The sequence below is a fragment of the Pseudorca crassidens genome, chromosome 2 (assembly GCF_039906515.1).
Source record: "Pseudorca crassidens isolate mPseCra1 chromosome 2, mPseCra1.hap1, whole genome shotgun sequence".
NCBI classification, from domain to species: domain Eukaryota; kingdom Metazoa; phylum Chordata; class Mammalia; order Artiodactyla; family Delphinidae; genus Pseudorca; species Pseudorca crassidens.
Window position 1 is genome coordinate 115,079,038 of NC_090297.1, and position 68,328 is coordinate 115,147,365.

The window sequence follows — 68,328 nt, forward strand, 5'->3', positions numbered from 1 at the left end:
TTGCTTGTAATTGGGGAAAAAAATAGAAGGAATCCAAATGTCCACCAGTTGGGAAATGCATATTCATATGAAGAAGCGGTATACGTCAGTTAAAAAGGATGAAATAGATAAGTATACACTCTTCTCTGCAAAAAATAGAAGTGTCTGGCTGCAAATTAGGACATATATGATTGGTAACTGAAAGAACAGTGTCAGAATAATATAGAAGTTATATCCATTCGTATGCCATCTTCCCTAACAGGTTAATGTTGTGAAGCAATAAAGACCACACTTTCTCACCATTAAAGAAAATACTTAGTAAGATATGGAGATCTTAATGAAAAGGCTGCAAGTTCTTTCTAAGTGCCATTAGTGCATGCAGTAGATGGTTTAGTAGCTTCAAAAATTGCCGTGCATTTCATAGCATTAAGCTATATTGTGGTGCTGCTTGTGCTGATGAACAAGCTGCCAAGATATTTCTCTTCAACCTTTAAAAACAACCATTTTTGATGATTAAAACTACACTAGGGATCAGATTTTAAATTTTGATGAAGTCAACATCTATTGGAGGTGATTGCCCTCAAAATATGCATCTAAAAGGAGGTTGTGTGAGTACTGGGCTGAAGGCTGCAAGAGCGTAACTAATTGTGAGACTGGTGAAAGTGTATGAAAAGCCTTCACCATGCTAATAATTGGATTGGGATTGTTACTGTTCATGTTAGTGCTCTGGTGTGTTAGTGTATAGGTTTTTCTTTTTTTTTTTCTTTTTAACATCTTTGTTCTTTACAATGTTGTGTTAGTTGCTGCTGTATAACAAAGTGTATCGGCTATACATATACATATATCCCCCCATATCTCCTCCCTCTTGTGTCTCCCTCCCACCCTCCCTATCCCACCCCTCTAGGTGATCACAAAGCACCGAGCTGATCTCCCTGTGCTAGGCAGCTGCTTCCCACTACCTATCTATTTTACATCTGGTAGTGTATGTATGTCCATGCCACTCTCTCACTTCAGCCCAGCTAACCCTTCCCCCTCCCTGTGTCCTCAAGTCCATTCTCTATGTCTGTGTCTTTATTCCTGTCCTGACCCTAGGTTCTTCAGAACCATTTTTTTCTTTATTTTTTTAGAGTCCATGTATAATATGTTAGCATACAGTATTTGTTTTTCTCTTTCTGACTTATTTCACTCTGTATGACAGATTCTAGGTCCAACCACCTCACTACAAATAACTCAATTTTGTTTCTTTTTATGGCTGACTAATATTCCATTGTATATATGTGCCACATCTTCTTTAACCATTCATCTGTCGATGGACACTTAGGTTGCTTCCATGTCCTGGCTACTGCAAATAGAGCTGAAATGAACATTGTAGTACATGAGTCTTTTTGAATTATGGTTTTCTCATGGTATATGCCCAGTAGGGGGATTGCTGGGTCATATGGTACTTCTATTTTTACTTTTTTAAGGAACCTCCATACTGTTCTCCATAGTGGCTGTATCAATCTACATTCCCACCAACAGTGCAAGAGTGTTCCCTTTTCTCCACACCCTCTCCAGCATTTATTGTTTCTAGATTTTTTGATGATGCCCATTCTCACGAGTGTGAGGTGATACCACATTGTAATTTTTATTTGCATTTCTCTAATGATTAGTGATGTTGAGCATCCTTTCATGTGTTTGCTGGCAATCTGTATATCTTTGGAGAAATGTCTATTTAGGTCTTCTGCCCATTTTTGGATTGGGTTGTTTGTTTTTTTGATATTGAGCTGTGTGAGTGGCTTGTAAATTTTGGAGATTAATCCTTTGTCAGTTGCTTCATTTGCAAATATTTTCTCCATTCTGAGGGTTTTCTTTTTGTCTTGTTTATGGTTTCCTTTGCTGTGCAAAAGCTTTTAAGTTTCCTTAGGTCCCATTTGTTTATTTTTGTTTTTATTTCCATTTCTCTAGGAGGTGGGTCAAAAAGAATCTTGCTGTGATTTATGTCATAGAGTGTTCTGCCTATGTTTTCCTCTAAGAGTTTTATAGTGTTTGGCCTTACATTTAGGTCTTTAATCCATTTTGAGTTTATTTTTGTGTATGGTGTTAGGGAGTGTTCTAATTTCATTCTTTTAGATGTAGCTGTCCAGTTTTCCCAGCAGCACGTATTGAAGAGGCTGTCTTTTCTCCATTGTACATTCTTGCCTCCTTTGTCATAGATTAGGTGACCATAGGTGCGTGAACTTATCTCTGGGTTTTCTATCCTGTTTCATTAATCCATATTTCTGTTTTTGTGCCAGTACCATACTGTCTTTTTTTTTTTTTTTTTTTTTTTTTTGAGAAAACCATTTTTATTATCATCACCACCCAGCCTATTTGTGCTGGATTATGTACCAAATGGCCAGATCTTCTAAAGAACATCTACATAACATTTCTTTCATGTTTCAAGAGATGAAAATAACTGTACAAGGTTAAGTACAAAAGTACACAAGACAGTGGACACCAAAAATCCATGTATGAGATTTTATCCCATCTGCAGCTTTTATATATTTGAAAAGTAGAATTCATTAACTAAAAAATATTGTCCTTCTATAGTCCTGTCAAGTTTAATGGAAGCGGGTTTAACCTGATTACAACACTAACACCAGTATCACTGATCTGATATTTACAAAAAATCATATTTTTCAATAAATTAAAGTCAATGCAACACCCATGCAAGCTAGAATGCCAGCTGTCTGGTGAACAAGGACCCGACATCAGAACCAGAAGTCTATAAAAGTCCCAAGTATAAAGTGTGATTTTCTTCAAACTGTGTCCATTCCTCGCATCGATGATGTAAAACCCAATCCCATTCCTCTTTGTGTGTGGGTTTGTGATCTTGCCATTTCATACTGAGCGTCTAGATTTCTGAATACTTCTTCCTGCTGTTTCAATGTCTTGTAACTTTCTTCATCAACGGAGCTACATCCAGCTTCATCTTCACTCTTAATACCCATTAATTTCCTAAATTTGACATTTTGGTCCTTGTTTCCGAAATTCAATTTCTCCCATATTTCAGCAGACTGGGATTTGTCTCCTTCTTTCTTGCCTTGCCAAAGCATTTTCCTTTTTTTCTCTTGTTCAGCAAATTTCATTGGATTCACAGCTGCTGGGTTGTAATAGCTAGGTACAGCTATTCCGGTCTCTGCCAAAGCTTTAGCCTGCAAGGCTGCCATCTGAGCTGCCATAGCTATCTGAGGAGTTACTTGTGTTCCTGATGCCAATAGGGCAGCAACATTGAGAACAGAACCTCCGGTAGCTGCAGCTGCTGCAGCTATTTCCTGTTGTTTTTGTTTTTCAACCATTTCCTTTTCTCGCTGTTCCTGTAATTTCTTTGCCCTTTCCAACCTCCTAGCTAAAGCTTCTTGTGCATCCATTGCTGTGTTTCTGCCTCGGAAGGGAGGTGGGCTAGGAGTTCGGCTTAAACTTCTGCTAAATCTTCTCGGTTTTTCAATTCTCTTCTTTCTATCTCGACTTCTACTCCTTGTCCTACTCCTGCTTCTACTCCTATGTCTGTGTCTTGATCTCGAGCGGGAACGAGATCGGATCCGACGTTTTCTCTCCCTGCTTCTGGATCGTGATTTCTTCCTCTCTCTGCTTCTGGATCTTGACTTTTTCCGCTCCCTACTCCTGGATCTTGACTTCTTCCGCTCTCTGCTCCTACTACGATGACGCCTTTCACGAGACCTAGACCTTGAATGACTTCTGCCTCTTGATGACTTTCTTTCTTTGCGTTTGTGTCTGTCCTCACCATTTTCAGATGAATTTAGCCGCTCTCTTCCTTTATCAGAAGAATGCTCTTTGTCATTATGTTCCTCAGACTTGTGTTTCTTAGAGGATTTATCTTTGGATTCATGTCTTCTTGCCTTATCATGAAGTAGGCTTATTATTTTGCTATCTGAGTCTGCAGCGTCTTCAGTTCAGTCTCTTCGCGCATTAGCACGCTCTTTGCTTCTGCTCCGGCTCCTGTGTTTTCTTCCTTCATTATCTGACTTTCGTTTTCTTTCTCTTGACCTTGATCGTGATCTTGAATAATGATGTTTTGAGGCTCTGGGAGAAACAGATACATCGGACTGCTCTTTTTTCTTATCTCTATCTGGGGATGTCTTTTCTGGGGCTAGTCCATCTCGTTCTGTATCACTAGCCTATCTGAGAACCCAATCTTAATTTCATTAACCCTCTTTAATGAAAGCCCCTTGGCACAGTGCTGCTGCAAAATATGGTCTGCCTCTCCTCACATATGCTCTGGGCGCCATAGTCCAGAGTCCTGGCCGCTACGGCGGCACCTCCACTTGCCGCTCTCCACAGTACCGTCCGCCTAAACGCTTCGCAACAGACTCATACTGTCTTGATTACTGTAGCTTTGTAGTATAGTCTGAAGTCAGGAAGCCTGACTCCTCCAGCTCCATTTTTCTTTCTTAAGATTGCTCTGGCTATTCGGGGTCTTTTGTGTTTGCATACAAATAGTGATTTTCTTTCTTCTAGTTCTGTGGAAAATGCCACTGGTAGTTTCATAGGGATTGCACTGAATCTGTAGATTGCTTTGGGTAGCATAGTCATTTTCACAATGTTGATTCTTCCAATCCAAGAACATGGTATATCTCTCGATCTGTTTCTATCATCTTTGATTTCTTTCATCAGTGTCTTATAGTTTTCTGCATACAGGTCTTTTGTCTCCTTAGGTAGGTTTATTCCTAGGTATTTTATTCTTTTTGTTGCAATGGTAAATGAGAGTGTTTCCTTAATTTCTCTTTCAGATTTTTCGTCATTAATGTATAGGCATGCAAGAGATTTTTGTGCATTATTTTTGTATCCTACTACGTTACCAAATTCATTGATTCACTCTAGTAGTTTTCTGGTAGCATCTTTAGTATTCTCTATGTATAGTATCATATCATCTGCAAACAGTGACAGCTTTACTTCTTCTTTTCTAATTTGGATTCCTTTTATTTCTTTTTCTTCTCTGATTGCTGTGGCTAAAACTTCCAACACCATGTTGAATAACAGTGGTGAGAGTGGGCAACCTTGTCTTGTTCCTGATCTTAGAGGAAATGGTTTAAGTTTTTCACCACTGAGGATGATGTTGGCTGTGAGTTTGTCATATATGGCCTTTATTATGTTGAGGAAAGTTCCCTCTATGCCTACTTTCTGCAGGGTTTTTATCATAAATCAGTGTTGAATTTTGTCAAAAGCTTTCTCTGCATCTATTGAGATGATCATATGGTTTTTCTACTTCAATTTGTTAATATGGTGTATCTCACTGATTGATTTGCATATATTGAAGAATGCTTGCATTCCTGGGATAAATCCCACTTGATCATGGTGTATGATCCTTTTAATGTGTTGTTGGATTCTGTTTGCTAGTATTTTGTTGAGGATTTTTGTATCTATGTTCATCAGTGATATTGACCTGTAGTTTTCTTTCTTTGTGACATCTTTGTCTGGTTTTGGTATCAGGGTGATGGTGGCCTCGTAGAATGAGTTGGGGAGTGTTCCTCCCTCTGCTATATTTTGGAAGAGTTTGAGAAGGATAGGTGTTAGCTCTTCTGTAAATGTTTGATAGAATTCGCCTGTGAAGCCATCTGGTCCTGGCCTTTTGTTTGTTGGAAGATTTTTAATCACAGTCTCAATTTCAGTGCTTGTGATTTGTCAGTTTATATTCTATTTCTTTCTGGTTCAGTCTCAGAAGGTTGTGCTTTTCTAAGAATTGGTCCATTTCTTCCAGGTTGTCCATTTGATTGGCATATAGCTGCTTGTAGTAATCTCTCATGATCCTTTGTATTTCTGTGGTGTCAGTTGTTACTTCTCCTTTTTCATTTCTAATTCTGTTGATTTGAGTCTTCTCCCTTTTTTTCTTGATGAGTCTGGCTAATGGTTTATCAGTTTTGTTTATCTATCTTCTCGAAGACTCAGCTTTTAGTTTTACTGACCTTTGCTATTGTTTCCTTCATTTCTTTTTCATTTATTTCTGATTTCATTTTTACGCTATGATTTCTTTCCTTCTGCTAACTTTGGGGTTTTTTGTTGTTGTTCTTCATTCTCTAATTGCTTTAGGTGTAAGGTTAGGTTGTTTATTTGAGATGTTTCTTGAGGTAGGATTGATTTGCTATAAACTTCCCTCTTAGAGCTTCTTTTGCTGCATCCCATAGGTTTTGGGTCATCGTGTTTTCATTATCATTTGTTTATAGATATTTTTTGATTTCTCTTTGATTTCTCTCATGATCTCTTGGTTGTTTAGTAGTGTGTAGTTTAACCTCCATGTATTTGTATTTTTTACAGATTTTTTTTCCTGTAATTGATACCTAGTCTCTTAGGGTTGTGGTCAGAAAAGATACTTGATACGATTTCAGTTTTCTTAAATTTACCAAGGCTTGATTTGTGACCCACGATATGATCTATCCTGGGTAATGTTCCATAAGCACTTGAGAAGATAGTGTATTCTGTTGTTTTTGGATGGAATGTCCTATAAATATCAATTAAGTTCCTCTTGTTTAATGTATCATTTAAAGCATGTGTTTCCTTATTCATTTTCATTTTGGATGATGTGTCCATTGGTGAAAGTGGAGTGTTAAAGTCCCCTACTATGATTGTGTTACTGTCAATTTCCCCTTTTATGGCTGTTAACATTTGCCTTATGTATTGAGGTGCTCCTCTGTTGGGTGCATAAATATTTACAATTTTTATATCTTCTTCTTGGTTTGATCCCTTGATCATTATGTAGTGTCCTTCTTTGTCTCTTGTAATAGTCTTTATTTTAAAGTCTATTTTTTCTGATATGAAAATTGCTGTTCCAGCTTTCTTTTGATTTCCATATGCATGGAATATCTTTTTCCATCCTCTCACTTTTAGTCTGTTTGTGTCCCTAGGTCTGAAGTGGGTCTCTTGTAGACAGCATATATATGGGTCTTTTTTTTGTATCCATTCAGCCAGTCTATGTCTTTTGGTTGGAGCATTTAAGCCATTTACATTCAGGTAGTTATTGATATGTATGTTCTTATTACCATTTTCTTAATTATTTTGGGTTTGTTATTGTAGGTCTTTTCCTTCTCTTGTGTTTCCTGCCTAGACAAGTTCCTTTAGCAGTTGTTATAAAGCTGGCTTGGTGGTCCTGAATTCTCTTAGCTTTTGCTTGTCTGCAAAGGTTATAATTTCTCTGTCAAATCTGAATGAGATCCTTGCTGGGTAGAGTAATCTTGGTTGTAGGTTTTTCCCTTTCATCACTTTAAATATGTCCTGCCACTCCCTTCTGGCTTGCAGAGTTTCTGCTGAAAGACCAGCTGTTAACCTTATGGGGATTCCCTTGTACGTTATTGGTCGTTTTTCCCTTGCTGCTTCTAATATTTTTTCTTTGTATTTAATTTTTGACAGTTTGATTAATATGTGTCTTGGCATGTTTCTCCTAGGATTTATCCAGTATGGGACTCTGCACTTCCTGGACTTGATGGACTATTTCCTTTCCCATATTAGGGAAGTTTTCAACTATAGTCTCTTCAAATATTTTCTCAGTCCCTTTCTTTTTCTCTTCTTCTTCTGGGACCCTTATAATTTGAATGTTGGTGCATTTAATATTGGCCCAGAGGTCTCTGAGACTGTCCTCAAATCTTTTCATTCTTTTTTCTTTATTCTGCTCTGTGGTAGTTATTTCCACTATTTTATATTCCAGGTCACTTATCTGCTCTTCTGCCTCAGTTATTCTGCTATTGATTCCTTCTAGAGAATTTTTAATTTCATTTATTATGTTGTTCATCATTGTTTGTTGTTTTTTAGTTCTTCTAGGTCATTGTTAAATGTTGTATTTTCTCCATTTTATTTCCAAAATTTTGGATCATCTTTAGTATCATTACTCTGAATTATTTTTCAGATAGACTACCTATTTCCTCTTCTTATTGGTCTGGTGGGTTTTTACCTTGCTCCTTCATCAGCTATGTGTCTCTCTGTCTTCTCATTTTCCTTAACTTACTGTGTTTAGGGTTTCCTTTTGCAGTCTTCAGGCTTGTCATTCCCATTGTTTTTGGTGTCTTCCCCCAGTGGCTAAGGTTGGTTCAGTGAGTTGTGTAGGCTTCCTGGTGGGGCAGGCTGGTGTCTGTGTTCTGGTGGATGAGGCTGGATCTTGTCTTTCTGGTGGGCAGGACTGCATCCGGTGGTGTGTTTTGGGGTGTCTGTGACCTTATTATGATTTTAGGGTGCCTCTCTGCTGATGAGTGGGGTTCTGTTCCTGTCTTGTTAGTTGTTTGGCATAGTGTGTCCAGCACTGTAGCTTGTTGGTCATTGAGTGGAGCTGGGTCTTAGCATTGAGGTGGAGATCTCTGGGAGAGCTTTTGCCATTATATATTACATGGAGCCAGGAGGTCTCTCATGGACCAGTGTCCTGAACTCGGCTCTCTCACCTCAGAGGCACAGGCCTGACACCCGGCTGGAGCACAAAGACCCTGTCAGCCACATGGCTCAGAAGAAAAGGGAGAAAGAAGAAAGAAGGAAGGAAAAAATAAGAAGATAAAATAAAGTTATCAAAATAAAAAAATTAAAGTAATAAAGAGAAAAAAATGAAAAAAAAAAAAGAAATAAGAGAGTAACCAAACCAAAAAACAAACCCACCAGTGATAACAAGTGTTAAAAAATATATTTAAAAAAAAATTGGCAGACAGAACCCTAGGACAAATGGTAAAAGTAAAGCTATGCAGACAAAATCACACAAAGAAGCATACACATACACACTCACAAAAAGAGAAAAAATGAAAAAATATATATATATATTTATTTACAAACAAGGAAGAGATCAACCAAATCAATAAACAAATTTACCAATGAAAATAAACTCTAAATACTAAACTAAGATAAGCATAAGACCAGAAACAACTTAGATGCAGAAAAGAAAACCCAAGTTTACAGTTGCTCCCAATGTCCACCGCCTCAATCTTGGTATGATTCGTTGTCTATTCAGCTATTCCACAGTTGCAGGGTACATCAAGTTGACTGTGGAGATTTAATCCGCTGCTCCTGAGGCTGCTGGGAGAAATTTCCCTTTCTCTTCCTTGTTCGCACAGCTCCTGGGGTTCAGCTTTGGATTTGGCCCTGCCTCGGCCTGTAGGTTGCCTGAGGGCGTCTGTTCTTCACTCAGACAGGCCGGAGTTAAAGGAGCAGCTGATTCGGGGGCTCTGGCTCACTCAGGCCGGGGGGAGGGCGGGATACGGATGTGGGACGAGCCTGCGGTGGCAGAGGCTGGTGTGATGTTGCAATAGCCTGAGGCGCACCATGTGTTCTCCTGGGGAAGTTGTCCCTGGATCACCACACAGGCTTCTTGGTGGCTGCAGTAGCAGCCTTAGCGTTTCATGACAGTCTCTGGTGTCTGTGTTGACAGCCGCAGCTCGCGTCCGTCTCTGGAGCTCATTTAGGCGGTGCTCTGAATCCCCTGTCCTCGTGCACCCCCAAACAATTGTCTCTTGCCTCTTAGGCAGTTCCATACTTTTTCCTGGACTCCCTCACAGTTAGCTGTGGCGCACTAGCCCCTTCAAGCTTTGTTCATGCAGCCAACCCCAGTCCTCTCCCTGGGATCTGACCTCCAAAGCCCAAGCCTCAGCTCCCAGTCCAACCCTGTACCGGAGGGTAGCAGACAAGCCTCTCAGGCTGGTGAGTGCTTGTCGGCACCAATCCTCTATGCGGGAATCTCTCTGCTTTGCCTTCTGTACCCCTGTTGCTGCACTCTCCTCTGTGGCTCCGAAGCTTCCCCTCCGCCACCCCCCCAACTCCGCCAGTGAAGGCGCTTCGTAGTGTGTGGAAACCTTTCCTCCTTCACAGCTCCCTCCCAGAGTTGCAGGTCCCGTCCCTATTCTTTTGTCTCTGTTTTTTCTTTTTTCTTTTGCCCTACCCAGGCACTTGGGGAGGTTCTTGCCTTTTGGGAGGTCTGAGGTCTTCTGCCAGCGTTCGGTAAGTGTTCTGTAGGAGTTGTTCCACATGTAGATGTATTTCTGAGGTATTTGTGGGAAAGAAAGTGATCTCCGTGTCTTACTCCTCTGCCATCTTGAAGGTCTCCCATGCATAGGTTTTGAGTGGTCTGTCCCTAATTATCTATGGTCTAGTTATCCCACAGCCCTGCTATTTTTAGTGCACAATTATGCTGAACATGAGGATTTTCAGAAATGCACATATCACATTATAGCAAAAAAAAAAAAAAAAAAGCCTGTATTTCAAAAGGGCTGACTCTTAAGACAAAGTTTAATAAAAAAGGCAAGTTATAAAAGCTACTTAAATGATATCTATTACTCAGCTTTTAGAATTCAAGATATTATATAATGTATATAAATATCTACATATGTATTGTGTTTTTTTTTTTTTTTTTTTTTTTTTTTTTTTTTTTTTTTTTTTTTTTTTTTTTGCGGTACGCGGGCCTCTCACTGTTGTGGCCTCTCCCGTGGCGGAGCACAGGCTCCGGACGCGCAGGCTCAGCGGCCATGGCTCACGGGCCCAGCCGCTCCGGGGCATGTGGGACCTTCCCGGACCGGGGCACGAACCCGCGTCCCCTGCATCGGCAAGCGGACTCTCAACCACTGCGCCACCAGGGAAGCCCTATGTATTGTGTTTATAAAGTATTTTTTAATAAATCATTTATGCTAAAACCCCACAACTCCAGTCTAATAAGGAGGGAAACATAAGATAACCTCAAATTGAGGGACTTCCTACGAAATACCTGACCAGTACTCTTCAGAACTGTCAAGGTTGTGAAACACAAGGAAAGACCCAGAAAATTGTCACAGACCAGTGAGGCTTAGGACACATGATGACTAAAGGTAACGTCATGTCCTGGATGGAATCCTTGAACAGAAAAAGGACATTAGTATAAAAACCAGGGAAATCTGAATGAAAACTGGAGTTCAATTTATAGTAATGGACCAATGCTGATTTTCTTAGTTTTGAAAAATGTACCACTGTAATTCAAGATGTTAAAATTAGAGGAAATTGGGTAAAGGGCATAAAGGAACTCTCTGCCTTATTTTTGCAACTTATCTATAAATATAAAATTATTTCAAAATTAAAAGTTTATTTTAAAAATGTCAACTTATTGAAAAAATATGTAAGAAAGACAGCACTGGGAGAGAGGGTAAAGTTTTCTTTAAATTATTTGAGTTTTAGTTTTAAAAATTCTGATGCAAATTTCCAGTTCTTGGTAAGATCATTTCTCAAAATAAAAAATACAATTTAGAAAAAAAACCAGAATATTTTTAAGTTAAAAATAACCAGTAGAAGAATGTATATACATACAACTTCCAAAAAACTCAAGAGAGAAAATGTAAGTGTTGAGGTATAAGGATGCTTATATATTCTACTCTCCTTTCCAACGGAGTTTTGAAACAATTGAGAGAAATTAAGAAGGCAGACAGAGTTCAAAGCATTGACTTTAAAACTGAAGGGGCTGGGGGACTTGGTTGGTGAAGATGACTTAATACCAATCCCCAGATATAAAAAGCTTTACTCACCCAGTCCCAGGTGGTGCTAGACCAGACAAATTACTCTTCATAGGTGAAGAGTATTTACTGTCAAAGTCACCAAATTGCTGAGAGTAGACCCAAACAAGTGCTATTTGCAGACAGGTAGGTCCCAACACACACACACACACACACACACACACGGAGGGGAGAGAAAAGGACTGACATACATATGCTCAGTTCCTTATCCCAAAGTCAATAATAGGAGAAGTCATTCCTTTCAGAGTAAATGACAGATATACTGCTGGTAAACTGGTTATCTGGAACAAAAAGCCCTGATTTGTAGTGTTTGCTGGTTCTATGCTTTAAATACTCCCACTAGGGCTGATTTCAAACTACCAATGTGATGTCACTGAATGCAGAGTTGGGAAGAAGTGTACCAAGCCTGTGTTAGCCAGTTTCAGGACATGACTGACTTCTCCCCTGGAGATGAATGAGGATAAGGGAAGTGAGGTCAGGGACATTCCTCTAATGCTGCTTTCATCCTGTGGAAGGAAACATCAGGAATGGGGAGCGAATATTTCATTCAAAAATACCTCTATCTTTTGTTCTTTTAATCTAAAATGGCTCAATTAATATACCTGTGACCAGCCAGAGATGTAACTATCCCCAGTGCTCCTTCATAAATTCTCCTATGACTGCTGGCAGAATAAATAGTCAGAATAATAGAATAATTAAATTAACTCTGAGGCCATGCTACAACCAAGTCTAAAATTAACTCCCTACTGTTCCCAGTTCAAATTATTTCTAGTCATATCATCCAAATATGGTTCCATCAAATGTTCTGCAATGAAATTAAATGACAGTATTAATGTCTTTCAGTAATAATTGCCCACAACATATAATGCCCCAAATCTAAATACAAAACTCTTCATCATTAAATTTCCAGGGAGAGATTAAAGTCTAAAAATTACATTCCCTCGTAAGTAAAGTCCAAAGTCAAATTTTCTCACCTTGTGAGTTAAAAATCCAAAGAAATTAGCCTTTAAATTCATTCTCCCCAGCTTCTAATTCTGCTTTGTCTCAGCCAGCATCACACTGCAGAGACATATTCCCTCAGCATCTGCAGCCTGGGCTTTTCCACCAAGAGGAGCATGGCTCCTACAAGCCCTGCAAAGTTGAATGAGCTCTTTCTTTAAACAGTTCAAAGAGTTCAACAGAGCACACAAGATTACCACAGCATTGACTCCCACCTACAAAATGTAGAAAACAAGCTACTACCACAGCTACTAAATCAGATATCCCAGACAAAATTATTTTCTCCAAACCCAGGACTCAATGTTGCCAAAGGCAATAATAGAAACCTGTAATGGTTGAGAGAATGAAAATAGTTGAAGAAAATTTTGGTTTAGCTTCACAAGACACAAGTGAACTGATGTCGATTGTCCTGAGTCAATATATAAACTCATTTGGGAGCAATCCCTTGAGAGATTAATCTGAAGTCCATGGATTTGCCCCTGCTGGGAGAGAATTCTACTTCTGCTCACTCTGACAGCAGCACTGGGGACATTGGAAACCTTTTGAACAGTTTAGTAATCTAGGATGTTGGCAATGCCCATCACCATGTCTCATTTGATACATCTTCCTTTTTGTTTCTGTGTGATCAAATACTCTTGATTCCCATCCACCCCTTTGAGTCTTATGTTTTTGACATCTCCTGTTTCTGACACCCCCTGGGAGCTCCCACCTAATTGCACAGCCTCAGAAGTACATTCAGGGCAGGAATGTTTGGTTCTGGGCCCCAGAAGCTGCTGCCATGGCCTCTTCCTGAAGAACTGTTCAGGCTGGTAAAGTACATTTGGGAAAGGTCTCTCTCCTGTCCTCCCTTTTGTTTCATCTTGGTCATCACCCTAAGCAGATCTCTGAACTGAAATGGTTGTTGATGCTTCTGAATCTCAGCCCGTGGGGCCAAATACACTACTTAAGAAATCACTTTGGGACTTCCCTGGTGGCTCAGTGGTTAAGAATCTGCCTGCCAATGCAGGGGACACGGGTTCGATCCCTGGTCCAGGAAGATCCCACATGCCGTGGAGCAACTAAGCCCATGTGCCACAATTACTGAGCCTGTGCTCTACAGCCAGTGAGCCACGACTACTGAGCCAGCGAGCCACAACTACTGAGCCCATATGCCACAACTACTGAAGCCCATGCACCTAGAGCCTGTGCTCTGCAACAAGAGAAGCTACGCAATGAGAAGCCCGCGCACCACAACGAAGAGTAGCCCCCGCTCGCCACAACTAGAGAAAGCCCGCGTGCAGCAGCAAAGACTCAACACAGCCAAAACTAAATAAATTTTTAAAAACTCACTTCATGAGCTTTCGATGCTCCAGGCCATCTCTGAACAGCATACTTTCTGCCACATCACTTTCTTATGTAATTAACAAAGCCAGAGCCAACTTTGGAGGGGATGATGTGACTTAGGTAAAAAATAAATAATAAAATATACTTGCTATTCAAATGTAGTTTCAATATAGTACCACCTAGTACCCCTTTTCAACCAGACTGCCACTCCTAAGCCCCTTGAATACAGAAATTCCAGCACCACCACCACTGGTCTTTAGTACACTCTGTTCAGCTACAGATCTTGCTTTGGGACAAGAACTAATTCAGGTGTGACTGGTAAGTGAGGGAATGATATCAGTGTAATATAGATGTTGCATCGTTGTTTTTTCTCAGCCAGTTACTATTTTCCACCACCAAGTAACAGCAGCTATCACAAAGTACACCAACACAAGGGAATACAGCAAACTGGAGGAATGCGGAACCAAATATTCTTCCTGGGTCCACCTGGGCATGTGCTCTGTCTTAGAAGTACCTTCTGTGCTGTCTCTCATCTTGATGCATTTTGCCTTTATCTCCACTACTCAACCTTTACTTATACACCTCTCTATCAAGTTAGATTTATCTGGGTTTTTTTAAGGTAAAGTCCACTATTTGGTTATTGTAACTTGATATATGAATGATAATAGTTTTATTGAAATAGTCACTGTTTTGGACATTGAGCCAATTACATCATTGCATAAGTTTTTGATGTTATGCCCTAAACCATATTTCCCCCCATAATCCCTATTACTTTTTAGGATATAATTCTAAAGAACAAATTTTCTCCATGATATATTGTATTACAGCATAAATGTCAACATTGAGAAATATTCACAGAGAGATTGAATATCATATGAGATCATTTATATGGGATTTTCTATTTTTAAGATTGGGCCAAATACTTAAACCAAATTCTGACAATGTAGAAAGTCTATACAGGGAAAAAAAAAAAAGTTTGGGCTCCTGGAAATCAGCAACAAACAGCTGTTCACCTGAAACCTGCTAATTTAAGTCTCTTGATGATAGAAAATTATGAAGAAACTGTGTAGGGGTCTTCAGTAAAGACTTTTCCAGTAGCAGGTAGCATGAATCTGAAAGGATTTACTGAAAGCACTTTTATCAGGAACAAGAACCAGGAATCCAGGAAATTCTCTCTCTCCACCTTTCAACTCTGCTCAAACTGAAGGAGAATCTCTCACTCTTAATTCAAAAGTATGAATAGAGAAATAATCCACCTAGTCCAGTTTGGGTCAGGAGATCACCATTGGTCCAAATCAAATGTAGTCAGTGATTTAAGAGCGCGTAGTGGAAACACAGTTGCCAAAACCCACCCTTGGGGGTGGAGTGGAGGCTTAGTTATGGGAAGAAAGGGGCTGGGACCAACGTCAGAATACATCTACTATGTAGGGAATCAGAAGACCTGCATTTCATTTCCACTCTGAGCTAGACTATTACTTTTGCAGCCATTCCTTTCCTCTCTAGGTCCTCAAACTCTGTGCCATAAGGGCTTTGGTCTAAAGCATCCCTTTTCAAATTGTGTTACTTGGAAAGAAGGTCTCTGGGAAAGAATTAGGGATTTCACCCACAGCTAACACCTTCCAAAAAATAGTGAAGATTTAAACAGCTTAAAAAGATATACATTGCTTCTACCAGTTTTTGTTTGTTGTTGTTGTTTATTTTTGAGGGGGGGGTGTTACCATAAAGTCTTATTTGGTCTCAAGTTTTCAAAAGAAATGTATGAAAACCATGATTCCATGTGGTCTCTAAGGTACCTCTAAGCTCAAAATCTTCCTCAGTTCTGATCCCCAGTGATTACTGCTTCAATAGGCTGCCTACTAACAAACATTCCCGTCAGGTGATGGTGCATTGAAGAGGGCCAGGGGATTCCCCGGCGGTCCAGCGGTTAGGACTCTGTGCTTTCACTGCTAAGGGTGTGGGTTCAATCCCTGGTTGGGGAATTAAGATCCCACAAGCCGTGGGGGTGTGGGGGGAGGGAGAGCAGTCCCAACACAGCTTAAGCAAGGTTCCAAAACGTTCAGCAAACAAACACTGAAGAGCCTGACACATGGGGAGAGAGAGGTTTAATCTCCGAGGTTTGCCCTTCAGGACATGAACACTGAGAGGATCTGAAAGAACCTTGGAGCCACACCCGGGGCTTGGTGAACACTTCACCATGCACCTCAGCCATTGATGCCCTCCAAGGTCAGGACATTAGGACTGGAAGTCTCACTATGATAGACACTGTTAATCTCAACTGGTGACAGCACAGTCCCACAAGTTCACATCTCCAACATCTCCCACCAAAGACTGATTATCAAAGTTACCGCCAAAGGAATCCTGCTTCTGCCCCTGCAAATGCTTCCCTTTGTCCCCATAGAGAATCCCTTCCTTCTCCAGACTCCTCCTCACTGTGGGATTCCCATCCTCCCAGAGCTCTGCAATCCCTGGGGCAGACTCCCAGCCCACCTAGAGGTGCTTTGGACCAGGAGAGCTCTACGGGATCTTGAAAAATGTATCAGAACCACCCACAAACCCACTACACACTTCAATCTTTTCTTTAAAGAGGAGGACCTCATTTTCTTGCTCCAGGTTGTTATATGCCTAGAGACTATATCATGGGTGAGGTTAGCATAGAATCTATCATAATCTGTGTGCCAGGCCTTGATGGGCTCCACCTCCAGTGCAGCAAAGGAATCATGTGACTCGATGGGGAACACAAAGGCTACCCTTCCCCTCTCTGTTGGAGAGAAAAGGAGATACAGGAAAGAAGTTAGACAACCTGGAACACAAAGATCTCTTCTCTCACTTCTCCATAAAATTAGGAGACCACATATCTCACTCTCTCCCTTAACCCTCCTCCATGCTAAGAGTTCCCTGGACCAGCTTTGAGCAACCTCAGTTCCCTCAGGCCAGACCACAGGCACAGCCTTCACCAAACTCTACCTTCCTGAGCAAAGAACACTGAGGGTTGATGAGCACCAGGAAACATGGCAACAGCTTCACCATGTCTGCTCACCGTGCCGGCTGAGTACAATCAGGTCTTGAGGACACGTTCATGGAGAGGATGTGGGAGGCTGATGTCCAGGGCCTTGATGACTCAGATGCCACCTCTCAAGACCTACTCCTTTCTGGGCTTATATCCACAGCATGGGGGGCCATCAATGTTGGTGTGTGAATGATTTCCCAGACTCGCCCCCTTGGGACCAGGAGTCAGGGCTCCAGGGCTAAAGGTAGCAGAATCATTCCAAAAAAGGGACATCGATTAGGGTTGCATTGTGCTGGAGTTCCAACTCAGAAAATGATTGGAAACCTGGGTAATTAGGGGAAGCCAGTTGTGTCTTCCCAGGCTTGGCTACACTCTGCCCATGTGGCCCCTCTTGGAGGCCCAGGGAGGGAAAAACTGAGCCAAAAGGAATAAAGTTTTCACTTCCATTTTATGGAATAGACATGTCTCCCTTCACCAAGGGCTGTGACAGGGGCAACCTGGATACAGACCCTGCAGAGGTGTAGAAGGGAACGATTACTAGTGCAAAGAATGCTTCAAAGCTGCATTATAGGGCCAAGATTCGAAGCTTTATCAGAAAAGGAAGGAAAATCATCCTCAGCAGGGAAGTCTATGTGGGTTACATATTAGAGATTCCTGTGACTGCAGAGGTCCTGTTCCAAGAGGTACAGATTCAAAGTCAAGGAAGGCGAAATGTATTGGGATGGGACAAAAGGATGTCTCTGTCTCCATATTATGGTCTGAGTTCCCACCCTGCTCCCCATTTCTCCACTTATAGGTCTCCAGGGAACAACCTGAACAGAGAGCCCATGCTTCGGGGGGAAACACAATTGAACAACAGAGCTAGAAAGAACTTTAGAGATTATCCAGCCCCTACACCTCAGAGATATTGGGTGACTTGTCTGAAACCACACAGCCTGGTGTTCCTTACTGGTCCAATGCTATTGCCCTTCCCCTGTCCTACTGGGAGGACCTGGAAGGGCAGAAACGCTGTCCATATTCAGGCCAGGAGCCAGGAACGGTGGTGATGGGACCTCCTTGGGAATGTTCACTGATGAATAGCAGACTTGAAAGTACCCTTGTTGTGCAACCACCTTGCCCAAAGCTCTTCCTTTATAATTGAGGACGCTAAGGTCCCAACAGCTCTTACATCCCTCTCATGAGCTCTATGGATTCAGCTTGTTTCATCTGTTCTTTGTTGTCCTAAATCATAAATAAAACCCAGAAAAGAGTCAGGGTTGTCTTAAAGCAAAAGACAAGGTTTATTGTTTGCAAGGTTTGCAAACAGGGGATATGTGCCCAACGTACATCCCTGGAGGGTGAAAGAGGTGAGGGATTTTCAGAAGCAAAACCTGCAGAAGTCACAGCTGGGGGACTTGCAAAGGGGACTGGATGGCCCTTGCAGCCTGACTGCAAGTGCTCAGCCTGACTGCAAGTCTTCTGTGATTGGCTGTCACTGGAGCTTCTCCTTGGGGGCTTTTCCAGGTAGGACCCTTAGCGGAATCAGAAGTCCTTATAGTTGTTTGTCTGTGGTTTTTCTAAGAACACAAAGTATGTGATTGAACGCCAGATCTGTCATGACTGCCTGGTTCCATTTTACTTTGGGTCCCTGTTAGCCACACTGGGTCCATTTTCTATGTTCCTTCCACAGGGGATACCTCTTATTTCTACTTTTCCTTAGGGGATTATTTTATTTTTACTTCTTCAAAGACCTACTCAGTCTCTTGGGCTTCTCGCTTGATTTGCTACAGAATCAATGTCTCTCAACAGTTCTACTCCATTTATTTGCTATTCCCCCTCCATGTAAATTTACAGACCTTTTGCTTTAGGTTTTGTTTTTCTTTGCTACCATAAACAGTAATGAAACAGATGTAAGGAAATAAAAATAACTAACATGAGACGTTGGATGAAATCTGATAAAGCACTCATAGAAAAAGTTATCTAGATTCTTTCCAGGTTCATCCTTTGCAGGTGTTGTTCTTTAGAGTTTTATGAGTTAGTCTGCACTCACCAATAAAGTCACTTCATCTCTGGCTACAGGACTCAAGAATCATCTTACCTCTCTTCACAGGGACAGGACTACGTACCTGTGGGCCAGCTACTACAGTTTCCAGGAGATTCTTAGACCACAATGTTAAATATAAGGTACACACACACACAGATTTAGTGTTAAGTCTGTTCAGCATGAAGTTCAGGCCACACTGTTGGTAATTTCTACTGAAGGCCACAGTGGTAAATTTTGTAAACTAGTTTGTTTCACTCAAGACCCACATCCTAGCTTACCTTCCTAACCTATCCTACTTAGAAAGCTAAAAGCTACATTTCCCAGATCATTTGCTGCTAAGGTTCCCCATGTGACATAAGCTTCGCCAAGCAGTAACACTCACAATTTGGATGCACGAAGACTTTCCAAGGGAATCGACTTGCAAATCCTCAACTTCCATGTAAGTCTTTCCTGGAACCGAGCCCTCTGAGCACACATTTGTTCTTGAGGCATCTCATAGTCTGTCCTTTCCTACCTCCTGTTTCACATTTACAAATGAAAAGCACAGACTGATTGACTTTTAAGGTGTACGTCTTTCTCCTTCTTCACATGTATGCACAAAGTTTAGTCATGATGTCTAATAAAGTTAATGGAATGATTTCTGATATTAATACATGACTCTAACTTACCTCCAAAAGCCAAACCCCAGAATTTGATACATGTGTTCACACGTATTTGCAGAAGAAATACCATGCCTTTTACGACATTGTTTCATAAAATCTTAGCTTCACACTACATTAGGTTATTACAAATTAAGTAACGAGAACGAGCACAATTGATATGTTATCTGATTTTTATAATTTATTATATATAATTTTTATTAAAATGGATAAGCATATTCACTCTATATCATTTTAATCTGAACCTTACTGATTTGAGTAATCTATATCACAAGATTCTTTCCATAATTTATTTCTTATGTTTTTATAATAGTCTTAGGAAATATAAATCTAAGTAGTTAGATGTATTCCATGAAAATATATAATTACTCATAAACAAACAGTACATTGTATTGACATATAAAATTAGAATTTGGTTGTATATTTATTTGGTTGTATGTTCTAATGGAAAATCTTGTGATGCAAATTTTCCAATATCTGAATAAATTAATATTATTTAAACTCTGAAGTAAAATTTCACCCTTTTATATAAAAATATTTTAATTGGATGTTGTGATGGGTTGAATTGTGTCCCTCTAAAAGATAAATATTGAAGTCCTAACACCTCAGTATCTCAGAATGTGATTTTATTGGGAAATAGGGTTGTTGCAGATGTAATTAGTTACATTAGGATGGGATCATACTGAAGTAGAATGAGCCCCCATTCAATACGACTGGTGTCCTTATAGGAAGACGGCAATATGAAGATAGAGACACATAGGGAGGACGCCCTGTGACAAAACACAGAGATTGGAGGGATGCAGCTGCAAACTAAGGAACACCAAGGACTGCTGGCAAATCACCAAACTTGGGAAGAGGCAAAGGATTCCCTTGCAGGTTTCAGAGGAATCATAGCCCTGCTGACACCTTGATTTCAGATTTCTAGCCTCCAGAACTGTTAACCAGTAAATTTCTGTTGTTTTAAGCCCTCCAGGTCATGGTACTTTGTTACAGCACCCTAGGAAGCTAATACAGATGTGTTTTATACAAATGTGATTTCCATTTTGAATTGTACTGTTGCTTTCTAGTAAAAGAAGTCTATATCATTTAAATTTTTAAAAATTTGCCAGTCTGTGGCTAAGGAAGAATCAGAGTGTTGAAGAAATCAGACTGAGGATTTCCTTGGACATATTAAACCAACAGTTTGGGGGTTTTTATAAGAGACCAAAGCTCTGACAAAACACAACAGAAGTTTTTCAATGAATATTCCAAGAACTACCAAAGATGAACTAAAAGCAAAACACCAAAACTAAACATAATAAATCTTACATATACCATGAATTTCTTCCTAAAAACAGTTCTGCATTGTGATCATCATAAAAAAAAAAATTGTAAAACAATAGTATGAAAAATATCTCTAATGCAATGTGCAATAATAATTTACAGAACGTTCAGACTTTAAAATTAAACCAGTTAATTTTTTGTGAAGGAAGCTAAGGGCACTGGTAAAATTATCACTAAGCTTAACATTTAAACATGCTTGGCTTGGAGAGCATCATCAGAATTAGCATTGCTCACTAGGTCACTATTTTTCTAGTGAAAAATAGCAAATCTTACATAAACATGGAAAAGGTTATAATACCTGGTTCACCTTTGATAGGTAGAAAGATTTTACGTACCAAGTCTGTCACTGCCATTAAATCAATTCCTATCTGACATTATTGTAATTTGTATAGCGAATGAAATTACTGAATAATAATAGTAATAATAATAATAGTGATAATAGAAAACAGTTCTGCAACTCTGTTCTACTACAGCTACAGTTCTACTATATGCCATACACTGTTCTAAGTGCATTCCCATATTAACACAATTAGTCCTCACAGTTCAGGGTAGGTACATTATCCCCATTTTACAGATGAGGAAACTGAGGCACTGAGAAATTGTTCACCGGATTATGGTAAAGATTGTGATAGACAGATTTCCCATGCCTTTCAGATAGGAAAATCCACAGGTGTTTTCAGTTAATAAATTGTGTACACTTTTATGGAGAAGAAAATGCATGCACAGGGTGACCAGTGATACTATTTTTAAAATTTAAAAACTTTTATTCACATTGATTCAGCTTATACTAGGGACATAAGGGTCTCTAAGAACAAAACTATTGTCCCAGCCAGCTTGCTGGGTCTGTGACCTGCCCTTAGAAGGGCCCCATATTATGAGAGCCAGTGCTGGCTTTAAGGCTCTGATGGTCCCATCTTGAAATATTTGATTTTTTGAACAAGGGGCCCCACATTTTCACTTTGCACTGGGCCCTGCAAATTATGTAACTGGTCCTGATTGTTACAATGACTACACAGAAATTGTTTTATGTATTTTTTTATCCATGCTTTAAAATTTGCGTTAGCTTGAGAACATGATTTTATTAATAAACAAGTTTTGGTTGCAAAAAAATGGAGTTCTGACTTGCAGGGAGTATTGGATGTTGCTATTTAAATTGTAAATATTGTAAAATCAAGGGAGTTAAGCCTGTATCTTTTTAAATTGATGTGTGAGGAAATGGGATCATCTTATCCCCAGCTAGTCGCTGCATTTAGAAGTGAGCTGGTTGTCATGGGGATACATAATAGCATGTTTATTTGGATTGAATATGAAGTCATACTTTTTCTGACAGAAAAGAAGTTGATTCGGCTGAATGGTCTGACAATGGATCATGGCTCTGTTCATTAGATAACATAAACACATGTCTCAGTTTGCTCAGGCGGTTATTTACGCCTGTTGTCCTGGCATGATAATTAGTAGCCCACCATCATTAGGTCTGATGGCGGATCATTTCCATAAATTAACTGAGTTAAATTTCCAGAGCCAATATCTTTTACCCCCCCCAAAAGTGCATCATAAATGTATGTTATCAAAATATTATAAAATTAATATTCAAAATATTCTAAACCTTTCTAAGTATATCAAGTAAAACAGACACTTCTAAAAGGCAATAGATAAAATGAAGTGTCATTGATAAGTCTTAATAAGTCTTTCCTGTGTAATTCAGAGAAATTGAAAATTAAGAAACAAATCCTTTTGCAAGGTAGGTTTAAATTTTTTTTTTGTTTTCAACAAACTTAAGGATAATGTAATCAGCTTATAGAGCATCGTGTGTCATTTTTATGATAGAGAATTTGTGATTTGCATATAGCTTGGAAGGAGTTCAAAGGATTAAGCCAACGTGCAAGTATAAAACTTGTTCTGAGCTCATCTATTTATGTGAACAAGATTTCTCAAAGAGTACATTTTAGAAGGTGGGCGTGGGGGGTAGAACTGATGTTGAAACCAGCTCATCATTGCTGTAAGTAATATTTATATTCAGATATATAAACTATTTGGGGGAAAAAAAGAATAAACTAGTCAGTGAACATTTGATTAGGAAAAAAATATTTACGTAGTCTTAAGTGACCTCTCCCCAAAATACTTACTATAATAATTACAAAGACTGTAAGTAACTCTACAGGGGAGATACCTGGTTGACATCACATTAGTTAAGTGATCAAAGTTTTCAGCACTAGTAACGGACAAATTCAAATTGTGTACTCATGACTACATGAAGTGAGGGGGGAAAAATGCCTATTCGGTGATATTACTGCCAAAAAAAAAAATCTAATTCTAATCATGAGGAAACAAATAACAAAACCCAATAGGAGGACATTGTACGAAGTAATTAGCTTGTAACCTGCAAAAGTGCCAATGCCTTGAAAGTGCAAAGAACTCTTTCAGACTAAAGCGACCTGACAGTTAAAAGTGATGTGAGATCTAGACTGGATCCTTTTGCTATAAAAAGGACACATTTGGAACAATTGGTGAAATTTGAAGAGGCTCTGAGGATAGAATGGCAGTACAGTATCAATGCTAGTTTCTTGGTTTTGATGGCTGTATAGTTATAGAGGAGAATGTCTTTGTAGGAATTATACAGTAAAGAATGGGGGGGCAGGTAATAGGGCTTTACATTGGCAACTTACTCTCAAATGGTTGGAAAAACAAAAAGTTCTTTGTATTAGTTTGGGGATTGGGGGAAGAACCACCTTCAATGGACCCCATGTTAACTCAGAGAAAAAACAAAGTTCTTCAAATGACCAGTAAGTCCATCCATGACCAACCCCTCTCCTCTACTTGATCCTCATCTCGCACAAGGTCCCCTTTATGCACTTGGCTCCAGCCACACAGGCTTTCTTGCTTTTCCTCAAACACATCAGTCACACTCCCACCTTAAGACCTTTGCCTTGGCTGTTCCCTCTGCCTGAAACGCTCTTCCCCCAGAATTCTACCTAGCCAGCTCCTCATCTCCTTCAAGACTCCTTCAAATGTCATCTTTTCAGTGGGGCTTGCTAGAACCACCTTACATTAAAAGACAAAAAAAAAAAGAGTCTAACATCCTACACTCTTAATTTCCAAGCCCTGCTCTAGTTGTTTTGGGTTTTTTGTTTTGTTTTGCTTTGTTTTGTTTTTTTCAGAGCACTATCCCCTTCTAAATATCAGGCAATATCATTGTATATTATGTTTATTATTCATTGCCCGCATCTCCCACTAGAATGTAAGCTCCATGGGAAGAGAGATTTTTGTTTTGTTCACTGATTTATCCCAAATTCTTAGGACAGTGTCTTGCACATAAATATTCATGGAATAAATGAAAGAATTTCCATTTCTGGGTGAAGATTAAGATATATTTGAAATAATACCTTGTAGTTTTTAATGGTTTTAATTTCTCAAAATAAAAAAAAGAGATTAAAAAAAGAGGAAGTAAAGAGTAGGACTTCCATTTCCGGCAACATAACAGACTTAAAAAGCTTTAAATATAAAAGCTTTAGAAATTCTGAGTAAAATATAACAAACATACTTTAAAATGCACATTTGAACTACAAAAAAAGCAAAGGAAGTCTGAAGAGACAAGATAAAAAGAAGAAGAAAAGTCAGAGTACAAGATACTAAGGGTGTATGGTTATCTTAGGTGCCCAAATCTTGGCTTCAGGGACAGGAGACAACACTATTTGTACACAGCTGTGGAACAGGAACTGAGACCACCCCCTCACCCTCCACCCACACCGTACACACAAGTACATATAATGCCAAGATCAACTTAGGTCTACATCCTCACTGAAATAGTTACAGAAACAGGAAAGCATAAGCCATACGTTTTTTAAAAATTTAGCCTTGGTTAGAAAAGAAAGACCAAAGGCAAAGACTGGAAGCCTCAATTAACAATTACTAATGAAGAATCTTTTAAAGGGGGACATGGCAGGGTAGGGTGTTGACCCCAGTGGTTTCAGAAGTCAGGCATAACTAGACATCACATTTCATTAGACTAGGAAAAGGAGAGTAAATCTTTATGTACTTCCTGCCATAAAATGTAATCTCCCCACTCAAAACTTGAGGTAAATGGAGTAAGCTTCTATTCCTTAAAAACCAATGGAAGGACTTCCCTGATGGTGCAGTGGTTAAGAATCCGCCTGCCAATGCAGGGGACATGGGTTCGATCCCTGGTCTGGGAAGATCCCACATGCCGCAGAGCAACTAGGCCTGTGCGCCACAACTACTTAGCCTGTGCTCTAGAGCCCGTGAGCCACAACTACTGAGCCCACGTGCCACAACTACTGAAGCCTGCATGCCTAGAGCCCATGCTCTGCAACAAGAGAAGCCACTGCAATGAGAAGCCCATGCAGTGCAACAAAGAGTAGCCCCCTCTCACCGCAACTAGAGAAAGCCCGTGCACAGCAACGAAGACCCAACGCAGGCAATTAAAAAAAAAGAAAGAAAACCAATGGAGCCCAGAAACTAAGGAAGTGCTCAAAATCAATAAATAATAACCCACAATGATAGGGGTATATCAAAGGGACACAGGAGCCAACTGAAAGCTGGAACGATTTGGCCAACAAAATAAACTAACATTGGATTATAGTCCAAAGTATAAAATAAATATCTATGAGTCCCATATTGAGATAAGTAAATGATTAAGTAAATAAATATGCAGGAAGAAACCAAGATCTCATGCTGAAGAATTCCAAATCATTTTATATACATACTCCACCCTCAAGGAGGGGGGAGTAAGGAAGGAGGAGGAGGGTAACCCCCCCCTTAAGTGTGGGCTGCAAAAAGGGTGCAAGTGTGGAGGCAGGGTGGGGAGAGTAACTTTATGGTGGAGAAACCTGACAACCACTACCTCTGAGAGTTGGTGAAAGTCAACATCACAGCCACAGATCATGTCCATAGTTTGTACTCTTGATAGAACGTGATTTTCCCTGTCCCACTTTGCCTACTGTCTCACATGCGCTTCCTCAGTCACCTGACAAATAAACCATCTGCACCCAACCTCGTGTCTCAGGGTCTACTTTTGGAGAGAACAAAACAAGGACACCCATCATTATGAGATTGGTTAAAGAATATAAAAAAGAATGCATATATATGTATAACTGAATCACTTTGCTGTACAGCAGAAATTAACACATTATAAATCAACTATACTTCAATAAAAAAAACTTACAAAACAAAACAAAAAAATGGAGATTGGTTAAATAAACTATGGTACAGCCATATAATAACATATTATAATTTAAAATAGTGAGTTGTTAGATCTATATGTGTTGATACGAAAAATCTCAAGAAAATTTCATAAAATATTATTTTCATTCTATAAATGAATACAAATAATACATGCATATGTGCTAGCATATGAATAATCATTTTTTGGATGTTTTACATAAGAAAATTAACAATGATTACTTCTGAATAGTGGAACTTCTCATGTGCTATTGTTGTGCTAGCAAAGTGACTCTCTGCTTTTAAAAAAAAGCCCTAATTTATAGAATTGCTGACCTCCTTGGTGTAAATATTCCCATCGTGACTGATTTCAAGTTGCCAATGACTTCACAACAGGGTCACCATAATTCCTGAATAACAGTCCATTCTCGTGAGCTAGTAGGGGTCAGCTCTAACACATCACTGGGTGAGAACATACACTATTTTATAACTTTACATGCTAGGTGAATTTATTTAAATCACATCTTGAAGTATATTTTATTTAAAAACAGAAGAAGAAAACTGCTGAACTTCATTGCTAAGTTTTCCATTTCCAGTTCTTGGTTACGCATAGCCTTGGAAATAAGCCCAGGCTCACATTCCTGGGTCGCAAGGGAAATCGGTCAGTGGAGATCAAGATGAAGGAAATGTGCCCTTCCTATTATTTTCCTTTCTGGGCTTTCGTAAATCCCATGTTAGTGAACAAAAACATAATACATTTTTTAAAAGATAAACATGCTACGTGGGCTCCTCTCGGTACCTCCCGCACCCTTTAGTTTATTAGGATAGAAGACACTAGAAGTTGGGACAATAAACAGAAAGAGGAACGAAGAGTACTGGGAAGTGTGAACAGGGACATTATTGCTTATTCATGCATTTTTGTGACCCTGATAGTTTCTTAAATCTAATTCAGAGCCAGAGCCATTTTCTCTTAGAATGGCTACAACTGCCAGATAGTAAATCAAGTCATTCTTGAATCTGCCCTAACCCTCCTATTGTTATTTATCAAAAGAATGTCTTCTTCCTGATTACAAAAGATTCAGTAGAAAAGAGCATTTAATTAGAAATCAAGAAACCTGCCTTACCATCCTAACACAGAGACTATTGTGCTATAAAAGCTTGAACAAATCACTTAACTTCTCTGGGTCTCAGTATCCTCACCTATAAAATAAGAGCCTTGAATTGTAAGGTGTCTGAGACCCTCTTTGGTTTTCAAAATCCTACAATTCTATTATTTCTGGTGACCAAACACTCTTAAAGAAGCTGATTCCTCTCAAGGACTCACTAAGACCCTCTGAAGTGTTCTTGGGTCAGAGAGAGAAAAGGAAGAGCCAGCCCCTCAGTGTGGACGCCAGTGGGATGGCACCGGACCCTGAGACAGAAGTGGGAGGAGCCATTTCCAGCAGCACCAGAAGGACCCGGTCCTCTGGGAGGACCAGGGCCCAGGACCACAGCTGGGAACACTGCCGTGTATCTCCTACATCAGCGCGGGCCAGTCCAGGATGTTAGGACTAAAGTCCCCACCACCATGGCCAGTGTTAATCCCTTCAGGGACAAAAATGATTCCATCTTTGTATCTCCTTTATCTCCCTCCAAAGACTGGTTCTTAACAAAGTCCCACCAAAGGAACCCTGCTCCTGCTCTAAGATCATCTTTGCCTCTGTCTCCTCAAAATGTTCTTTCTGGGACTTCCCTGGTGGCGCAGTGGTTAAGAATCTGCCTGCCAATGCAGGGGACATGGGTTCAAGCCCTGGTCCGGGAAGATCCCACATGCTGCTGAGCAACTAAGCCTGTGAGCCACAGCTACTGAGCCTGCACTCTAGAGCCCACGAGCCACAACTACTGAGACCACGTGCTGCAACTATTGAAGCCCGCGTGCCTTGAGCCCATGCTCCGCAACAAGAGAAGCCACCGCAACGAGAAGCCCATGCACTGCGATGAAGAGTAACACTCGCTGGCCGCAACTAGAGAAAGCCTGTGCACAGCAGCGAAGACCCAACACAGCCAAAAATAGATAAATAAATTTATTTTTTAAAAAAATTCTGAAACAAATAATGTTCTTTCTTCAGAATCTTCCTCACTAGAGGGTTTTTATTTGTACAGAACTCAACAAAATCTGAGCTTGGCTCTGAGTCACATAGATGTAAAATAAGGACACAGGAGGGATCCTTGTGACTCTTGGCAGGGACACACACACACACACACACACACACACACACACACACATCCCTTTTAGATAGTATACCTAAAAGGGATGACATTATGACCGTGGTCTCTAGAGGCAGAGGGGAGAGCTAACTCTAGCTTACAGTGAGAGCAGAGAGGACTCAGACACTGGGAAGAGCCAATGGAAGCTTCCTCAACTGTAGTTTAAAACCTCATAAGTATTAGCTGACTCTTTCAAAAGCTTAAAATCCATTCCCCTGAGGTTTGTGGGAGAAACAAAACAGTGAAGGAAAGTAATTTTCTCTAAGAGCAAGGGCCTCACTCTGTCACTAGGATTATTAGGGAGACCAAATCCCTAACAATAATCACAGAGCTCTTCGTGTCGCTTCTCAGAGCATAAAATGCCTTTCAGCACATCACCTAATCTGATTTTCACAACAAGCTGGGAGTTACTGTTGTCATGGGAAAAGACGTGGGGAGGAGCTTCAGGAGGCCTGGACTCTGCCACTGATAAGCTCGTGTCCTTTTTTTCTTTTTTTAATTTTTATTTTATATTGGAGTATAGTTGATTAACAATGTTGTGTTCGTTTCAGGTGTAAAGCAAAGTGATCCAGTTATACATGTATCTATTCTTTTTCAAGTTCTTTTCCTATTTAGGTTATTACAGAATATTGAGCAGAGTTCCATGTGCTATACAGCAGGTTCTTGTTGGTTATCTATTCTAAATATAGCCCTGTGTATATGTCAATCTCAAGTAATCCCAAGTGAGTTACTTGTCCTAGGGGCATGTTTTGGCCTTCATTCTACAGATGAGGAAACAGAAGCTCTGATGGAATAAGTACTTGTCCCTACCAACAAGTAACAACAGGGACAGATTGGAAAGCATGAAGGCCTGAAGCAACACCTTCTTTGTTATGTGTCATTAACATGAAAATAATATCCAGAGGTTGAGAAGGGCAGGGTGGGCAGAAAGTAGGACTCCTGAGGTTGAGGAGATAGGAAATCCATCACCAAAAAATTAACATGCAAGAGGGAAGAGATATGGGAACATATGTATATGTATAACTGATTCACTTTGTTATAAAGCAGAAACCAACACACCACTGTAAAGCAATTATACCCCAATAAAGATGTAAAAAAAAAAATTGACATGGGTTATTTTTCTAAGAAATGGCTGTGTGAATGCCAGCCCCAGTGGAATCTATAAAGAGCAAAATGAGGGGGTGACCATGACTCAGAAATGCGACTACCCCAACCCCTAAATCTGAGGGATGACCTTGAGGCTTCCAAACAGTCATAGGCCTGCCAGCCACAGCCAGTTGTCAAGGGTCTCATGAAAGGGGTCTTGTAGGTGCAGCCTCTAGTCCTTCTGGGTACCTGACTAGTTAAGAACAGAGGCCTAGAAGTGTAGAGTCCAGACCCTCAATAACTACTTGTTTAAAATAATCTCTTTTCACTTTTATACTACGCATACTGCTTTAAAGTTTTAAGTCATGATTCCTAGTTCTGATGGAACAGGCAAAGGTGTAACATTATTACACCAAGGTAACCACTTCCTGTCTCGAGATTTCAATCCCACCCTCCTCAATCTTACTCTTTAGAGCCTGAAGAGTCCTTGGTGGAAAATTCATTCACCTGAATACTTGGCCTCTCAGAGGACCCCTCCCGCCGCTCCACCATGCTAAAGCCTGGGGAAGGGGCTTTTGCCAAAAGAAAAAGGAGGAACGGAACCAGAGCAAGAGTTTCACCACAGCCAATCCCCAAGGACTCTGATAGTCGCTGAGACAGCAGAGGTGGGAATGAGCCAGGGCCACTGTTTTGCACCCCTGCAGGGGGCACCATTCACATGGTATCCCTTTATTGGGCCGCACTGGTACAGGCCCATCTTTCTCCTTCCTGCTTTCCTCTTGTGATCTCCCTATCTTGAGTTTTATTTCTTCTGGTTTTTTAGGGGGAAAGGAGCAAGGCAAGGTAAAGAAATTAATGTGCATTTTTTCTCCAATATAGCCCTTTGGGAAGTGTAGTGGGTGTGACTCAGCTTTACGCTAGGAAATCATAAAGTTTGCCCGTGAGGGTACCACCCTAGCCTCTGTGATGCAGAAGTAAGGCTATGACATGATTTGGTGCTGACTCAGAACAGGAAGGGCCATTGATCTCAAATCTCTCTGCACCACTTAACTATTGGTGTTAGTACAACTGTGTTGTACTGGTTTAGCCTCTCTCCATTAAGATTTATAGAAAGAGACATACGTACCTCAGAGATTCTTGTCCATTCTGCTTTATGCAACTGGACAAGTCAAAAGGAAAATGCAGAGGGTCATCTAGGCATTAAAAAAAAGACAGCTGTTCCACTTATGCATCATAGTCAAATGATAATATACAGAGTACACATTGACCAAGGGGGACGGTAAGTTTATGCATAGTCAGCGTGAGCCCAGAAGAATGGTGAGGGGTTGTGTCAGTAAGAACCGCCTTCAGCAGAAGTAACAGAGACCCAGATACAGTGGTTTATGCGAAACTAAGGGTTCACTTTTTCACGTAAAAGAAATGAAAAGATAGAAGGCCCAGAGATGATACTGTAGTTTCACAAAGGTATCAAGGACCCAGGTATCCTCTAACTTACAAACAAACCATTCTCATTAGATGGCTTCTATTCTCAAAGGCACAAGACAACTGATGAGATCCGACCATTATATCTGTTTTCAAAACTGGGGGAAAAAATATAAAGACTAAGGGCAAAAGTTTATGCCCCAGCATTCTGTCCCCTTTCAAGAAGCCTTCCCAGGAGTCCTACCCAAAAAGTTTTGTTTAAGTCTCCCTGGTCAGACTCAGTTACGTAATCAAATGTTAACTGCAAGGGAGGCTGAGAAATGTGGTCTCCTAGCTGCACACAGCACCACCTTGAATAGAACCAGGGTTTATTTCTCGGAAAAAATGGGAATATAGGTATTGAGTGGGCAAAAAGGAAGACCTTTCACAGCAATGTATAATCTGTGTGAAGTCAGCCAGCTGTTAGTGTGATCTCATCTGAGCGCAGTGTAGGGTGGATGTCAAATCACTGAGATGGTGAAGCGTGTGTGTGGTTGGTGTGAGCTTAGTAGGTCAGTGAGAAACGTACAGAGTCAGGTGTGAGATTAACAATGGGGTGAGCAGTATATAATCTGTGTGGGCTCAGCGAGATGGTGAGTGCTGTGTACAGTTGGTGTGAGTTCCGACAGTTATAGTTAACGTCTGTTTGGCCTATATTGAGGAAGTATCACTAAAGTCTTTATTCCCATTTTGCAGCTTTTTGAGAGCATCAGTCCATAAAAACTACTCAGCAAGAGCAGGGAAATGTGGGAACCCTGCTGTCCTTATGGAGGCCATGCCTACCCCTCTAACTATATCAGTGGTTTGTAATCAGGGTCTGCCTTCACTGGGACAGATGTTACATTAACAGGTACAAGTGGCCCCTCTTGTCAGGTCCAAGCAGGCTCCACTTTTCTATTGTCTTTCTACAGCCAAGTCTCCTCAGGTTATTCATACATCATAGTGGGCAGGTTTACACACATTGACCCAAAGCCTGAACTGCTAACAAATTACCTTGACATGTTGATTGCTTGACTTATCTCACCCTGGAGGCCTCCAGAGTCCTCCTTCACATCACCAGAAACACTTCCAATTACTGCACTGGTTTATCAGAGACTGTTTTCTTGGTGTTCCTATTCTGCTCTCCGCTACCTTGGCTGTCTGAGTGATAGATCCTTTGAGTTTTTGCTGCATCCCTCTTAGAACGGCCCCTGCTTATCTCTGTCTCTGTTTCTGTAGGATGTGTTTTATTGCTACACGGACTTGGATTGTGGCCTCTATTGCATCATCCAGGACTAATTGTCATTCAAGCAACTCTAGAACACCTATAGGTGTCCTCTGTAAAGAAAGATTTCCAGAAACAGAATGACAAACATCATACTTTATCAAACCTCTTGAGTTACACAATAGGAGGAAATCTTTACTTGGGATTTCAAAGGACAGCAGAGAATTTCAACATAAACCAGGAATAGTGCTCTGTTTTTGATCCAGTCAATGCCAGATAGATGACGGGAAAGGACAACTGATGTGTCATGGGATTGCCAAGCACTGTCCCAAATCCTTCCTGAGGTCAGCATTCCCAGCCCCACTAAACCCTACAGCCCAAAAAGCAGCTACAAGTACAGGGTAAAGTATGACATTGTGGAAAACTACTTTAAGAGACACACCCAAAATTGCTTGATTTTGGTTAGAAATGTGGTTGATAACATGCCCTTAAAATTATCATGAACTCTAAGAGATGACATTGACTCATCAACTTATCTGTCATAGTCAGTTATAATTTTAGAAATAAGCTTAATGTGAATTCTTAAAAACAGTGCTCTAAAAGAATTCCTGTTTGAGAGCCCATCATACCTTCATTTGCAAATGTATTCAATGTATTTCCAGAAAATGGTGAGAAATTAATCTTGGGTTCGTTTGTCCAAGAAATTACCCATGGTTATATACTCTCAATAAGCCTGCAAGACAAAATACCAGAGCTTTGCTGGGATCAGATATTAAGTTTTGTTTCCCACCCAAGGACCTTGATTTGGGTTAGTTATCTTGGATGGGAAATTCTCCTTCCTTTAACAATATCCTATTGAGATAAGTTGGGATTTTACACAGGTAAAGTTATTTCAAAAATCTAGGCTCTGTGGGGAAACTGACTTTTGTTCACTTTTAGAATGAGGGAGGAGCAGTAGAAATGATCACCCATGAACTCTATCAAATATCCTGCATCACAGGAATGGATCTGGTCTTCCCTGGAGACGTGGACTGACCCTAATTTCAGGACACCTCAGGAACTCAATAAAACTTGGAACAGTATGTTACAATTTATAGAGGCACAGCTAACTCAACAACTGGAAAGAATAACAATGATTGCCCCTTGATTACAAAAGATTTCTTCTGTTCAAGTATTCTTTGAACTCTTATAACATGTAAAAGCAACCCCATGATCGAAAAGACCGTGAGATTCGTGCCAGATGCTGGATGATGATGCGAGATTATCAACTCCTTCCGCCGTCCTCTTGTTCACCTCGCTGCTCAATGAGATTGAATCTCCCTACTGAGTCAGAACTGGTGCTGATGAGGATTATCAGAGCCAGGGTGGGAAGCCAGGCAGAAAACAAGTCTAAGAATCACAGGTAGGGGCTTGGGATGGGAAAAGCCAATAGGACTCAAGCCAAATGAACAGTCAGGAATCAGGTGCATATCAGGAGTCAAGATTAAGTATGTAGGTAAAAAACCAAGCCAGCAGTTAGGAATCTGGAAACCCACAGGCACTAGGGTCAGGCAATACAAGTCAAAGGACCAGAAACCAATAAAAAGTTGTGACAGCAGATTAAGGGGCATCATCACAATGGCCCTTAATCTGGAGCTGTGGCACCTGCTGTTTCAGGGAAGAAGGCTCTTACCCCAGTTCTGTGAGAGCAATCCAAGACGTGACCATTCTGGGTTGTATAGGTGGAAGCAGAGGACCCATGTGAAAAGGAACAGAGTCAAATGACAGAAGTATAGTGTTTGGAATCATACCGAAAGACACATCATGACACCTCTGTGCACTGCCAGATGAAGGTCTGAACTTGAAGGCAGTAATTAGCCACCTATGTTGTATCAGGATTTGGCAGCATACTGGCCAGGAATAGCCATTAGGGGTCAGGGAAAAAGTGGAAATTGAGAAGTTTCACATTGACACTTTCCCAACTCCCGGTCAGTTCTGTTTTCCCATTTTCTGGCGACCTCCCCTGCTGGTTTTCAAGTACCAAGTAATTCCACACTGCCCATTTGTGGTCCAAATCCTTCCTTGGAGGTATGGCACTCAGATTTCTCCATTTCCTCAAAGTGTTCCAAGTTTTTAAAAAAATGCTTTTTTAAAACAAAATTTGGAAGGCATAGCACAGATGCTAAAAGGAAAGCAGGTGTAAAGTAACTCTAACTGAGGTACAAATGATGAATATGCTTAGCACTCCTAAAGGTATGATAATTTGAGGGAAGAACTAATTAATACAAAAGAACCTCTACAGCTCTGTCCCTAGCACTCTAGATGAATAGGGGTTTTAAAAGACCCTGCCTCTCTTCTTTTTTTCTTTTTTTTTTTTTTTTTTTTTTTTGCGGTATGCGGGTCTCTCACTGTTGTGGCCTCTCCCGTTGTGGAGCACAGGCTCCAGACGCGCAGGCTCCGGACGCGCAGGCTCAGCGACCATGGCTCACGGGCCCAGCCGCTCCGCTGGCATGTGGGATCTTCCCGGACCGGGGCACAAACCCGTGTCCCCTGCATCGGCAGGCGGACTCTCAACCACTGCGCCACCAGGCAAGCCCCCTGCCTCTCTTCTTAAAAAATTACTTAAGCATATGACTTGAATTACAGCTTTTTTAAAATGTTGGTTTTCCTTCACAATAAAAAAAAAAAAACCTTATTAATCAAGACTTCTAAGAACTCTGTTTAAAAGTGATAACTGATTCATCTCCCTTATCTCACTTTTTAATCAGATATCGTTGTAGGAATAAACACAATTTGAATTTTAATGATTTTCCAAAAACAATACTTGACCATATTAAAAAGTTCAGACATTTCTGTTTTTTATGACAAGAGAGAAACTCTTACTCTGTGCGCTGCACGGTGGGAAGAACGTCAACTCAGTATTGTCTTGGCAATCCATCCTCAACCCTGGTCTCCGTCTCCTCACAGAGATAATAATATATGCTTTGCAGCGTTCTTGTGAAGATTCAAAATAATGTATGTGAAAGATCTAACACAGAACCTGGCACATCGCTGGTGTTGGATGAATAGTAGCAATTGTTAATATTAGCTCAGTTATCTAAGGAGTGCCCAATCGTCTTTCACTGTAAACACATTTCTACCTAGTGAAAAGGAGAGAGCATGTAGGAGGAAAAGCATTCAGTTGTAGCAGGAGAAATTCCTGTAAGATCCAGAAAACTGGGTACCAATCCCAGCTTTGTCACCAGTTATCTGTGTAAGTCTTTGCAAGACACTGAACTTCTCTGGGCAAGGGATTTGAACTACATCATAACTTTGGTCACTTCCAGATCTAGGGGGTCTCTAACACTAACTGATTACCTTCCCAGGCAGAGAGAAGGCTGGCAAAATTTTTCCCTGTCTGGGGACAGCATATCCCTAGATGATCAGATGTTGGCCCAAGGGACCTCTGCGTCCACTCTTCCAACTACAGTTCCCAACCTTGTCTCTCATCCTCGGACCTTTTTCCTCAAACGCACAAATAGTTTTAGATTCCTAAGACCAGATGTAAACCTTTCCACTGATACATGTTCACCCTGAGATTTAGGATAATTTGCTTAAGTTACCTGGGCCTCAGTTTTCTCTTCTGCAAAAGTAGAAGAGTGATATACACCTCATCGAGTTTTTGGGAGGATTAGATGAGATACCGTATATGAAAATGATTTATAGGCTGTACAGTTTTGTGCAAAGTCAATATGGCAACTATGATTATTGGTGGTTTAACACCTTTGGAAGCATTTTATGGAAAGCACCCCAAGAACCTGGAATCTGAGTCAGAACACTTGTGAGTCATCCACCTGGGCTGCTGTCCTTCTGGGGTTTTATAGACCCCAAAGAATCCAGCAGAATGGCATTGAATTTTGCTGTAATCAGATATTGACTTTGGTTTTCCTAATCAAGAAAAGAGGTTTGGGCCTTCCCTGGTGGCACAGTGGTTAAGAATCTGCCTGCCAATGCAGGGCACACGGGTTCGAGCCCTGGCCCGGGAAGATCCTACATGCTGCAGAGCAGCTAGGCCCGTGAGCCACAACTACTGAGCCTGTGCTCTAGAGCCCACAAGCCAAACTGCTGAGCCCGCATGCCACAACTACTGGATCCCGTGCACCTAGGGCCCGTGCTCCACAACAAGAGAAGCCACTGAAACAACAAAGAGCTGCAACTAGAGGAAGCCCGTACACAGCAACAAAGACCCAGCGCAGCCAAAAATAAATAAATAAATTCAAAAAAAAAAGAAAAGAAAAGAGGTTTGTTTAAACTTTCACTTACAGGCAAGTGGCAGGATCTTGTTTTAATGGTCTGGAAAAGTTTTCGCCCCATTAGCAATTTCCTACCCATGTCACCTGGGATTTTCCTATTTCAAGAGGCAATTGTGGAATTTCAGGAGAGCCGCCTGTTACTAATTGTAACAAATCAATCAAACTCTGGAAAGAACTGCAGCTCTGTCCCTACAGAGATCCACTCTGTAGCTTTGCTGGGCTTACTGTCAACAGAATACCAGGCTCCTATGATCATACGAGGCTGCAAGAAATGTAAGGCAGTCTAAGAAGAAGCTGAGCATGTTTCTGGGTTCCTCCCAAGTGTCCTGAAATGCCCCTGTTTGCAGGGCTGAGCAATGCTGTAGAATCTCTTCCAGTATTTTCTCTTCCATACTGAAGTCTAAAAGCAATTTGTTGTTAAAAGGTTTTAAGCAGTTACCTCAGAACATAGTCCCAAGTGTTGAGTTTTCTAAGCAGTCAGCTACATGGAAACTTATATCAGCATTAGTCTCTCTTCCTGAGTTGATACCATCCACACGTACAGGTCACATGCCCCTGGACAGGGCTGGTACCACAAACAGAAGAGTAAGCAGGTACTCACATAGTATAATTTGAGATGTGTCACAGCCCCCTTCCAAAAATATCTTCCCCACCAAATGCCACATAGACTAGAATTCCCAGCATTGAACTCACTGCTGCTAGACTGCTCCATCTTCCACCCCATCCTCGCTCCAATGTCTGCACATATGAATCACATCCGTCTCTCCAGGCCTAGCTTAGTATCACTCTTTCGTGACACCTTCTATGAACCTCCACTTGGAAGTGATGTCTCATTCCTCTGAACATTTACAAAGTTTAATTTGTACCTCTTTTATGATGTACAGCTGACCCTTGAACAACATGGGTTTGAACTGCATGGGTCCACTTGTATGTGAATTTTTTTCAATAGTAAACACTACAGTACTACACGATCCACAGTTGGTTGAATACATGAATGTGGAACTGTGGATATAAGGGATTGTGTATGTGGAGGGCTGACTATAAATTATAAGTGGATTTTTTTGCTGTGCAGAGAGCCTGCAACCCTAATCCCCAGTTGTTCAAGGGTCAAATGTTTTTTTTTTTAACTTTATTTTATTTATTTATTTATTTATTTTGGCTGCACCACCATGGCTTGCAGGATCTTAATTCCCCAATCAGAGATCAAACCTGGGTCACCTGCAGTGGAAGTGCAGCGTCCTAACCACTGGACCACCAGGGAAGTCCCCAAATGTATATCACTTTATGTTTAAACACATGTACTATCCCCACCAGGCATATCTTGAGAGTCAACCCCTGAGCAAGGTCTTACTTATCTTTGTACCACTATCCCATCCCCAGAGTAAAGAACCAACATCTGACCAGCGGGTGCCATGTGGGAGAATGGACGGTAAGATGCACCTTCACCTGGGCTGAAATTTTGCTACTCACTAGCTCTGTATCCCTCACAGCTAGAAGTTACTTTACTTCTCAGGGCCTTATTTCCTTCCTGAAAATAAGGCCATTTGAGAGTCACACAATTCCAGCACTCTTCCAGCCATCATTATCAATCTACTGGATGATCTTGTAGCTCACATTGATTCAGCAAAGGCCCAACATTACTAACACTCACTTTTTTGAAGTGGTTTGATAATATACAGACTGCATTGGGATTTTAAAAAGAAAAAAAGGTAAGGGAATAGCAGGATGAGGCCAAAGCAAAAGTACAGTCCTATTTAGTTACAAAGGTGGGGAATGAATTCAGCTTTGAGTTTCTAGCAACCAAAGCAAAAAGGTATTAAAGTAAAAGGTTTTAGTTGTTCAGGAAGGTGCAGCTCTTCCTGATATTAAGATCCAGGAGAAAAAAAAAATCCATGAGAAATTGATGTTGTAGACTTTGTCCTCAAAACAACCCAACAATGAGTTGTGTAAGGAGTTTAATAGAACTGTTTTCTGTTGCACTGTTTCCTACCAAGACTGTTCCAGTTATCTCTTGCCGCACAACAACCTCAAAATAGTGACTTAAAACGATAGTGATCATTTATTACTATCTCATTGCGGACTGACTGGAGTCGGCTAAGCAGTTCTCTAAGCTGGGGGCTGGAATAGCTGGTCCTCTTCAGATAGCTGTAGGTGGTCTCTCCATGTGACTTCAGGATGGTAGCATGAGAGCAGCCAGAATCCTTATGTGGGAGCTCAGGCTGAGAAGGAGAGAGCCAGGCAGGGTGTATCGCCTATCATAAACCAGCCTCCAAAGTCATGTAGTATCAGTTCTTCCACATTCTATTTGCCAGAAGCAAGTCACCAAAGCTGGCCCACATTCAAGGGAAGGGTAATTCGTATCCATGTTCTTGGAGGAATGTCCAAGAATATGAAAACATGTTTTAAAACCACCATAAATGACAAAATAGAAATTTGTAATTCGATAAATGCTATTCTTTTGAAAGCCAAAGAATAGTCAGACTTGACCCGGGGATAAAATCTAGAATATGTAGAGTGGTGCTGCCCAAGATGGTAGCCCCTGGCCTAAATGGCTATTTAAATAAATAAATAAATTGATTGAATTATTTAGTTATTTTAGTGAGTCATTAAGTTTATTTTGATTTTCTCAAAAAATACATCTGGAAGTTGAAATAGAAAGAAAGCAAAAACTGAGCAGCAAAGCGTTTAAGAAGTGCTAAAATCATTTCTGAAATCAGATACTCAAAACATGTGGTGTAATTTTACTCTTGTCAATTTTAGCCATGATTAGTGAAAAACAAATTATTTGTAAATGCTGATTGTAGTACTTCTTTAAGAGGATTATTATAAGGATTAATTGAGATAGAGCAGAGCCTGGCACATTGTAAGTTCTTTTATTTTTTTTGTCAGTTTTAATTTTATGTTGCTCCCCTTAGGGTACTTTTTTAAATCGAAGTATAGTTGATTTTCTTTTATTTATTTATTTATTTTGACCACACCGCGCGGTTTGCAGGAACTTAGTTCCCCAACCAGGGATTGAACCCACACCCTCAGCAGTGAAAGCACGCAGAGTCCTAACCAGTGGACTGCCAGGGAATTCCCAAAGTATAGATGATTTTAAATTGAAATTAATTGAAATTAAATTAAAAATTTTAAATGCCATTCTTCAGTCTTGACAGCCGTATTTTAAACTTTAATAGCCACACACGGCTAGTGACTATTACATTGTACAGCACAATGATAGAATATTTCCATCATTGCAGAAAGTTCTATTGGACAGTGTTGATCTAGAATAATGAAAGAACTGTATATTCTTTAGCTGTGGATCAGAGCTGCTCACCCATCTAATTTAGCTCTTGGTAGGCACTGGGCAACAGAAATGTCCAAATTTTAACATTTGACAAGAGTATGAGCTGCATGAAATCTGTCATGCTAATGAAGGAGAGTCCCATACACCTTAACAATCAACAGGGCAGGAGATATTTCACTTCCTTTAAAGTAAATAAAGACTCCTAACCAAGACCCAAATAGCTGGCTACCCCAACCTCCATGTGGGGATTTTCAGTGAAGGATCTACCAGCAAGACTAAAATTTTCCTCAAGATGGTTTCTAAAAACTGTTTCCTAAAAACAGTTGAGGGAAAGAAAGATAAAAATCAAAGTTACAAAGTTAATTACCTCACTCTTTCATTCAACCAGAATTTACTGAACAGGCATGGATGCTACATCTTGTATCTGAAAACATTTTCAAAATAGATTTCGCCAATCTCCTGGGCCCCAGAAACAAATATCAGTAATGCAGCCAAGAAATACCTACTTTTAAGTAGCATAATTTTCTAGTGAAACCACCGGAGAAAAATAGTTGCAAAATGACCCTTAAGTAGCTGAGAAAGTTGGCTGGCAATATACAAACATTAGATATAAGGCATTTAGATTGAATATACTCTCTGCCAAAAGTGATGATTTGGGATTTAGAAAAGTTGAATTCAAGCCACTCTGTTTTCCAGTAAGATAGAGAGGCCATTTCTGGTTAGTGACAATAAAATTATATCACCAGCATAGAGAAGAGTTATTTTTATACTTTTCATAATAGGGGTTTATGCAGCTAGGACATGCACAAATTGTTTCAAATCATTAAGAAACAAATTAAAAAGAAAGGTTGGAGGAAGCAGAAGCAGAACACAGTCTCATTTTCTAAAGACTGAAATTATTATCTGATCTGTTAGGAGACTGTTCTCATGACTATTTGCTGTGGTCGAAAGTTCAGGTTGAACATGAACATTAGTTATCAGATCTTGCATCCCAGCTGTGTTGAATGTCTTCTGTTTCGCCTTCTCCATCCCCTCTCCACACTTCTCCCCACTGCTCTGTACTGCCGGAAGGCTGAACTGTATGGGCTGCATCAACAAGCTCCCTTTCCCTCTCACTTCTAGAGGAGTTCAGCCAATGGGAGGCACTGGCAGGAGATGAGAGGATGAGAAGATAGAAAGGTTAGACTTATCTGTCCCCCTAGTTTCTTCCCTGCCTGGCCACCATGGGTTGGTTTCATTCCCGAAACAAAGGCTATATCTAATGTCAGGCACCCCTCTCCATATAGCTGTACTCTTCGAATTCCAGTAAGCCCTCACTTCCTTTGATCATTCAGACTTGTGAGTTGCAATGGTTCCAAGGTACTATACCAACCTTTGTAGGTTTTCCTCAACCTTGCCCATACCTTTGTATATAGGTCCTTTCTTAACTTCTCTTTAGTTATTCAGTTTGTATGGACATCTCTTTCCTTACAAGCCCTGACTGATACACCAGTCCATTACTAGTTTTTATGGACAAAGACCAAAAAAAGATCAATTACATTTATAAGCCATCTTTTTCTTTTTTTTTTTTTTCTTTTTTTTTTTTATTTAGCGGTACACGGGCCTCTCACTGTTGTGGCCTCTCCCACTGCGGAGCACAGGCTCCGGACGCGCAGGCTCAGCGGCCATGGTTCATGGGCCCAGCCGCTCTGCGGCATGTGGGATCCTCCCGAACCAGGGCACGAACCCGTGTTCCCTACATCGGCAGGTGGACTCTCAAGCACTGCACCACCAGGGAAGCCCTATAAGCCATCTTAAATCTATTCGTGACAGATTTTTCCAACACATGATAGCATGGTTAATAATGGAATATTTTACCTAAGCCCAACCTGTTCTTCATAGAAAATATTAGAAAAAATCCAGAACTATAATTTATGAAAGACAAAACGAGCACAACATTTATACGAAAAGCCCACCAAAATAATTGCTCTATGATTTGATAGAGAAATACTGTCTTTTTTTAAAAAAGCAGGGGAAGGAAGACTTCAACCAGATAAAATTAATGAGAGTAAACAAATTAGCTCCCAATCAAAGCAGAATTTGAGCAGTTCTGGTAGTGAAAAGTCTTCAGAAAACACTTTGTAATTAAAGTACTACATGAGGAAGTATAACCAGAATCTAATTGGTGAAGAGACTTGCTCTCCCAAAGATTAGTGCAATCATTCTTGAGTTAAAGGCCTTGCAGCTGCCCTACCCAGCACCACCATGGTGCAGTGAATGAACAAAATCCTCACAATCAGGCAGAACTGCTTTCGAACCCTTCCAAGTCAAATCATTTATAAAGTAGGGAAAATAGTATCTCCATTGTAGGGTAGTTGGGACGATCATATAGAAAAATACATATTAAATACCTAGCACAGCGTCTGATGCATTAAAGTTGCTCAACAAATGGAAATTCAAAAACAAAACCAACAAAAGGAAACCAAAGACTTATAACCCAAGATCAGCCTGAAAATCAGCAAGTAGATCAGGAAAAAAAAGTTAAAAATGGGAAGAAATAGGTTGTTGATAATGTATCCACCCACCCACCCCCAGTCTCCCGTGTACCATGAATATTTTGAGGACCTTTGTAATGGATGAACTCCCTTCTCAAAGGGACTGTAGGGAATAGTCACCTAAGGACTATTCTCATTTCCTGTCCTGAAAGAGCTTCTACCTTTTTTCTTCTTCCACCATTTTATGTTTTGAGGTTAACTAACTTTTTTTTCCCCAGTGTACCATAGTGATCATTTCTTGCTATCACAAACTATCCTGGAGGCCAGCAGAGTTCAAATGGGTACTAGACTGAAGTAGGCAACTCACTAGTAGTTGTGGTGCCCTTCCAATTGCCCAGGAGTTCCTCTGTTACCTTGTTTTAGAAATGTCCTAAATGTAGCACCCAACTGGGTTCTCTTCTTCAGTTTTTGAGACCATACCATCTGAGTGATGAAACATTGCCTTTGCCTGGGTTGACAACATCCTTGACCCAAAAGAAAGATCATCATTTTCTCACAAAAAGCATATCTTCCTTTGTATGCCTTGGGTTATGTCAGAGACAGGTTACTGACTCTACTTCTGGATGGAATTCATATTTTAAGAGCAATTTGTAAGACAAAGAGGTACTTCAGCAGGACCCTAGGAAATGGGAGTAAGAACAGATTATTTTGACAAGTGAGAGAGGAAGAGTATTCCAAAGACTGAGCCAGTACACAGTGTGTTACAAAAATCAATGAAAGCACATATGAAAGAACCCTGAAGACAGATCAATTCAGAAATTCTGTCCTATCACTGGAGTTGGCTTACAGATCCCTAACCCTGCAATCATAGACCCAATTTTCCCAGTTTTCCTAACCCTGGAGTTGCTGTTCCATGATCCCAAGGCCAAGGTCCCAGTGAATTCCTCAGTGAAATGCTGCATGGTGAACAGAGTGAACTCAGGTAGAAAGGAATCAACATATAATGAACACCTACCATGTGCCAGGCATTGCGTAGCATATTTTTATACATATTATCTCAGTTAATCCTGATAGTAATAGCATAAAATAGACAATATAATCCTATTTCACAGGTACAGAAACAAAGACTCTGAGAAGTTAGGTAACTTGCCCAAAGTTCAGTTTTAGAACCGCAATTGCACCAACTCTCCCTGTTTCAGAACCCATTCTCATTTCTCTATTCTACCACATGTTCATCAAGGACCTCATCCATTATTCAGCATCTTTACATACAGGTGAGAAGATAATGTGTTACATACCTATAACACATTATCTTCATTCCATCATCAGTTCTTCAACTTGTACACAAAGCTATCGAGAAAGCATCAACGACTTTCAGAAATCCATGTAACACAATGTCACCCTCCTTTTCTACAATTTACTAGATATAACTGGATGCTTAGTAACAGACACCTGTATTGCTGCATAATAAACCATCCCTTGGGGCTTCCCTGGTGGCACAGTGGTTGAGTGTCCACCTGCCGATGCAGGGGACACGGGTTCGTGCCCCGGTCCAGCAAGATCCCACATGCCACGGAGCGGCTGGGCCCGTGGGCCATGGCCCCTGAGCCTGCGCGTCCAGACCCTGTGCTCCGCAACAGGAGAGGCCACAAGAGTGAGCGGCCCGTGTACCGCAGAAAAAAAACAAAAAAAAAACACATCCCAAAATTAGTGGCTTAAAACAACAATTTATTATATCACATGATTCTGTGAATATTGGGACCATTCTTTATTGGTCTTGCCTGGACCCACTGATGAAGCCACATTTAGCTGATGGATTGGTTGGGTGCAGGGTTAAATTGGGACAATTTGAGGTGACAGGACCACTCTCTCCATGTGGTCTTTCATCAGACTTCTTCACAGCATGGTGATCTCAGGGCAGCTTCCAACAGGACAAGGCCCAGTGCAAAAGCACTTTTCAAGCCTCTACTTGCATCACATGTGCTGATGTCCCATTGACCAAAGCAAGTCTTATGGCCAAGCATAGAGTCATTTTATACCCAGGGGCATGGATACCATAGGACATAATATATTGAGAGTTATTACTATAACGAGGTACCACAGTCTTCTCCCTGGCCCTAGTGATTCACATTCCTCTTCTTTGAAACTATCAAGAGCCCATCCAATCATGGCATCAAACTACAAGTCCAGGATCTCCTGATCTGACTCAGGTCCAGATGTGGTTGAGGCTCCTCAAGGGCAATTCCTCATGCAGCTTCTCAGGTGTGGTTTCTCACCATTCAGGGACTCATGGACAGAAAAAACAACTTATCTGCTCTACACATACCCAGCATACAACTGTGAGAATGGAATACCCAATAGGCACTCCCATTTATAAGGGGGAGGAACAGGGAGCCACATAGCAGCCACTGGTCCATAGCAATTCTGAAATCCAGCCAGACAAATGTTGCAGAGCCTCCTACTCTGAGTACGGGAAATGGTTCTTTGCTAGAGTCTAGTTCTATTCACTGGAAGTGGTTAGCTCTGCCCTCTGAAACGGTCTTCTTTTTCAATAAGAAATAGACTTTGTTTGCAGCTGAGTAACTTTCTCAGCTTGCTTCCTGCATGCTTTGGTCTAAACTGGCCCAGTTCCCTTATAAACTTTGTGGACTTCCCACACACCAGGTTATAGTTCATTTCATCAGACAAAAGCTACACTAACAATTATTTTTAAGATGGGCCTCTACTTTGGTCAGCATGTCAAGGTGCTATGGGAAAAATGCCCTTAAGATTCCTAGAAGCCCTTTTATCTAGCTAAGAGAGTCTGGTAGACACCATTTAAAATCTTACTGTGGTCTTCACAGAGTCTTATAGCCACACTCCTGATTTGATCTGTATCCTGAGGTCATTTCTTACTTTGAGAATTTTTTGCAGGTTGAAGAGACTGGAAATGTGAAATGGTTTCATTTCCCAGCTCAGCATATCCTGGACCCTCCATATGTACTTTAAATTCTTCTTACAAATGGAGCAGTTCTTTCTTTAGTTTCTCTCTCCTCATATTCTATTATATGTAACTTTTAAAAAGTTAATTGACCCCCTCAGCATTCTAAGTGGAAACCTTAAGCCACATCCACAACTTGATTAAGTACATTTTCTGTCTTCCAATTACTGGACGTGACAGTGTTGCCAGTTGTGTCACTATTATATACTATGCGGTGCCCTTTATCAGCACCAGTATCAAACTCCAGGAACAGTTTCCTCTCAGGTCTTCCAGTCTCCACCAGCACTCTACTTGCTGTCCTTATAACCTCTGCCAGACCCTCAGTCCCAAAGCCAATGCTACATAGTTTCGGTTTTTAATACAGCAACGTGCCACTTCTGCGTATCAATTTTTATATCAGTTTTCCATCTCTGTAGCAAAGTCTTCCAAAACTTACTGACCTCATGATTATCCCTATTCCATGTTAGCTGGATCATTCTTCTGCTGGTCATGTCTTGGGTCACTGATGCAACTGCATTCAGCTGGGAGGGTTGCCCTTGGTTACTGGACTTAACTGGCCTCTCCTACCACATAGTATTTAATTCTGGGCTTCTTCATTGCATGGTGGTCTCAGGGTTCTAGGAGGACAAGCCTCAATGTGCAAGTGCTTATCAAATCTCTGCCTCCATCACATTTGTTTATGTCCATTGGCCAAAGCAAGTCACGTGGCTGAGCCCAATGTCAATGCGATAGAAGAATGTAGAAGGGTGTGGATACTGGTAGGTATGATTCATTGGGGTCATGGTTATAACAATCTTCTACAGCACTAAAATGTAAGTTTTGGGTTTTTCTCTGTTTCTTCACTCAAGTGTATAGCCCAATATATTTTGTTTACCTAGGCATATCTGGTATATATTAGTTTAACTGAATTGAAGAGGCACAGAGTTTTGGAAACAAAAGGACCAGAAAGGCTAAGACTGCTATATCCTTGGAGATCAAAATACTATAAAACAAAGCTAACCACTAAAAGAAATTTCTTCCCACCATCTTTCCACATTCTTGTGAATCAAATATATTTCTGCCCAAAGATAGTCTTTAGAGTGTCATGAATTTCAAATAAATAACATTCACTCATTAATCTTGTCTCTATTATGGTCATAAGCAATCCCAGAAATAAATTATATATGTATTTGAAAATTTTCTGATCCCAAACAACTGTGTGAACATCAGAATAATCACATAGTGTATATTCCTCAGTGTTTGCACAAGAGAAAAGGAATTGAATAGAAGTATTGGCATTTCAAACCCAGTATTTGAATTTTGCTTAGATCAGACATGAAACTTGATTTGTCTTTCTCATCTGTCTTTCTCATCCCTGGGGGGATACAGGTATATTGAGTTTTTTACTAAAATAAAGAGAATCAGGAACGTGTTTTAATGGCCTCAAAAGTTCTCTTCCCATCAATCATTTTCTCCAGAAGAGGTTGGGGTTTTTCATCAATAGTAGTGGGTTGGGCTTCCCTGGTGGTGCAGTGGTTGAGAGTCCACCTGCCGATGCAGGGAACACGGGTTTGTGCCCCAGTCCGGGAAGATCCCACATGCCGCGGAGCGTCTGGGCCCGTGAGCCATGGCCGCTGAGGCTGTGCGTCCGGAGCCTGTGCTCCGCAACGGGAGAGGCCACAACAGTGAGAGGCCTGCGTACCGCAAAAAATAATAATAATAAAATATTACTGGGTAATGACGAACACATTTTGAAACTATCTCTTGATTAATGATTCCTTGCCTTCAAGGATTGATAGGCCATAAAACTCTGTGCTAAAAGACACATTCTTCCCTTGTTAACCATTTGTGATTCTAAGAATCCAGATATGTTTGCTCTATTTTTCCCCCATGAAGCAGAATATCCCATCAAAGTATGACAAGAGGGGCTTCCCTGGTGGCGCAGTGGTTGAGAGTCCACCTGCCGATGCAGGGGACGCGGATTTGTGCCCCGGCCCGGGAGGATCCCGCGTGCCGTGGAGCAGCTGGGCCCGTGGGCCATGGCCGCTGGGCCTGCGCGTCCGGAGCCTGTGCTCCGCAGCGGGAGAGGCCACAACGGTGTGAGGATGCACTGAGACTTTTATTTGCATGTGGTGGTTTTCTGTTCTGTTTCATTTGTTTGCTTGCTGGCTTGTTACACTATTTAACCCTCTGCCTAAGTTTCCAGCCCTAGCACTGCAAATGATGTTCCTACCCCAATCTAGGGCACGGCGGGAGGAATTCTTGAGCCTATTCTTTGGGACCAGATGGGGTCACTAAAGCATTCCAAGCTGAGGGCAGAGAGGAATGGATATCCTTTTTAGTCTCCAGTTGAAACACCTACTACCAATTAGTCCTGATAAGCACATAGAGCCTACTGTGATGATGATGACAAGAGCCAGCGTTTATTGATCTCTCACTGTGCCAAGCGTTGTTCAAAGCACTTTACATGGATTAACTCATTTAATCCTCACAACCCTATGAGGTAGGTGTTATGACTATCTCTTTAGAGAGGAGGGCACTGAGTTGTAAAGCAATTTATTCGGGGTTATATAGCTTTAAATGGCTGAGTTGGGATTTGAACCCACCATCAACTCTATTGCTTCAGAGAATCTGGTCTCATGCAGAGCTCAAAATTCCTTCCTGTATCTAGGACCTTGGGACTGTACCTTCAGCACCAAGTCACTGACATTTATACATGTATGATGTTAGTTGATCTATCTTTCTGATGATTCGCACAAGCTGTTAACAGAAAGGCAATTATAGAAGCCTCTGGCCAGTCACATAAGGCCAGTGAATCTCAGCCTAGGTTCTTTTATCCTTGACCGTCTGGGCATCTACATTCTCCTGGAACTTGAATGGGATTGGTACCCATACCACTATCTCTGAAGATACCTCACGGCCTCCAATCCCACAGAGCTGGAACTCTCATGAGACGTGTACCCTCCTCAGCCTCCAACACTATGTCCTGAGGACACACAGTCAATCAAAATCTGTTTCCTGAGGATCTACCACATGCCAGGTTCCATGGTAGGCACAGAATACAGACCTGCTTACGAGGAGCTTTTGGCCCCCTTAGCCCTGACTTCCAATTTGAGAAACACGATTAATTTGGGGGAAATACCAACCTGGAAGTAATTAGAGGGGATGTTTTAGAAACAGTCTAACTAAACCACCTTTCTGGTCCCTTCCAACCCCACCCCCATCTTCTTGATGTCTCTCTAAGGCAAGCATTTATTAGTTTGATTTCAACACACACACTTGTACCTGTAATTACTATATAATGTCTGTTTACTTTTTTAAATGAAAATTAATTTAAATTAATCTTGTTTTGTGAATTTCAAGGCACCCCCTGAGATAAATGAAGACACTCCAGGGTGTCATCAAACCAGTGCTGGGAATCCTTGCTCTAAAAAGTAGAGAAATAAGGAGCTTCAAGGAGCCAGAGGGGAGAAATGTATATAGATATAAAGATAGAGAGCGCATAGTAAAGAGAGAGTTTTATATGTATATTATTCACTTACACACACACACACACACACACACACACACACAAATATGTATGAAAGGTGGTGCACCATAATGTAGTTATGTTTAGGTGAATTGTCTGTTGTAAACTTAGCATCAATGCCCCTCATTATTAAGACCTCTGTACCACAGAGGAGATGCTGGGAACAATATTTCCAAAGCAGAGAAGCTATTCTTTTCCAGAGATAACAAATGCATAAGCAGATGAGAGGTTCAAAACAGCCTTGGGATTCCCCACATTAGTGCTGCAGACTGAGATAATTGGTGGGAATTTTCCAGAAGTTCTTGAGCTTAACAGTGGAGTGGCTTCCAGGCAAGGTCTTTGAGAGTCTGTCACTTAGATATCATAGGCTAAAATCCCCTGGGACCCTTGCTACAACAGTCCATCTAACAGGTGTGTAAGCCTCTAATTTCTTATATCACTTCCCTTCATACTTGAAAAACACAGAATGTCTTCTTTGAACACTAACATAAATAGGTAATAGGTAATCATTTTTTTCTTTTTGTGTGTATATGTTAACGATTTTAAAATAAAAATATGATATTTGTATAACAAATCAATAAATGCTTTCAAATATTTTCAATATATGATGTAATAAATGTTTTCATAGAGATGCTACAGAAGCACGATACAAAACATAAATTGTAAGGGCACAGGAAAGGCTTCCTAGAGAGAGTGCTGCGTTCCAAACTGAATCTTGCGGGAGGTGAGGAGTTGCTGCAGGGTAAACGTAAGAACAGGACAGGTAACGGGAATAGCACGTGCAAGGGCATGAGAGAGGGCTCTGCTCTTTGCTTTGTGTGATGGAGACACACATTGTTGCAGAAGAATGAGGTAAGATGAGGCTGAAGAGAGAAGCAAGAGGCCTCATCCTGGAGGGCTTTTTATGCCAGTCTACAAATGTTGGGTTTTTTTTTTTCTTGAAGGCAATAAGGAAGAGCTGGGAAAGTAAGGTCTGTGTTCTATGAAAGGCATCGTAGCTGCATAGAGGGGAAATGTGTAAAGGCAGGAATAATGGGGGCCAGTCCGCAGAGCCACGGAGGTGATGGGTCCTAAGGAGATTGCAGAAGGATGGGATCTGGGTGGGAGGAATTTCTGTTGGGGGCTTGAGGGGATGTGACGGGAGGCGGTCCAATGGTTCCTTCTCCTCTTCCCAAAACTGGAGGGAGGCTGGCACACTTCAATTGAAGGATGATAAATCAGGTAATTTCAGTTATGGTTGGAACGTACTTAAAGGTGGAGAGAGTGGAAAGTGATGTTTCAAGAGTTCCTCCAGAAAGGAAATCTGGGAGCCAAGCCCTTCCTTGGAACAAAAACAGGAAATTCACAACGTACATGTAAGCATATTTTTCTTGGATAGCTTCCTGACCAGCAGGTAAAGCAGTAGATTGTTCCAACCAGGGACAGTCGGGTGTTTGTAATTGACCTCAGGCATTTACCCAGGCCAGTTAGGTCTCTTTGAGGCTTCTCCCCGTGCTCCTCTGCCTACAGCCCTGCTCAGCCAAAGACACCTGGAGATATCAGGCACCACCTCCTGTGACCAGGCTGTGTTTTAGGTGCTACCAATGACTGTCCAGCAAAGGGAAAACAGAGCTGCAGGACAAAGTTTTTACAGCAGGACTTCTCAGGCATAGGTGTGCATGTGAACCACCTGGGATCCCAAAGGTCTGGGATGGGGTCTGAGATTCTGCATTTCTCACAAGCTCCCAGGTGATGCGATGCTGCTCAACTGTGGACCACACTTTGAGAAGCACTGGTCTAAAGGTGGTTGGAGGATAAGCCAGGAGGTTGGGGAGGTGCCTAGAGGGAATGAGATAGTGACAATTCCTGTGCTCCATTGATTCACTGTATTTGTTGCATCTGCCCTGGAAAACGGGACCTGTGTGGTCTAGAGTTTTGAAGACTGGAAGACTTAAAGGGGAAAAGAGACAAGAAATAAGACCGCCTTTTAGAAAGCTCAAAGCTCTAGTATTGCAACCAGCATATTAAAAATAAAAAAATAAAGCAAGTAAATAAGGCATCTGTATTAGTTTTTTATTACTGTGTATTACTGTGTAACCAATTGCCACAAACTTAGTGGCTACAAAAATACCCATTTATTATCTCACAGTTCTGTAGGTCAGAAGTCCAGTTACAGGTTAGCTGGATCCTCTGCTCAGGGTCTCATCAGGCTGAAATGAAGATGCCACCTAGGCTGCAACTCTCATCGGAGGCCCCAGGTCCTCCTCCAAGCTCATTCATTTGGCAGAATTCACTTCTTTGCAGTTGTAGGACTGAAGCTTCTACTTTCTTAGTAGCTGTCAACTGGGAATCACTCTCCGCTCCCAGGGCCACCTTACTGAGTGGCGCCCTTTTGCCGTGAAACATGACATAATCATGGGAGTGATAGCCCCTCATCAAAGGGTATATAGCCCCTCATCGAAGGGTATAGGTCATTTGGGCCCATCTTAGAATTCCACTAAGAGTGAAGTAAGTCAGAAAGAGAAAAACAAATACCGTATACTAATGCACATATGTGGAATCTAAGAAAACGGTACTGATGAACCTCGTGGCAGGGCAGGAATAAAGACGCAGATGTAGAGAATGGACTTGAGGACACAGGAGGGGAAGGGGAAGCTGGGATGAAGTGAGAGAGTAGAAATGACATATACACACTACCAAATGTAAAATGGATGGCTAGTGGGAAGTGGCTGCATAGCACAGGGAGATCAGCTTGTTACTTTGTGACGACCTACAGGGGTGGGATAGGGAGGGTGGGAGGGAGGCTCAAGAGGGAGGGGATATGGGGATATATGTATACATATAGCTGGTTCACTTTGTTGTACAGCAGAAACTAACACAACACTGTGAAGCAATTATACTCCAATAAAGATGTGAAAAAGAAAATTCAAAGGGAGAACTCCTAAAAAAAAAAAAAATTCCACTAACCACAGCATCCTATGATAATACTTCACATTAGAGATATATCAACATAAGTGTAATTTCTTCATTTGTTCCCATCTGGCTCTAAATCATCCTATGATGATGGTGATAGCAGAAGTAGCTTCCATTTGTGAGCACCAATTACGTGCCAGCACTTTGCTACGCACTTTACATATTCCTAGCTTATTTAACCCTATCAATAATCCTTAATAATCTATATCATTATAGACATCTGCAACAGAGACTTAGAAATTTAAAGTAACTTGGTCCAGGTCACACAGTGCAGTGACCCAGTGATATCTGATAGTGTGGATTGAGTCTTAGTCTGGACCAACTGAGTAACTCAATGAGGTGAGTTTCCTCACCCAGAAATGGAGAGGTTAAACCCGAAGATCTCTGAGGTCCTTTCCAATTTTTACAATTATGCAGTGAAAATTGCAATGCCAAGATTTTCAGTAATTTTTTTCCTTTCGGATCCAAGGCAAAGCAAAGTTTGTAGCAGCATGAATGTCAGAAGCGAGATAGTTCACCAAAACTGTTCTCATCGCAAAGGTGTCTCTTACCTAACTGAAACCAAAGCCCCCAAGTCCATCTCCAGCTCCAGCTCCCCTAATCATAGCTTCCAGTATAAGGTACCACCCCCTAACATCCTAACGGGAAGTCTCAATGTGCCCCTGGAATGGTCTAAAGAAAAAACGTAATATTAAGTGCCAAGAAGGTGATAGAATTGTCAGAAGTACAAGAAATCAACTAGTAAATTGTGGGCAATCAGTCATGGTATGTTCTGTAACAGTATACAAATCATAAATACAAAAAAAAAGAGAGAGAGAGAGAGAGAGCGAGTGAAACAAGGAAAAGCTATCAGGCTGTCAGTGCCATCTTGTGGAAAGACCTATATTGAAATGTCCAAGGTAACCTGACCACACCCCAGATCATGTCAAAGCCTCTACACTTGACACCAATGTGCATCCATTAACAGCAGGATAGCATCACCATTTGTTTGTAGGCAATGGTGCTGATGGGTAGAGGGTCCATTCTGGTTGCTTGCCTCCTGTGCCATGGCCAGTTATTAAATCATTTGTATATCGTCCCTAACTACACAAATACCACATCAAACCCCGTACCTCCCACACCACTAACACCCAAAACCCACACCCAAACTATTCTGCTTGGTTCCTCTACACAGCATGGTTCTCCAGATGTGGAAACTTTGCACTGACCTATCTCAACACCCTATCCCCTAAAAACACACACGCACACTTAGACTACAACTGCTTATAGTATAACTTTTTCTTTGAAAAATAAACTTGATATTATTTCGCTTCTTAAGTTTATTAGAAATTATTTCTCTTCTTTCCTTTTATCTGAATATTCCCATCTGTATTGTTTTCCTATTTGCTGCATGAGAAATTCCCCCTAAATTTGATGGCTTAAAATAATCAATATTTATTATCTCATAGTTTCCGTGGGTAAGAAATTCAAGGGAGGACTAGCTGGGTGATTCTGGCTCAGGGAACCTGTGAGGTTATTGTCAAGATGTTGGGCAGGTCATCTAAGGTCTTGATGGGGCCAGAGGATCCACTTCCAAAACAGCAAGTTCTCGTACGTGATGCTGGTATGAAGCCTCCCCCCACGAATCTCTCATTAGACTCCTTGAGTGTCCTCCTAATATGGCAGCTGGCTTCTCCCACAAAAGGGCAAGTCAAAACCATACTGTCTTTTGTGAGTTAACCTAAGAAGTCACACACCGTCATGTCCACAATATTCTACTTGTTACACAAGCCAGGCCTATCAATGTGGAAAAGACATGAGGTGGTCTTTGAGGTTGGCTACCACACCATCCCTTCTGTAACCCAATTTCCAGATCATTGGGTCCCAGGTGTGAGATGTGTTTAGACAAAAGATCCTAACATTTAAGACACTGAGAGCTCTGACTACAGTCCAAGGGCCACAGGAAGCCAAACCCAAGCAATCCTCTGCCTTGGTGGGACACAGGGACCTACTTGGAGAAAGGAATCTCTGTCTCTGGTTTCACCTCCAACTGCCACTAGCATCAAGCCCTCAAGGAACTGGGGGCCTCAACATCAAAGAGAATTAGGTCAAAACAGTCTTATCAGCTGGGGAAGGGGGAGCTAGGATGCTCTAACACTGTTCTGTTGAGCTTCCAAATAATGTTATTTCCAGTATTTCACAATATGGGCCGAGAACAAAAGGGAACGAAGACCGCTGTCCTCATAAGACTTTGGTGGTTCCAACCCAAGCTTATCTTTCCCCCACTGACTTCTCTTGTGCTTATTATTTTTACTGCACAATTAACTTTTCAATATATATGATCTGATTGTCTTTGATGAGTAATTTAGTACTTTACTATATATTATGAGAACAATTACTTTTGAGTCTAAATCCGCCCCCAGCATGTTGTAAATTCCTTGAAGTCAGGGAAATTAAGCTTATCACTCAGCCCACTGTCGGTGTCAACAGATTGTTCTCCAGGAAAATATCTCCCTCAACACACTTACATACACACAAGATCAAACACATGCACACAACAGGAGCAGGGCTCTGCAAAGAGCAAGGCTTATTTTTCCCTTTTTACAAAACATTAATTAGACTTAGCCAGGATCATACTGACACAGTCATTCTCTCCTTAAAAGCACACACATGTTAAAAAGTACATCTCAAGAAGGTGTTACACCGCACTCAAATAGTCCTCAAACTCATGCAATTAAAAAGACACACAGGGCTTCCCTGGTGGCGCAGTGGTTGAGAGTCCGCCTGCCGATGCAGAGGACATGGGTTCGTGCCCTGGTCCAGGAAGATCCCACATGCCACGGAGCGGCTGGGCCCATGAGCCATGGCCGCTGAGCCTGCGCGTCTGGAGCCTGTGCTCCACAGCGGGAGAGGCCACAACAGTGAGAGGCCCGCGTACCACAAAAAAAAAAAAAAAAAGACACACAAACACCCCAGAAGGAAGAAAGATTTCCTTCTGGCCCATCAACAACAAGCTGCCACCGGCTGCAGCCAATGAAGAACCGTCACAGCCCTCCTCAATTCTTCCTTTCCTCTATAAAAGCAAGCCCCTCTCCTCTGTTCCCAGAACCTGTTTATGGTTTGCCATAGTTTGCTTGGCCCGAATTGCAATTCTCTACTATTCCTGAGTAAACTCACCTTGCTGGTGGAAAAAAAAAAAAGACACATAAACACACATTGATTGTCACATAGTCCTGGAGACTCTCCTACACTCCCAGAAATGTACCTTCACAGTCTGGCCTATGCATTCTACTTATCTTTTCATTCATTTAACAATTTTGAGCACTGGGTATCAGGTTCTGTATTAGATGTGTGAAATCTGAAGATGGAATGATGCCTTCTTGGCTCTGACACAGATAACCCCAATCCAATAAACTAACTGCTATACTAGGAGTACATATTTATATAAAATGAGATGGGAGTATGAAGATTAAATCTTACTGAAGGTCAGGCAACACAGAAGAGGAAGGAAAAGAAGCTCAGTGTTGCATGAAGTTGAGGGCTACGTGCGGGGAGCTGACATTGTTTAGTTGCCGGGATCCTAGCCAGGAAACCATCAGAAAGGAGTTTTTCTTTCAACGTGAGGCCCCCTGGGCCCAAGACAGAAAATTAAATAATATTCTTGACAATGGGACACAGACCAAGGCAGGGACCTGTTGGAAGCCAGAGGCAGAGCAGTAAAGAGGGAGGAATTCCTACAAAGGAAGCCCAGGTGGGTTGATGGATGCACTTCAACCCCTGCAGAGACCCACACGGGAATCTCTGTCTCCCCCCGCGAAATGTCTTCTTTCTGAAGAAGATGGGCTTTGAGCTGGATCTCAAGGAGGCAAGGAAGGGGCATAGGGTAGTGGAGAGAGATGTGGGAAGTTTTCCCCTTATGAGTGAGGGAGCAAAGAAAGGACAGCAAGGAAAAGGGACTGAGAAAAGTTCAACCTGAAAGGAGCAAGTCTGGAGTCTTGTCTCCAGAGGCAGTGCAGCCAGAAATCCTGAGCAAGGGATTGAGAGGAGTTGCTGGGAGGGGAGAAGGGGTGACTGGTGGCTGAAGGGCACAATCGGAATAAATTGGGATGGGCTAGAAAGAGTCATAGGGAGTTGTGTGGGAAATGGGAGTGCAGACAGGAAGGGCTTAATCAGGGCTGTGATTGTACAGAAGAAAGGGAAAGGGTAGATTTGGCAGCTCCTGGAACCTGGGGAGAGTAGGCAGAGGCGATGCTTCAGAGTTGCCTGGGTAAACGGTAAGTGCATTTTCCACAGGGTCAGAGCAGGCTTTGATCTTTGGAGGAAGAAAAATTCCTTTTCATTTTGCTGGAACCAAATGTGTGTGTCAGGGGTAGATGGGAACAGAAGGAGGGAAGTACATCTTCATGACTAGGTACCCTGGGCTTGGAATGAGAGAGACCTTGGCTCAACCAGCCCAGCTACTTACTAGCTATGTGTGCTTGGCTAAGTTAACCAACTTCTTTAAGCCTCAGATTACGCATGTGCAAAAGAGATATAAAAATACCTTCCCAATGTGGCTCTTCCAGAAAGCACCTGGCACAGGGCCTGGTACATAAGCAAATTCAATAAGGGTTAACTATTTTCATAATTATAATTAGTCTGATCACTAGAAGCACATTGTTCAAATGAGGATATGAACCAGTCAGATCACAGTTAAGACACTGTATTCAGATCTAGTTCCCCACCTGCTATGAATGACACAGAGAAACTCTAGCCTCCCCAGGGAAGGGTGACTCACAGAACCTGAGAATCAGGAAATATGAAGAAAAATTAACAAATCCTGCAACTGTTTAACCCAGCTGAGGGACATGAGGATGGCTAGGTAAAAAGGCAGTAACCTTCTATTTAACTTTAGAATACAATACCGTTTTGTTAAAGATTCTGGAGCCAGGCTGCTTGGTTTCAAACCCCCCCCCCACCATCAGTCATCTCTTGGTCAAGTTCCTGAACCTCTCCAGAGCTTCAGTTTTCTCATCTATAAGATAGTTAAATAGATTACCCACCTCGTAAGATTATTGTGGCAATTAAATCAGTTTGAAAAATACCTGGCACATAGTAAATGCTCAATTTGTTAATTCTTATATTGTTGTTGGTGGTGGTGCTTTTGTTGTTGTTATTATTATTACATTATTACTCTCCCGGGTACGATTTCAGGGCACCAGATGGCAGAAACACTGGGGTTTTTTTTAATAATTTCAGCAGTGGAAAAACAAGAATAGTCCCCTGTACAGTGGTGATTCCCACTTACTGGATGAGTTCAAAAAGTCACTGATAATGACTTAGAGTTATTGTAGAGAAGATTCCTCCCCCAAGCCGTATGTAGATTTGCCATCTCTTAAACCCTTGGGCATCCATTGTGAAGAAAGTTAAGACAAGGCCAGGCCCTTGGGCAGCAGGGGCAGTTGGCCAGTGATGCAATAACTCCCACCGACCGCCAGGGAGCAGCAGAGCTCGACCCGGGGTTGCTTCAGCCACAGAAAAGAATTTTTAATTCCTTCTAGGTGTTCTGTCTTGGCTGTTTGCGTGGTCCACCAATCCCCGTGCACACGGCTGCAGTAATCCCGCCCATTATTGACTATCCAACCAATCAACGAGTGTTCTGCTTGGGGCCGGACCAGAACGCTCCGACGGTCACTAGGAGCCGGGAGTTGGGTGTTCTAGCCCCGCCCCCAGGCGGCTCGGCCAATCCCCTGAGGCGGAGCAGGATGACACCCAGGATGTGTCCCGAAGACCACGTGGCTCCAGGAGGCGCCAGTGCTAGGTAGGTGGAAGGTTACCCGGCCCGGGGGCGGAGCGGGACGGGCCGGCCTCGCCCCCGGTGACCCGCTGTTCTGTGCCCTCCGTCAGCCATGGGCGTGCAGCCCCCCAACTTCTCGTGGGTGCTCCCCGGCCGGCTGGCGGGGTTGGCCCTGCCCCGGCTCCCCGCCCACTACCAGTTCCTGCTGGACCAGGGTGTGCGGCACCTGGTGTCACTGACGGAGCGCGGGCCCCCGCACAGCGACAGCTGCCCCGGCCTCACCCTGCACCGACTGCGCATCCCAGACTTCTGCTCGCCGGGCCCAGAGCAGATCGACCGCTTCGTGAAGATTGTCGACGAGGCCAACGCCAGGGGAGAGGTCAGTGGGCGGGGTTAGCCCCGGGAGGGTGGGACTTGGGAGGGGTCAGCGGGGACACGCGGAGCTGGGGAGGGCGGGGCCAGGAATAACTTAGCTGGGTTCCGGGAGAAAGACTGGAGGAAGAGGGTGGGGCCAGGAGACCATCTCAACCAGAACAGAAAGCCAAAGCGGGGCGGAGGCGGGGGGAGGGGGGCGGGGCGGGGGCAAGGGGGAGGAGTATGAAGAGGGCCCAGCAGTGTGAATTGGGCTCGAGGAAAGGCAACGAAGAACCAGCTGATGTTGAGTTGAGAAGGAGAAAGGGTGAACATACTTGGGAGAGATGAGGGTTGAAGTCAGGGGGTACTGAGCAGTCTCCAGAGCAAGGTTCTGTCCAAATGTAATGGAGCCACATTTTAAAAAGGTAAACAAGAAGCAGGAGAAATTCATCTTGATAATATAATTTAACCCAGTAACTCCAAAATATCATTTCAACATATAAGCAATATAAAATAAATTCTTAACCAGATATTTATATTTTTCATTGTCCTACATCTTTAAAACCTGGTTGTATTTTACAAGTGAGGGTCAGGAGAGTGCTGGGAGGGCGTTGAGCTCCTCCCCACCCAGCTCCCCCTTCGCAGGCGGTGGGAGTGCACTGTGCCCTGGGCTTTGGCCGCACGGGTACCATGCTGGCTTGTTACCTGGTGAAGGAGCGGGGCCTGGCTGCAGGGGACGCCATCGCTGAGATCCGGCGCCTTCGACCCGGCTCCATCGAGACGTATGAGCAAGAGAAGGCGGTCTTCCAGTTCTACCAGCGAAGGAAATAAGGGACCTCAGCACTCTTCTGCCAGGCCCCCCACGGCCCTGACCTGTCTATTAGATGGGGCCAGAGATGCGGAAGTGAACTCAAAGTGCTAAGCCCTCCAGCGGTCAAAAGACAGAAGTAGCCCTTCCTGCAGGCAGGTCCTGGTAGGAGGATGGCTGGAGCAGCACCAATGTGGGGTGTCCCTCTGCCACTGCCTTGAATAAATAAAGAACCAGCTCACATTGCATAGCACTTTAAGTTTACAAAGTGCTCCCACACTTTGTGACTTTTTTTGCGCCTCACAATAGCCCCATAATAAAGGGAAGGCAGAAGGGCCATCCCTTCTTTGGATGAGGCGGCCAAGGCTCAGAAAGGCGCAAGGTTACACTTCCGGAAAGTGGAAGTATGGGCTAGGACTACAGCACACATTTTCAGCCTTTTAAAGATGCTGAAACTCTTATGTATCCGATCTCTAATAATATTTGATGTGTCTTCTGGGGAGCTGGTCAATGAAAAGGAATCAAATCCCTGGCAGCCCAAGGTCTCTGATGCTCGCAGGCCAGGAGGGACCCTGTGGACACAGCCCCTCAGTCCAGGCCCGCATGCCCCACGTGTGTCATCCCTTTAGCCCTCTTACGACAGAGAAGGCCTGGATGCTGTGCTCACAGATAATCACTGTCTCCATCTCCCAGGGGCTGGGTGCCTTTCCCCAGCCTCAGGCTGCTCCGCTCACCTGTGACCTCCAGCCCATTATGCTGCCCCACAGCGTGAGGCTGAGGAATGCCAGAACCCATTCTCTCTGGGCAGGTATGCAGAGGGTATTTGATGATTAAATGAAGACATTCAGGGCTTCGAACCTTGGCCATGTTTCTCAGATGTTACCTTCACTTCCCCATTGGATGCCATGATACCAGCACCACCACCACACCTGCAGCTTCGAGAGATAGGATGAATGGGTTAGACTAGCCAGGTGGACTCTTTTTGCTATAACCCCTGCCTGAATTCCTGTCCGCTCTTCTGTAATGGCAGGCCAGGATGGATAAGGTAGGAATTCATCATGAAATGTGTACTGAGTGCCTGTATACCAGGCTTTGTTAGATGCAGAGGCCCTGCAGCTGAAGGGGACATGATTCACAGCCTTCTGGAGGCAGGGAGCCCGACAGAGTCCAACCACATAGAATAGGTACCATGGCAGACATGCGTTCCACATCCAATGGAGACATGGAGGGAGGAGGCAAGGGTCCCCCTGCAGACCCCAGCCTTTGTAGCCCAGGCCACTACCAGCTCCAGGCCACCCACTCCTCACTGCATCTTCCTTCCTCTGCCGCCCACCCAACTCAACCCCCCTCCGACCCTCTTAGACAAAAGGAGTATGAGCCAGAGTCTTGCCAATCTAGCAGCGAGAGCAAGACTGTAAAGTGCCCTCGCCGCCCCCGCCTCCTTTCCTCTGTGTGTCGAATCTGGATAATCAGTTCCTTCATTCTGTTCCCTTGGTCCCCACCCAGTTTACCCAGGTGAGGGCATCTCTCAAAGAGAAGAACCTACAGTTCCAAGCATTCAGGCTAAAACAGAGGAGTGAGAAGTAGCAGAAGAGGGGAAGCACTGAAGCCCTTACCCTCTGCTCATCAAAGTCCCCTCTGCCCTGCCCACCCACCCACTCCTCCCGCAACAGCATGACCCATTCTGTTTCCTGATGCAAACCAGAGCAACTTCCAAAGGAGTATTTTGATTGTGTGTGTGTGTGCGCGCGTGTTTGTGTGTACACGCGAAGGTGGTGGGGCAGGAAGGGTATGAACAGCCCACTTCCTGGATCCCTTCCCTCCAGTTACCAGGATGCGGGGAGAGAAGAGACAGGCTTGAAGCTGCACCTCGGAGTTCTGTCTCTGATCCCAACCCGCTGGGGTCACACAACCGTTCCTCACGTTGTCTGAGCCTCCATTCCTATCTTAACTCCAACCCCCCACATCCTCTGCCCTGCAGGAGAGGAAGCTGCCCTTCTCTTTCTCCCAACCCTCTTTCAAAGGAGAGGAAAAATTTTTCTAACTCCATTAAAACCCTGTGTGCAGCCTCCATCCCCATAATTTCAGCAGGTCTCCTCTGCCTCAAGAGTTCCTCAGGGAAATAAACATACAATTATGTGCTTAAGGAAATTGGTTTGTTTGGGGTTTTTTTTGCGGTACGCGGGCCTCTCACTGTTGTGACCTCTCCCGTTGCGGAGCACAGGCTCCGGACGCGCAGGCTCAGCGGCCATGGCTCAGGGGCCCAGCCACTCCGCGGCATGTGGGATCTTCCCGGACCAGGGCACGAACCCGTGTCCCCTGCATCGGTAGGCGGACTCTCAACCACTGTGCCACCAGGGAAGCCCAGGAAATTGGTTTTTAAATAAGTAAGAGTTGACTTGAAATGAAAAACTCTGCGCTTGGCCTTCCATCTACCTTGAGAGGTTAGCCTGAGTCTCTCTTTGGGCTCTTTCCCACCCCACCCCCAATTTTTTGCCTTCGCACCACACCCTCTTCTGTATATGGCCACCAAAGAGGGATTGCAGACTAGCTGTGACCCTTCCCCATTCTACCCCACACTGAGATGACAGGTGAGAGGAACAAGCCGCTTCCATTGACAAAGAATCTCCGCATCGCATCAGACCAGGCTTGCTCAACGCCAGCACTACTGACACTAGGGTCTGGGTAGCTCTGCTGCGGGGGCCATTCTGTGCTCCGTAAGGTAGTTAGCAGGATCCCTGACATCTACCCATTAGATGCCAGTAGCATACCCCCCCAAAAAATGTGACAACCAAAAGTGTTCCCGGACATTGCCAGACGTCCCCTGGGAGGACAAAATTGGCCCCAGTTGAAAACCACTTCATCAGACCAATAAGCGCCACATGCGACCATAGGCTTTCATTTCCTATGGGAGTAGAGGTGGGAGCATACGTGGGGATTTCTCCTGTGGACGCACACATCCTCATAGGGGAGAAAGGGCCAATCGAACCCCATCACACACCGTTACCTTTTCAAGCAGTGTCTGGTACCTGTCCCCAGTCCCTCTCCTCTCCCCAGGCTGGGTTTCCAAGAGGGTGATAGACACCATTAACTTTCTACATGAAGGAGGGCTTTATTCTCAGTGAGTTGCTGGTGGGCATAGCTGTAATGTCAGCTTCCACCCCCGTGTTTTTAAAGTTTCATTCATGTTTATTCTCTGACATGTGACCTGAGTTCCCTGCTGAATAGAGGCTTTTCTGTGTTTAAAACATCCCCCTTATCACTTGGGTTCTGCCCTCATCACCTCTTGGGTCCCTCTCCCAGAAAACTGTTCTGATGCAGAAGCAACTGGAGTCAGGATAGGAGGAGCCCTTCTTTGAGACCATTCCTCCCTGGCCTGGCTCCCCACCTCCACTTCAGCGGCAGCACGCCTGGACTGGGGTCCGCTTGCTCTCTGGGCTGCAAGCTCCGTGACTGCCTCCCGGGCCACGTGTCCCAGCACACAGCTTCCCGCCGCAGAGATAGGGCTACATCCTGCGCACTCCCTGCGGCTCCTCGCACCTCTCTTGGAGCTGTGCTTTGTCATCACCCTTATAGGGCGGCTCGTCACTGGCTAAGAGGTCTGGTCCTCTCCATCTGTCCCCCATGATCCCCCAGATCAGGTCTTCCCAGGGCAGTGATGAACATGTCACCCGGGGCAGGGATTTGATCCAAACCATAAGCCATTTCCCAGAATGAACTGCCCTCAGCTGCCAAGTTTCACATCAAACCTGCTGTCTGTATCTTGCCGTTCTTTCTAAGAAACTAATTTGGTCTCACAGGATCGCTTTGTCACAAAACAATATCAGTTACCACTAATGCATTTCATGCTTTGCTGTGACTGTACTTTGCTTGCTTATATCATCATTTATGAAGTGCCTACCATATAGCAGGTGTTTTACATACATTGCACTGTATCAGTTTATCCTTAGAGTCACTCTGCAAGTCAAGTATTTTCCCCTTTGTGCAGATGAAGGGACTGAGGTTTAGAGACCAGTAACTTGCCCAACACCTCACACTTGCAGTGTAGGAGCTTCACACGCTTGTAGTAAAGGAGCTGGGATCAAACCCAAGTGGTGACTCCAGACTCATTCTCCTTCCACCAGACGTCGCACCTGCCAAGACCTCCCCCTAGTTCCAGTTACACGGGGGTCTGTCTTCACGATCAGAGCTTTACCTCAAGGGCCATTTTATCAGCACAGCCTCCGCCATCCATTCTCTTCATCATCTTAGGAAGCCAAAGAACAGCGCTGCATCTGACCCTGAAGCCGGCAGCACCTGAGTTACGGGCTGCTGTTTAAAATGCCGCCCAAGCATTGAAGGCCAACGTAGTAAAGCTGATTCCTTAGGGCACGTCTGTCACATCCACTAGTATCTAATTCAGAGTACGTGGATGTCCTCACCCAGCCTGACAATCTTGAGGCACATGTGACTGGCATCGAACCCTCGAAAATGTCTTTTTATGTCAGAGGACTTACTAAACACCTTAACGTCCTTTCTGGTTGTGTTGTTGTTGTTTGAGCCCTTAATGCATGCCAGGAACTGTGCCAAGCGCTTTATAGGCATTACCTCATCGAGTCTTCAACCCTATGAACAAGGTCTTCTTATAATGACCAGTGCACAGATGAGTAAACTGAGGCCCAGAGAGTTTAAATAACACCCAAAGTTACATAGCTAGAACAGGGTTCAAACTTAGGTCTGTGTTTGAGTATAAACTGCCTTCCCTCTTGGGAACAGAAAGAAGAGAGTTCGTTGTAATTAGAAATTGCATAACAGCATCTTGTGTTCTCCAGAATCGAGGCACTTGGCTTACGGGGCCATCAGTGTGGCTCTGAGATCACACGGCTACCCCACCCCCTGCTGCTGCCCCAGGCCTCGGGAGCACCGCTCTGACTTGGGAGTGTTGGGCTGCAGGTACAGCCATCATCCCTAACAGGCTTCTGCCGCAAGCCTCCTGCACCATCAAAAATATAGGCCCCTGTGGATTTAGAAATGAGTTACATAAGTACTTCTTCCATTACTTTAAAAGTTTTCTCCGGCTATTAAGGATTCAAGGCACACTCTTGAGAAGGCGGCATGCTTGTCCAAGCAAGCAGAAATTTGAGAAACACTTTGGTGCCCGTCCATGCCTGAAGCTGATGACTTATTTGCAACCTTGATAACTGAGTCCTTTGTGCCAACAAATGGCTTAACTCGCTTCAACCACTCTCTCACCCTATGTTTCCCTTGACTTATTCTGTCACCATGGATATGTGATCATGAAACAGATGGGTGATGTCACCTCTGAGTTTTCATTATGTGGGATTCAGTATGGAAAACAGTTCTGGTTTTTTTTTTCCCCCAAGCTGTTATAATAAACACACCACTGTTTCTTCTTCACCAATATATATTGAGTGGTAACTGCTCCAAACCCAAGGTGGGTCATACAGGAAATAATGGGGGCAGCCATCCGGACAGGTGACACTGCTCATCTCCTCCAGTAGCTTTTATGTGCCCTTGGGCTCACCCCAACCCCACACCAAGCAAATTCACTGATGGGCATGTTTTCTGTAGGTACCTTTTGTGAGATCTAGCCAGGGCTGGATGCAGCCTAGGGCCATGGAATAGAATGAAATAAAGTAACCACGTTGGAATCAAGCCCACAGGCAGAACCATGTCATTCTCGATCATGACCTATAGGCTCTGAGGAATCCAGTCTCTTTCTCCATCTCTTTCATCACCTCAGTCGTTCCCCTCCCCCCACAGCCTTTGTTCTCTCTGCTCTACCTGTGTTGGGAGTCCCCAGGACCACCCTTGGTTGTGATGATTTGCTAGAGGGACTCACAGAAAAGCTGGTGTCCTCTCCATTATGGTTTAATGCAGTGAAAGGATACAAATTACAGTCCGCAAAGGAGAAAGGCACATGGGGCAGAGTCCAGGAGAAACCAGGTGGGAGCTTCCGGTTACGCACTCTGAGTGGAGTTGCATGGACAGTGCTTAGTTCTCCCAGCAGCAGTGTGTGACAACACATAAGAAATATTGCCAACTAGGGTAGCTCACCTGGGCTGTGGTGTCCAGGGTGTTTGTTGAGGGTCATCATGTATCATGTAGTCAACACCTGTATAACTGACCTTATCTCCTCAGTCTCCAGCCCCAACAGAGGTCAAATTGATATGGAAGGCCCCAAACAGCCTCAGCATATAAAAACAAGGATTCACTATGTCCCTCTGTTAGCATAGACTATCTGACCTGGCCCAAGGTCTCAGATATACAAAGGCATTCTTATCAGGCAGGATATTCCAAGAGCTCGGAGGTCATCTTGCAGGAGCTGGTCCAGGGGCAGTCCTGAAGACCTTTGGAATGTATAAGTTTGGGGCAACCCACGCCAGCTGAATTAACCCTTTCCTGCATGTTACCAGATGCTTTGTGCTCTCTCTGCATGAAGTCTGGTCCCATCCTATTCCCTTTGCCTGAAATGATTTGTTCCCCAGCTCTGCCTAGCTCCCAACTTCTACCCCTACTATTGGTCTCAGTTTAACATCATTTCCTGGGGAATGGCGTCCACCCATCTCCACATATACTCATACATATTACCAAAGCATCTGTCCTTCTACTTTGCTGCCCCCTGCTCACTTATAATAATTCACGCAGTTGTTTAATTTTTCTCTTTCCTACTAGAGTCTAAGGACTGTGCCCATACCCACAGCGTCCAGCACAATGCTTGGCACCTGGGTGCTCAATAAGCATGTGGCAACTGACTAATTGACATGGCGTCACCTGCCTGGGTATCTGCACATAGATTAAGAAATGGGAAGAAAAGAATAAACTTCGGAGTTGTATAATATACTGGGGAATACATTACACGTGTACACCCCTAAGTGTGCGTGCAAAGCTGGACACATACAATTAGAAAAGGTGCAATGTATAAATACTTAATGATGGAGTGATTAAAGAGATAAGAGGAGTGCATCTGGTAGAATTCACAAAGTTGAACCTTCAGTGAGATGTGGAGGGTGTGGTCAGATAGCCTAAAGGGATATACAAATCTGGATGTTATTAAAAATACGAATGTTATACGTCAGGTCCACATAGGGAGGCTTAGAGAGAGAGACGGGCAAGATGAATGGGCGGCAGTGAGGGAGAGGGAAATATGTAGGGAGTCAGCTGGCATGGATGAGGGCAAAACCTCATCCAGTGGTAGCAGAAAACACATGGTCAGATTAAGGCAGTGAAAGGGCAGCAGAACCTCACACCAATGGGATCATATCTGGTTCAAAGTGTGGAGTCACCACTGGCTTCTGAGCAGAAGACATGTCACTAGATTCCATTTTTCTTAAGTTACACAGTGACAGATTGGCCCCATTACTTAGCAGCAGTACAGTGCTTTATGGTTTAACATTGCCAGTGAGAGACAAGGTCTTACCGTGGCTGATAATTTTAAGACTTCTCAGAAGAGAAGGGTTAAGTGAGAACCTGTCCCTGCTTGCTGGAAGTTAATGACTTTAATGCTTTGCAAAAGAAAGTAAAAGGGTTGTTAAGTCAGAGTGCTCATTCTCTGGGCCTGCAGGTTATGATTTTTTAATGCTTTTCAAATGGGAAAGGATCTCAAGTGCGTGTCATCCCTACATGCTAGAAATATGGGCCTTTCCAACGGCAGCTGGCAGTGGCTCCTGCACACCCACTGTTCTAGCTGATCCGCTGGTGTCACATTTTACATCTTGGGCTGTTGATCCAATTCAAAGGCCTACAGGGGTGGTGACTCCCGGTGCTACATTCAGCCCAGCGGCCCAGTATTTTTCCCTATTGTCCCAAGGCCAAGGGGTACCCTGTGAGTTCAAACTTTCCTCCTCAGTTGCACCCCTGCTCCCCAGCCCTCTCTCCCATTACATCTATCCCCTTACCTCTGAACTTGTCTTCTTTTCTCCAAATAGTGGTCAATTTGTCAAATACAGAGGAGCCAAACAGACCAAAAGGCATATTATCCTGTAAGTGGAGGGCATGGTGTGTGCGCAGGAGGGGTAGTGCCAGGGACGCCAAAGACAGCTCCCACCACGGGAACATGCAGGGTCCTCAGAGGCGTCAAGGCTGCTACAAATGCCAGAGCACCCTGGGTCCCAGGCTCTCCTGGCTGGCACCCTCCATCTGGAGACCTGGAGAATAACAGACCCACGTGGGCGCCCAGAGAGCCCTCTCCCACTCCTCACAGGAGGCTTCAGAGCTCAAGGTGGGACTGGGTGGGGAGGGTGCCCTGGGTCTCCAACGTTGCTCTTCAGTCCCGAGGTCCTGGATCTGGCACGTGTATTCAAAACCTTCCAGGACAGGAAGGAGGCTGGAAATACGTGGAGAGGTCCAGACCCATTCAGGAGTCAGGCTGCCCCCTTGAGAGCTTAAGAGTGACCCTCAACACACCCCAACCTACTTCTGCTAATCTGATAACCTGGAAGGCACAAAGGAAGTCAATTGATGGCGGAAGGTGGGGGGATAGTCAGAAAGGAATTAGGGCAATGCAAATTAGCACAAGAAGATATGATTTGATATACGTCAGGTGGGACGCACATATACACCAAATCTCAAGACACCAAGGTTGGCGAAGCTAAGGGGAAATGAAAACTCTCAAATTTGCTGAGGGATGTATAAAATGGAACAATAGCCTTAGAGAGTAATATGCCGAGCTCACCTGAAAATTCAGCCACTTCACTTTTATATGTATATTCTGGGCAAAGTCTGCACGTGAGCAACCTAGAAACGTGTATGAGGCTGTTCATTTATTCATTAACTCAACACAAGTTTACTGAGCAACTTCTTTGTGCCAGGCATACTTCTAGGGACTCAAAAGTAAGCATGAACAAAACAGAAATCTCTTGTGAAGTGTGTATGCAGCATTGCTTAAATAGCCAAAAGCTGAAAACAACCTAAAAATACATTGTTAGGAGAACAGATAAACACTGAACCAGATAGACAGGCATCAAGGTAGATTTATCTTGGAAACAATGTTGTGTGCATAGGAAAGAAACCTGCAGGAGTATTAGGTACAGAATAGCATTTGTGTAAATAAAAACAAACAATACTATACATTGTTTATGGATACATATGTTATACAAATAAATGGTTTGGATTATCAACCAAACTCAGGATCTTAACTGCCACCTGGAAGGCAGGGAGGTGAAAGAATAGGAGAATTTCAAGTGTAACTGGAATGTTTTGTTTCTTAAAAAGAAAACATCTGAAGCAAACATATAGGTTAAAATGTTAGCATTCTATATTTTGCATGTTAAGCATACAGATGTTTCTTTTAGCAACCTAGGTCCTTTTTTGGTTTTAATTCAAGATGGAGAAGTTTTTGTTTTGTACTGCTTTCAAATTTTGGAAAAGATTTGGAGGACAGGAGGATTAAGGCCACATCTCCCAGCGACCCAGGGGCTGGAGCCTGCCCTAAATGCACCTCTGGGATCTCATCCTCAACAATGACTACCTGCGGAGCCAAGGGACCACGAACTAGCGAAAAGAAGAACTGCGTCCAGCAGCTCTCGGCACGGCCGCCCAGAATCACAGCGAGCTGCGCGGCGCCTCCTGGAAGCCCGTCCGAGCTCTGCACCTCTGTAGGTGAGAATAAGGAGCTCCGGAAATGCCCCCGCTGCGGTGGGAGTGGAAACTCTTCAACCGCTTTGAAGAGCAATCTGGCACTATCTAGTACAGTTGGAGAGGCAAGTACGCTATTATTCAGAAATTCCGATTTTAAGGTTTCACCTTAGAGAAACTCTCAAATATGTGTCCAAGGAGACGTGTACAGATGTTCTTTGCAGCAGTGTTTATGATGGTCAAAAATTGAAAACGGCACCGTTATCGATCTTGAGGAGAATAAATCAAGTTAGATGTACGTATCCAGTGAAATACTATGCCGCCGTGGACATGACAGCCAGAGCCACCTGTGTGAGTGTGGATCCATCCATCTCACAAAGCATGCTGAGGAACTGGGT

General features: G+C 42.8%; 1 protein-coding gene, 1 long non-coding RNA gene and 2 pseudogenes across 3 annotated transcripts; 1 reads left to right on the forward strand and 3 right to left on the reverse strand.

Annotated features, from left to right (window-relative positions):
• Positions 1–2,285: 2,285 nt before the first annotated feature.
• On the reverse strand, positions 2,286–3,508 carry LOC137219547 (arginine/serine-rich coiled-coil protein 2 pseudogene; annotated as a pseudogene).
• Positions 3,509–16,046: 12,538 nt separating this feature from the next.
• Positions 16,047–16,802, reverse strand: LOC137209233 (C-reactive protein-like; annotated as a pseudogene).
• A 1,301-nt stretch (positions 16,803–18,103) lies between these two features.
• Positions 18,104–56,795, reverse strand: LOC137219550 (uncharacterized). The gene is made up of 4 exons (XR_010941166.1): positions 56,321–56,795; positions 30,425–30,491; positions 19,188–19,322; positions 18,104–18,338 (listed from the first exon to the last, which is right to left on the reverse strand). It is a non-coding gene; the product is annotated as an uncharacterized lncRNA (long non-coding RNA).
• A 272-nt stretch (positions 56,796–57,067) lies between these two features.
• Positions 57,068–58,622, forward strand: DUSP23 (dual specificity phosphatase 23). 2 transcript variants are annotated; one of them, XM_067728292.1, is made up of 3 exons: positions 57,068–57,216; positions 57,303–57,571; positions 58,192–58,622. In XM_067728292.1, exons 2-3 carry the CDS (start codon positions 57,305–57,307, stop codon positions 58,375–58,377), a joined length of 453 nt encoding a protein of 150 aa, XP_067584393.1. In that variant the 5' UTR covers positions 57,068–57,216; positions 57,303–57,304; the 3' UTR covers positions 58,378–58,622. The 2 variants fall into 2 exon arrangements, with proteins under 2 accessions (XP_067584393.1, XP_067584394.1); XM_067728293.1 differs by lacking the exon at positions 57,068–57,216 and having other exon boundaries at positions 57,223–57,571; positions 58,261–58,622.
• The last annotated feature ends 9,706 nt before the right edge of the window (positions 58,623–68,328 follow it).

Coding starts and splice junctions, on each gene's coding strand:
- DUSP23 (XM_067728292.1), top strand. CDS start 57,305: ATGGGCGTGCAGCCCCCCAACTTCTCGTGGGTGCTCCCCGGCCGGCTG. Junction 57,572..58,191: donor AGGCCAACGCCAGGGGAGAG/GTCAGTGGGCGG, acceptor CCCCCTTCGCAG/GCGGTGGGAGTGCACTGTGC.